The sequence below is a fragment of the Eublepharis macularius genome, chromosome 1 (genome assembly GCF_028583425.1).
Source record: "Eublepharis macularius isolate TG4126 chromosome 1, MPM_Emac_v1.0, whole genome shotgun sequence".
Lineage (NCBI taxonomy): Eukaryota > Metazoa > Chordata > Lepidosauria > Squamata > Eublepharidae > Eublepharis > Eublepharis macularius.
In genome coordinates this window covers 237,845,689-237,917,777 of record NC_072790.1, presented here as the reverse complement: position 1 = coordinate 237,917,777, position 72,089 = coordinate 237,845,689, and the positions used below count along the sequence as shown (strand labels likewise).

The 72,089-nt window shown below is 45.5% G+C and overlaps 1 protein-coding gene across 3 annotated transcripts; it reads right to left on the bottom strand.

Moving 5' to 3' along the window:
- Window positions 1-13,393: 13,393 nt before the first annotated feature.
- On the bottom strand, window positions 13,394-71,594 carry LOC129329083 (lysosomal acid glucosylceramidase-like). Of its 3 annotated transcripts, none has more exons than XM_054978513.1 (11): window positions 71,560-71,594; window positions 35,978-36,123; window positions 32,070-32,261; window positions 28,382-28,528; window positions 28,130-28,263; window positions 25,495-25,667; window positions 21,133-21,370; window positions 19,296-19,523; window positions 19,029-19,192; window positions 17,361-17,486; window positions 13,394-13,942 (listed from the first exon to the last, which is right to left on the bottom strand). In XM_054978513.1, the coding sequence occupies exons 2-11, from the start codon at window positions 36,045-36,047 to the stop codon at window positions 13,840-13,842; spliced, it is 1,575 nt and encodes a 524-aa protein (XP_054834488.1). In that variant the 5' UTR covers window positions 36,048-36,123; window positions 71,560-71,594; the 3' UTR covers window positions 13,394-13,839. The 3 variants fall into 3 exon arrangements, with proteins under 3 accessions (XP_054834488.1, XP_054834480.1, XP_054834495.1); XM_054978505.1 differs by lacking the exon at window positions 71,560-71,594 and adding an exon at window positions 44,659-44,731; XM_054978520.1 differs by lacking the exons at window positions 19,029-19,192; window positions 71,560-71,594 and adding an exon at window positions 44,659-44,731.
- Window positions 71,595-72,089: the final 495 nt, after the last annotated feature.

Here is a 72,089-nt window from a genome sequence, read left to right as displayed (position 1 = left end):
GAGGACAGGTGGAAGTGATGTTGCACTGGCTTCAGGAGCGCTCTCGCACTCTGCACCAGGCTGATTCCCGCTGCAAACAGGACAGTTTTTGAAGGACTGGCCCCGTGCAGAGCACGGCATCCAGAAGTGGCGTTGTTGCACTGGCTGCAGGAGTGCTCGTGCATTTTGTGCAGGGCCAATTTCAGCTCCAAACAGGCTGGTTCTTAAAGAATTGGCCCGTGCCGCCAGAGAGGATCTGCTGGTCAGGAGTGCGTGTGTGCAAACATAGAAGACTCAGTGAGTACTGCCCCCCCCCCCAGTTGCCAGGAAGTCCTAGCAACCGCACCCTCAACAGATCTAGTAGCCTTTAAGGTCCCACAAGATGCTTTCCGGTTTTCGATAGGGGTTGATAATGGAGGACTCCCAGTGGCTGGTTCATTCCTGAGGCTGCATCACCCTCTGGTGGTCAAGCCATGCTCCTACATAAGAGGTGCCTTCTGTTGTAGCAAAGTTTACCAAAATATCTAAAGCCTTCAGGCTACCCCAAAGTATCTGCACCTGTCCTGAACGATGGGGAGGGCTGGCAGGTGGAGGGGCAAGGGGGGGTCTGAGAAGGGCTGAGACCCAGGAGGGGTCTGGGGAGGGCTGGCAGGTGGAAGGGCAAGGGGGGTCTGGGGAGGGCTGAGACGCAGGAGGAATCTGGGAAGGTCTGGCAGGTGGAGTGGCAAGGAGGGTCTGGGGAGGGCTGAGACGCAGGAGGAATCTGGGAAGGGCTGGCAGGTGGAGTGGCAAGGGGGGTCTGGGGAGGGCTGAGACACAGGGGGCGATGCACCCACAGCCCTGTGAGCCCCGCTGGAGCCAGGGCACACCACTCTCGGTGGAGCCGGGATGACAGTAGTGGCACGGCACGGCTCTGGCAGGGCTCAAAGGGTGGCGGGCGCTTCGCCCTCGCCCCATCACCCCAGCTCTGCCAAGAGCAGCGCGGCCCGGCTCCAGCAGGGGTCACAGGGCAGCAGGCGCTTCACCCCGTCGCCCCGGCTCCACCGGGGTTTGCAGGCGCATTGCTCTTCCTGTGCCACCGTCCTCCTTCAGCTGGGCTACGTAGCCCAGTGGCAGAGGGCTGGGTAGACTCGCCTGGCCATCTGCTGCCAGCAGCGCCCTCCATAGGCAATGTTCCACAGTGCACTTTTTATCCAAGTGCGCCGCGCAGGCGCACCAGGATAAATATGAGTCATCTGAAACCCACTAAGACAATTATGTTATAGGATTCCACCCCAGAGAAAAAGGTCCAGGAGACTTCAACCACATTTGTTCTGGTAAGGTACCTCCAAATTCCTTTTGCTTTTCAAACTAAAGAGACTTACTCTACTTTAGTCAGAAGAAAGTAATGGAATTTACATGCTATCTAGAAGGGTCCTTCCATGCTTATCTAAAAACCTGACTCATGGAATATACTACTCGAAAATCTGACAGTGCTCACATTGCTCTCAGAATAGGGGAACCCAGATTGTACCCAAAGATGGCTAAAGTGCCTCCATTGTAGCTAGAACACAGTCAATAGTTTCAGATGTTCTAGATTGTTTCTCCTGTTCTAGATTGAAGCAAGAGGACCACATGCCAGTCTTTACCTAGCATTTGCCTTATTTTTTGGCTACTAATTTGAGGAAGCTTGATGAGCATCCTTAGCTCCCCCCCTCCCCCAAGTTTACTTTTGGTGCCATAATAAATAATAATAGGTTCATTTATTCATTATAGGCAAATGCTTCACCCCAGGAGTTTGTTCGTTCGTTCACAACTAACCCTTCAGGGTAGGCTACAAGACAGTGGCTTGCCCATTCCCCCCTAAAAGCCACCCATGGAGACTCATAGACAATTTGAGCCTTCGTTTCTCATCTCCAGTCCAACGTGAATCTATTGGCTTCCCAGAGTGAAGATCAGAGTTTTTAGCGGAACTTTTAAATATAGTGTCAGGTTGTCCTCTGCTGGTCAACTTGAGAATTGTCTCTAACATTGCTACTTACTAAAAGTAAAGATAACATTAGCCTGTTCTTTCAAACACATTTTGCTGATTCTGCACACGTTGCACTTTCAATGCATTTTATCAATCTTTGAGGTGGATTTTTTGTTCTGCACACAAAAAAATTCAGTTCCAAATGATCTATAAAGAGGATTGGAAGTGCATTATCCAGCATGTGCGGAATCACACGTTGTCCGAGGTAGATTCTTTAAGATCTTTTCCCCGTGCCCCATAAGAATGATGTCCCTGAGAATCATTCATAAGATGAGAAAGACTGATATATTTGTGGCTTTGCAGTTTGGAGGAAAAGGCACTAATAGGGTCATGATCAATGTTTTTAAAATTACAGTGTGAAGAAAGCAGCCAAAACACACACAAACACACAATTATGCTAGAATTTGGGGAGTACCTAATGAAGTTACAGGGAAGTCAGTTTGGAACAGATGAAGCACTTCTTCATGCAACACAAAATGAATTTAGAGAAGTCCCTATACAAGGCACCTGATGGCTGCCGTTTGAAAAATGGGGAGATTATACAAATAAATGGGGAAGAAAGGATGCCTACCTATGGCTGTTAGCCATATCCAGGGCTTTTTTTCAGCTGGAACGCGGTGGGGCGGAGTTCCGGTACCGCTTGAAAATGGTCACATGGCCGGTGGCCCTGTCCCTTGATCTCCAGACAGAGGGGAGTTTAGATTACCCTCTGCGCCATGCAGCGTGGAGGGCAATCTAAACTCCCCTCTCTCTGGAGATCAGGGATGGGGCCACCAGCCATGTGACCATTTTCGCCGAGGGCAATTTAAACTTTTAAAAATCCCCCCCCCTTGTTCCAGCTGACCCAAAGTGACGTCATTGTGCAGTCCTGAGTTCCACCACTGCGTTCCACCACCTCTTTTCCCAGAAAAAAAGCCCTGGCCATAAGAGTTAAGTGGGACCTCTATATTCAGAGGGAGGAACCTCTGGGTGGCAGCTGATCTAGGTGGCAGGCCAGAGGGAAAGACTTTGGCCTCCATACCCTTCTTCGTGCTTTCCAGGACATTTGGTCGGCCACCCATCAACTGCATTCTGTTGCGTTCCTTGAGACGTCATGGCAGGACAAAACTATTTTGCATGTGGGAGGAGGGAGCTCTAAATCCCAATCAACCCATTTAGGAAGCAAAGAAACGGTGCCGAGTGCAGAAGCTGTAATGTTTTTGAACGTTTCATGACATCACCACGTATCCAGCCGTAGATGGGGCTGGAGAAAGGCAGAATGTGGTTGGCATGTATAATTCAGTTCTTCCTTCTAAAGGTCCAGTTTCTAGTTCTTTACAGGTGAAAATATATATTTGAAAGCCCTCTCAAGGCCCTTCATGCCTGTCCTGACCGGCAGAAGTGGTTCAGAATGATGACGATTAGAGTTATTAATTGGTGTCCGCCGTAATGAACACATTACACCTAATGCATTGATTCTCAGGCATAGTGCAAAGTACTGATTAGAGCTTTTAAGTAGCCTGGAACCAAGTTACTGCCAATTCCCACGCAGACCTGCCTGGTAATGACGGAACTCTTCATATCCCTTTCTTCACATGCCCCTGCTTTCTGAAGTTAGGTGGCATCAGGGCTTGCCCAGGGCCCAACTTTTAATTGAGATGCAACTTACTCATCAAAGGAGGCTACACCTGCAGACCCAAACATATCTCAGAACCAGAGAGAGTCAGGACACATGATTCCCCGAGCGGTCACTCCAACAAGAACACTAGCAAAACCAAAGAACGGAGAGTCACTCTACACGAGACATCGGACACGTGAAAAAGACGTGTCGGGAGATGCAATGTTCTCTCGGAAGGGTAGTTTAAAAAGACAGAGCAGGCGGCAGGGCAAAGGCTTTGCTATACACTGGAGCTGTGCAAAGGGGCTGTGAAATGTCAGAAGGGAAACTTCAGCCCATTACAACCACTCAGATCCAAGCCCAGCTCTGGAAGGCAGCTCCAGCTCATTTCCATTCCTTGCTGCCTTCTGGTTGCAATCCCACAGTTTTAACTGGGGAGGTGAAATTGACAGAGCCTCTGGAGAGGCAAAGATGAAATTGACAAACCCTCTGAGGAGCCATCTCTGCTGGCTCTGTCTTTTAAAACGTTTCGCAGTGAACATTGCGTCTCCCTACGCTCGATAATGCACCGACACATCTCATGTAGAGAGACTCTATGAGTCCCACAAGTGGACTGTCCAGTTTCCCCACAATCAGCCCAAGGGACCAATAAATATGCAAGGTAACTGACTCGTGCTGAATCCAAGGCCCAGGTGAAGTTATACTGGCATGGACTCTGACCATAATGGTATAGATTCTGAAAAAGAGTAGGGCAGAGAATATCTGCAAACCTGTAGTTGCTTTGCTTTCGCTGTTTCAGCCTTGAGAAAGATCATTTATGAATAAATAGCCTTATGCTGGGTCAGAATATTATTATGCCCAGAATATGCAGAACACAGTTGGAAATGAGTATTCTTTGGGAAAGTATAATTCAGTTCTCAGAAAGTCTTCTATCACACCTTCAGAGGAAATGGATTACATTATTTGTGTAAGGTTCACATAACTGAGAATATATAAGGTAGCCATACCCTAAACCCCCTGAATCTCTCAGGTTTGGGTTGAAATGATACTATCTTTGTCTTTTCTGAAAACTCTTTGGTGAGAATCTTAGAAATGGTATTTTAACTTTTAAATTTATAATAGGACAAGAAAACCACATTCCAAAGGGACAAAAAAGCAATTATTGACGCTAGATGCCAGAAACACAAATCAGCGAGCAAGAAGGGTATGCTCCCTTGCCTACAATGGACACAAATGTCCAGCTACCTTATGAGCATATTCAAAGTCCATAATGGTTCCCCGATATTCAGATATTTTCTTGGCTGCTAGACTGAATGCCGTATTAACCCCAGAAATGAAAAATCACTTTCTGAGTATTCCCTTTTCTACAATATGGGGAAGATAGGTACCTTGGCTCATCTAGTTACTGAATATCCCGTTTCAGCAAATAGAGACAGAGATTATGGTTGTTGTGGGTTTTCCAGGTCGTTCTCCGGCCGTGAAAGCCTTCGACAATACATAGAGACAGAGATGGATTATCTCGATATTTGAGAAGAATGAGTTCACAAATACGAATCCGAGCCTTTCTTTTCTTTTACAAGGTAAGGACCCCTAGGTCACTGGCATCCTACTTTTTAGCAATCCATCTTAAAATTTAAAAAACTTTTGGGATTGGCATGAGATTCCCCCCCCTTTTTAATCTTTAAACTAGTAACAAAGCCCGTTGTGTGAAAAAATGCCACGGGCTCTAGCAAACGGTTGGGAGGGATGCACTGTGCTGGACCTCCCTACCACCTCTGTGGCAATATTGTAATGCTTTTCTGTAGCATTATGGCGCGGCTTCATTTGGAACACTATGTACAATTCTAGTTGCTGTATCTCAGGAAAGTTGTTGTAGTGCTGGAAAGGGTGCCCAAAATCATCCAAACTTATCAAGAGATTGGAGCACTTTTCCCAACAGTCAAGGCTAAGGAGATTAGCAGTGCACACCCTTCTAAGTCCACTGAAACGTACGGACTTAGGGCCAAGCTACACATGACGAATGACACTTGAATGGCAAGTGTATTTCTCCCTGTTCACTTGCCCTCCACTCAATCCACTTGCCGTTCAAATGCCATCCGTCATGTGTAGCTTGGCCCTTAGAATGTGTGATTCTCTTTAGGATGGTTTTTGCTATAGTTTTGCTAGGCTGAGTAGCCCCATTGCACCAATTAATCAGCTACTCCATTCATATGCAGGTTCAATTCAAGTTCTTTACAGGTAAGAAGTAGTCCTTCATAGTCTAGGACTCATACTTCTTCCAATATACTTTGTTGCAACAGTTTCACTCATCTGAGCAAAGCCTTCTGCAGGTACCACCCTGCAGCTGCAAGACCCTTTAGAGCACTGAGCCTTCACGCAGAAATAAATGCTGCGGTGCACAGTCGGGCTTACTCCTAAGCGCATTCCCACATGCACACTCGAAACCCCAGTGAACTTGGGAATCTAGCTGAGCCCTAAAGACCAATAGCGGTGACTGCACCACTTCTATCCAGGCACTTTGTGAATACATTTATCTCAGAAAAAGAAGGGTGTGTGCAGGCAAGGAGAGCACCTGATTTGCAAATGTAAACAGTCTCCGCTTGCTGGCTTGAGTGGACGTCCCTGCATGTAGCAGCGATTCCTTCTGCCCCTGAGCAAGCAGGAGAGGCTTGCAACTTCAAAGAGCAGAACCTCAAGTGACAAAAGGCACAGATTGGACACTTGTCAGCTTCCCTCAAGTTTTTTTTTTAAAAAATTTTTTTTTATTGGATTAGAAATCAATCAATATTATGTTCATTACAATCCATTTCCTTTAAGTATTCCAGTTCTAACCCCCTCCCTTTCCCCCCCTTTTGTTGACTTCCAACAGTTTTCCAACCCCTTATCCATTTTCCCCCTACTCATTTCATACTTATTTTATTCTAATAAACATATACTTTCACTCTCTTCTGAGCTTGTCTATTATAACACCGTGCTATCTCTGTTCCCTTTCCCACTTAACTTATCAACTAGACATTACATTCCTGGCATATACCCTTTAATAATAATAATCATTTATCTATTTTTGTACTCTATACTCTATCTTACACATTCTAGTCTCATCAATATGGGACAAACAATTTGTCTCACATTCTACATGACTTTAAGTACTTCTATAACCATAATATACATTCGACATAAGTCAATCAATTTAACCTATACTCTATATGTTACTCTTTACTTCCTTCTACCTATCTTATATTCATTATATTTTAATTATATAATTTCTCCATTATACAATTATCTGCCGGCAATAATCAATCAATTTGACCCATACACTGCATATTTCTGAGTACTTCTATGAACACAATGTACATTCGGCACAGGTTAAACAATTTAACTCATATTCTGTATGTTACTAAATATTTCTTTCCACCTTTCTTATATTCATTCTGTTTTGATTATATAATTTCTCCATTGAACAGTTATCTGCCAGAAATAAAACTAATTAATTTCTATCCTTATAATTCTTTATAATTATTATAATAACACCTCTATTGCTTAATACTATATTTAATAGTCAGATAATATAATTGCTTAGAATTTCTCCTTTAACTTTCCTCCCCCCGGTAAAGTCACTTCCCTCTTCTTTTGTTGTATTTCAGTAATTTTCAAACTGCCACAGTTCTCCTCCCACCTCCCATTTTTTCACCAAATATTGTTTCAGCTTCTCCCAATCCATATTAAACTGTCCTGGATCAAGGTCCCTCAATTTCCTTGTCATTTTATCCATTTCCGCCATGTACAGCAATTTGTAAATCCAGTCCTCAATAGTTGGCACTTCTTGTACTTTCCCGCTTCCCTCAAGTTTTGATGGGAAACGTAGGCGTCCTGGTCTTGCAGCTTGGCTCTCCGACTGCCGTCCAATGGACTTTTCAACTGTCACTTGTCCAACATTCCGTCAAGCTGCCTACATTTCCCGCCAAAACTTGAGGGAAGCTGGCAAGTGTCCAATCTGTGCCTTTTGTCACTTGTGGTTCTGCTCAAAGTTTCTTCTCCACCTAACTTGCTCTATCATCGAAGGCAGGCTGTCAACCTCTGGGTGGTGATGGAGGTCTGGAATGACAACTGATCTCCAGGCCACTAAGATCAGTTCCCCTGAAGGAACTGGCTGCTTAAGAGAGGGGACTCTATGGCATTATATCCAGCTAAGCTTCCATCCCTCCCTGAACTCCACCCTCTCCAGGAATTTTCGAACCTGAAGCTGACAACACTACTTCCCAACCTCAAGGTGGTGGCTGGAGATCAACTGGAGTAACTACTGACCTCCAGCTGACAGAGATCACTTCCACTGGAAGAGAGGGCTGCTTTGGAGGATAGACACTATTGCATTATGCTGCACTGAGGTCCCCAAAGCTCCACCTCCCACTCCCCGGAATTTCCCCACCTGGAGCTGGCAACTCAAAAGCTTGCCTCCTGCCTTTCAAACCCCGGCCAGGCAGGTGTGGTGGGGGAGCGCAGCCTCACAGACCTCTGGCTGGGCTCTCTTTCACCACAGCTAGGTTGGCTGGCCCCCTGTCGCAGGAGCCCCAGCCCTGGGAGGGTTAAAGGCGGAGCGGCCCCTGCCTCCCCCAGCCGCACTGTCCTTCAGTGGGCCAGGCTCCACACACTCCGAGGGGCTCTGCCGGGGTGGGGGGAGAACTGGAGTTGCAGCCATGACAACCGTGGCAGCCGGGTGCACGTGCATGTGTGCAAGTGGGGCATGCGGCACCCGGTTGCCTTCAGCGGCTGTGAGGCAGCAGAGCGAGCTGGGCGCCTGTTTGCCTGCATGGCTGGCAGCTGGGACATAGCGGCGTGGCTTCTCCCCTGCTCACCTTCAGGCCGACTAGCAGCACTTCTCCATTGGCCTTCCAGTCCCTGAGCGGGCAGCTGCCCAGCAGCTGTCCATTTCAGCCCTGTGTGTGCTGGATTGGCTGCAGAAGGCAGTGACCGCAACTCCCCCTTATCCCCACTAGGGAAGCACCAATGTGCCTGCGCTCGGGAAAATGAGGTGAGTCGTCGGAAACCCGCTTACTGAATTATGTAGTAAGATGTGGGATTAGGTTGAAGGGTGTGGCTAAAAGAGCTGTATCAGGAAAGGAAAAGGGAAAGATAGATAAGGGATGCCATGTATACTTTTTTATTTCTAATTTCATTGACATATGCCAGTGGTTTTTGTATCATGATTATTCTTTAATTATTTCAAGAGTGATTAGACTGTTTTCAAATAAAAATCTTAAAATATAACACTGAGTCATCTTTGGCTGGGATACAAGGTTTTCACTTAACATCTGGGATAAATAAATTTCTGACCTCTCTTCAGTCAGAGGGCTGATTACCAGTTAGAGGTTATTTAAAACATTTTAATGCCACCTTTCCACCCAAATAGGCTCTCCAAGGCAGTGAACATGAACACTTTTAAACATTAAAACAGCATTTTAAATAATATGTACAATTTTTCAATGAAAACATATAAACACAGAACACCAAAACTAGGAAGAAGGCCAGTAACAGTTAGTGGGGGTACGCCAAACAAAACAAAAAAGTCTTCACATGCTGGCAAAAGTCGACAATAGAGGGAGACAGATTAATCTCTCTCAGCAGGGAGTTTCAAAGTTTTGGGGCAAGGCCCTTTCTCCGGTTGCCGCCTGTCTAGCATCAATTGGCAGGGGTTCCCGAAGCAAGGCCTCAAAAGATGACGGGAATTGATGGTAGGTTTATATGGGAGAAGTTATGCTCGCCCTAAGCCAGGGGTGGCCAAACTTGCTTAACGTAAGAGCCACATAGAATAAACGTCAGATGTTTGAGAGCCACAAAACATGATGCATTGAAGTGACTTCAGATGAAGAGGTGGGTTTGGGGGTGTCCTGAAAGTGACATCACAGGAAGGGGTGGGGTTTGGGTGCAGTATGCTGGAAGTGACATTATCAGAAGGGGTGGAGCTTGGGAAGAAACATCACCTGACCTTTGACTTGGAAGTAAAATCACAAAAGTGATGTCACATCCTTGCTAGGCTTCACCCCCAAAGTCCCCAGGTATTTTCCGAGTCAGACCTGGCAACCCCAATATTTTTATTAAAAATATGAAAGACATGGAAAGAAAGAAGGAAGGAAAGAAAGACATGGAAAGAAAAAGGAAGGGAAAGACATGAAAAGAAAGGAGGAAAGGGAGGAGAGGGAGGGAGGGAAATAAATTAAACTAAAATAAAATGTATGGCCATGGTGATACTCAGAGACCACTGGGAGCCACACAATATGTCTAGAAGAGCCACATGTGGCTCCAGAGCCGCAGTTTGGCCATCCCTGCTCTAAGCCATATTTGGCTTTAAAGGTTGATGCCAGTACTTTGAGTTAAGCCCAGAAGCAACATTGGGACCCAGTGTAGATCGAACAAGACTAGACTGATATGGGCCCCTACAACCCACTCCACTCAGCATTCTTGCCACAGCATTCTCTACCAATTGTTGCCCCTGGACAGTCTAAAAGGGCAGCCCCATGTAGAGAGCACTGCAGTAATCTACTCTAGGTGTTACTAGAGCATGCAACGCAGTGGCAAGATCTTTCCCACCCAAGGTGATTACTAGAGAAAGGGCCTTAACTACAGCACCACCCAATTACGGAAGTCCCTCTCAAAAGAAGTTCCCCAAGCAAACTCTTCGCTGCACTTTTGGAGCAAGGTAAAGATGCCCCCCCTTTTGATATCATTTATTCCCTCCTCACTCCATTAAGCAGGTTATGGCTACCTTGTATGATTGAGTTTGTCTACCATCTGTCATTTTTTTAATTCTGTCTACTGAATAACTGTTTAGATTAATTTTTACGCATATTCTCTTCCCTCGCACCACCACCACCGAGTGTGTGTGTTATATATGTGCCTACACACAAGGAATGGCAGAGGGGGGAAATTTAGAAATCCACATACAATCCAGCTTCTAAATGCCTTCTAGGATTCTCTAAGCCAGGGGTGGCCAATCTGTGGCTTGGGAGCCACACGTGGCTCTTCTAGAAACATGGTGCAGCTCCCAGAGGTCTCTGAGTATCAACATGGCCATACATTTTAGTTTAGTTTAGTTTATTTCCCTCCCTTCCCTCCTTTCTTTCCATGTCTTTCCCTCCCTCCTTTCCTTCTTTTGTTCCATGTCTTTCCCTCCCTTTTCCTTTTTTCCTTCCTTCCTTCCTTCTTTCCATGTCTTTCATCTTTTCAATAAAAATATTGGGGTTGCCAGGTCTGACTCAGAAAATACCTGTTCGATTTAAATGAATGTATGATCTATATGGTTTATGATATAGAAATATCTGAAACGGAAAAATGGGATAAATTGTTTATCCAAGATGGAAACAAAGACTTACAGTTTGGGCATACAGTGCTAAAAATAGTTAAGGGTGTACTGCTTAGATTAATGGAGAATATATATTTGTTCTAGATAGAGGAATCTAATAGAAGTAAGAGAAAGGGGACAAAGGGTAGGAAAGCTGTTGGAAGTCAACAAAAGGGGGGGAAAGGGAGGGGGTTAGAGATGAAAAATTGGGGAAAATTGAATGTAAATGTAAAAATAATGGATTCTAACCCAATAAAAAAAATTTCAAAAAAAAGAAAAAAAAGAAAATACCTGGGGACTTTGGGGGTGAAGCCTAGCAAGGATGTGACATCACTTTTGTGACGTCACTTTCAGAACACTCCCCCACCCCTTCCTGTGATGTCACTTTCAGGACACTCCCCCCAAACCCGCCTCTTCATCTGAAGTCACTTCAATGCTTCGTGTCTTGTGGCTCTCAAACATCTGATGTGGCTCTTACATTAAGCAAGTTTGGCCACCCCTGCTCTAAGCTTTCAAGGGATTTCAGGCAAGTTGATTTCTCCTTCTCATTTCTACCCCTTCCCCCTTAACTGATCCTCAGTTGCTTTCAATATTCTGTACCTCCTAGAGAATGTGCAGTCCTCACCTCAGCAGGTTGTTTTACGAAAACCTGTGTTTCTGCCTACCTGGGGAGATCACATAGACTCCTACCTTGTCCGTGAATGGTCTGTCTGGATTTGCCGCTTTCATGGTTACAACACCACCTGGCCCCTTTACTAATATTAGGAGTGAGAACACGTAGTAATAACACCACCACAAAAAGGTGGTGGTGTTATTACCACCAAAAGGTATCTGAAGAAGTGAGCTGTGGCTCACGATAGGTCATCCCCTAACACAAATTTTATAGGTGCTACTAGACTCTTGCTCTTTTCTACTTCTACTGACAGACTAAAAGTCTCTCTAAACGAGACGAAGTATTCACAGAGGCTCAAGTGAAGAGAGGCACAATGCTAGCCAGGAAGACGAGTTCTAAAAAGGCAGACCGGAAGGCTTTGTCAATTTCCCCCTCTACAGAGCTGGCAAAGATCACTGCTTGGGGGTTTATTTCCTTCCTGGCTCCCAGAAGGGGAGGTGAAACTGACAGATCCTTCAGGGAGGTGCAGAGGAAATAAACCCCCGAGCAGCGATCTTCTTTGCCAGCTCTGTAGAGAGGGAAATTGACAAAGCCTTCCGATCTGTCTTTTTAGAACTCATCTTCCTGGCTAGCATTGCGCCTCTCTTCACTTGAGCCTCTGCATGCACTTCATCTCGTTTAGAGACTCTGACACAGCTATCCATCTTGATCGACAAAAAGGTATGATACACATACACACACAACACTTACATACGTAGGGTTTGATCCACCGCAAGAGTTCATAGAAGAAGAGTTCATAGAAGAAGAGTTCATAGAAGAAGAAGAGTTCATAGAAGAAGAAGAAGAGTTCATAGAAGAAGAAGAGTTCATAGAAGACGAAGAGTTCATAGAAGAAGACTTCATAGAAGAGTAAGAGTTCATAGAAGAAGAGTTCATAGAAGAAGAAGAGTTCATAGTTCTATGAAACTGATCTTTCCCCACCTTCCCTTTCTCCAGTTTGCCGTTTGGCCGGACAATCCTATCCGAGGATCAGGACAGTTATCCAAGCAAAATGTATCCCAGGACAGGGCACAGCGGCAATGGGGGTGATCAAATAATGTTCCTCTTCCTTCTTCCACACATGGCTTGGGTCAGCAGGAAAATGAATGAATTTTGCTCGGTTAGCACCCCCCACCCCCGGCAGCGTCCTGTGTTACAGTTTGCTTGTGAGACTCACTTGACCCTTACAGATGAATATAGGCTGCTCAGGGATAGAAAAGACAGGGAAACCACCTGCACACACCTTCTGTGAACTCTTCTGGTGCTTCCAGCCCACATAGACAATAAACACATAGACTTTTATTTTAAATATACCAAAAATAAATTAATCCAAACAGTAAAGGAGAGATAGGAGTGGGCTTTGTAGATTTGAAGGAGAAATCCAAACTAGAGGGGGAAGTCCTTAATGACAGAGACTCCTGCGGGGTGTGGAGATGCCTTAGAGCAGGGGTCCCCAACGTGGTGCCCACGGGCACAACTGTGCCTGCCAACACCTTTCCTGGCACCCACCAAGTGTTTTTAGAAAGTGGGTGGGGCTTTTGCCTAGCAGGCCTTCTGATTGGCCATTCAATATTTGATTGGCTGTGCAGATTTTTAGAAACATTGCTTTGGCAGAACCTGCTTCCACAACACAAGAATGTTCATTGTGTGACTGAAGGTAAGATGCAGCAGCCATTTTGTGGCTGGCTGAGTCTCCTGCAGCAGCCATTTTGTGGCAGCCATTTTGTGACTGCACCCTCCACACTGTGTCAGAATTCCAAATGTGCCCACAAAAAAGATTGAGAACCCCTTCCCTGAGGCAGGGCAACAGACAAAAGAGAGGGAGACAGGGATTCTATTTAATGAGAAAAGGAATAACAAATAAGAACAGTAGACTCCCAACCAGTGGGCAAAGAGACCACGGTAGACCCATCGCCCCATCCAGTGGGGCCTACTTCACTTTTGAGGGTCAGGATGCTCTAAGGCCTACTAGCAAAGCTGGTTTGTTCCAGAGACGTGCAAAAACGCGTATCACACCCTTCCTTCCAACGCTGAGGGCTCTTGGCAAAAGCACAGCAGAAACCAAGGTATTGCTGCTCAGCTTGGAGTAACTACTTCAGCACTTGATTTTCAAACAGACAGTGTGAAATATGCCCCAGTTAGGCCTGTTCAAGTCCACTGAACAAGGCCACAGTTACCAAGTGGCATATCGGGCAGGAGGCACACTGAGTGTGGCTCAGAATTTTTCTCCGTACAGCGTAAGACTTCTTCCCATGGCTTCCTCCTCATTCACGCCTCCACAAGTATGTCTGGATGGAATTGGCAGGAATGCTGGTCACAATCAGGCCAACCGAATCAGAAAGTCCAAAGGTGACACTCTTTCCAGACCTGGAGAAGAAGGGCAAAGAACAACAGAAATGGCAGAGCCTTAACAACAACAACAACAACCCTCAATTTATATACCGCCCTTCAGGACAACTTAACACCCACTCAGACTGGTTTACAAAGTATATTATTATTATCTTCACGACAATCACCCTGTGAGGTGGGTGGGGCTGAGAGAGCTCCGAGAGAGCTGTGACTGACCCAATGTCACCTAGCTGGCTTCAAGCGGAGGAGTGGGGAATCAAACCCGGCTCTCCAGATTAGAGTCCCGCGCTCTTAACCACTACACCAAACTGGCCATGCTGCAGTGGGGAGAGGGGCAGAGTCCAATAGCTTCCCTTTTCCTTCCAGGGATGGGGAACCACCCAAAAACAAACCAGGGTATAACACCAAGGTAGAAAAAATATTGCAGCTTCCAAGGCACTTAGCAGTCAAATATTTCAGTGCCAGGTTGAATGCTTTTTGTGCCAACTCTGCAATGGCTGGCAAAGAAAATTAGGAATTATTTTACTAAACTTTTCCCGAGCTGTCTTATAAAGACAGCTTCATATTATTTACTTTGATTAGCAGCAGCTCCCCAGCTCTTCAGTAGCTGGGTTTGGAGAATGCCTTCAATCGCTTCAGGAAGGCTCATAAAATGGTTTTATTTCAGAGGGAATCTGGGGTAAGGTCAATTTTGCCATCTTCACGCGGATAGCCCAGGCAAGTCTGATCTCATCAGATCTCAGAAGCTAAGCAGGGTCAACCCTGGTGAGCCCTTAGATGGGTGACTTCCAAGGAAGTCCAGGGTTGCTATGCGTTGGCAGGCAATGGCAAACCACCACTTGAACATCTCTGGCCTTAAAAAACTCTATGGGATTGCCATAAGTTGGCTGCGACTTGATGGCCCTTCACCAGAACTTTGGGCAGATGTAGAAAAAAGCAAGAGCCCAGTATCATCTGCAAGACTAACAAAATTTGTGGTAGGGTGTGAGCTTTCGTGAGTCACAGCTCACTTCTTCAGATACAGCTAGAATGTGAGTCCATCTGTCTTTTTATCTTGGTGAGTGGAGTGATTTCAGATGCTGAATGACAATAGCAGGTAAATGACAAAAGAAGGTGAATGACAATAGCAGGCATGAACGGATAGGGTGGAGTATGCAGAGGGAAGTTTCTCTGAATTGCAACGGATACCGAAGCTCAAGACAATGCATCCACCTGGACTGAACTGAGATCTAGGCTTCCTGTCTCATTACCAATGCTGATTTCTCCAAACCCACTACCCCTCTGCATACCCCACCCTATCTACCAGAGTGGGTCTAGCAGGAGAACTCAAACAATTATATGGGCCATTAAGACCTGGCCCCTAGTGCCTGCAGCTAAGGGAACTGGCTCACAGCATCACCAGGCCGTGCTGCCCCAGCCAGCCCTCATCATTTGCTCCTCCGACTGAGTAGGCAGTGCGATGGCAAAACAGCATGAATGCTTAGACAGTAAACTGGTGTAAGCTGATGTTTATCTTTTTTATAGTCTGGCCACGTCACTGAACTTCAAAAACTTAATAATTACTTACGAACCTCTTATCTCACTGAGATAATTACGTTCGAAACTGTTTTCCAAGATTGATGATCAAAGAATGGAAGTTGAGTTGGGGGGGGGGCGTTAACATATATAAGATAAAAGACCTTATTTCGGTTATATTCACTTATAGATCTGGAAACATAAAAGCTATCAGAAATGACTCAACCTGCTGTTGTGTGTCTGTAAAGTGCCATCAAGTCACAACTGACTTATGGTGACCCCCCCTGCTGGGGCTTTCAAGGCAAGTGAAAAGCAGAGGTGGTTTGCCATTGCCTTGTTCTGCAGAGTCTTCCTGGGTGGTATCCCAAGTATCAACCCTGCTTCTGAGATTTGATGAGATCCGGCTATACCATGCGGTCTTCCCGCCTCAATTTGTTGTTATTCTGCTGTATTCCCTTTCCTTATCATAGAATGTATACAGGAGTACATGTACATGATTCTTTTTACTGAAAATAAAAAAGATCGCACACGAAGAGTGTGAATGCTTCTCGGCAACTGCAGAGGTGGGAGCCTGCCAGGTATCTGAGAAAGGCGCATCTGAACAACAGCAGAGACGAAGGCTTGGATCCTATGCGCGAGCTCCTGCTGCAAAGCGTGCTTCCCTTTCCACTAACATGTCCATTTGTCCAAACGCTCATCAAAAACCATTGACTTTGCACATATGGAAGATCCTGGCATAAGAGGAAGCACGCTTTGTGGCAGAGACTATCTAGCGCACGCAGAACTTGTTCGCAGGATCCAAGCCAATGCATTTAGAGCCCCAGTTGGAGGGGAAGCTCTCTTGATAGATACGCTGCCCTCTAAAGAAGTCTCTGCTTGCAATGTTTTGCCTTGTACATTTGCAAAGAAAGCAAATACAATCATAATAACAACATTTGATTTATATACCGCCCTTCGGGATGACTTAACACTCACTCAGAGCGGTTGACAAAGTATGTTATTATTATCCTCACAACAATCACCCTGTGAGGTAGGTGGGGATGAGAGAGCTCTGAAAGAGCTGTGACCGACCCAAGGTCACCCAGCTGGCTTCAAGCAGAGGAGTGAGGAATCAAACCTGGCTTTCCAGATTAGAGTCCTGCTGCTCTTAACCACAACACAAAACGGGCTCTCAGAGGAAATACCTGAGATCTCTTATCCAAAGGAAGCTTCGACAATGCTCAGTTCTATATGAATGAGACCTTTAGGGTACAATCCTAAAAAGAGCTATGCCCTTCTAATTCCAGTTGAAGTCAATGAGCTTAGAAGGGTGTAACTCTCCTTAGGATGGCACTGCCTATGGGCTCGATAACTGGCTGGCAAGAATTTCTCAGCCAGCAGGGAGACCCACGGTTCGCAATTCCTTACTCAGAAGAAAGTCTTATGTTTTCTTCACGGCCAGGTAAGCATGTCCAGGATTGCATCCTAGGTGTGATGCAGGGCTTTAGAGGGATGAAGCAGAATAACAGGTGGGGAGGGATCTGGAGAAAAAGAGATCTGGGCTGGGTTGAAGGCTGCACGGGGTAGTGGATTCTCCCGAGGAAAGATTTTATCCTTGCAGGCACCCAAGATCTACCTGCAATCATCTCCCACCCACTTTCTGGTCTGGTTTGGCTAACCACCTATCTGAGAGCAACAGAGAGGAGGCACTCCAACCCACCGCAGGGGAGGGTAAGCTTCTCCTCTGGAAGCCTCTTGGTCGTAGGCTGAATTGCTGCTTCCTCCCTCCCCCTAAGTCATAGGGAGGGGCCCCCAAGGGCCAAACAATGTGCCTTGCCTTTGTTCAGCAGTATAAAGGAATTGTCATCTCTCTCATAGAAATTCTGAACTAAGAAGTATGTGAATGCCGTGACCTGTTATGAGACCCATCCGCGTAACTCACCGATTGAGGACGACGACCACAGCAACCCCATCGGGACGGATCACAGCCACGTGCTCCAAACTGCACGTGAGACATTTCTGCAGGATGGTCAAGCCCACACGCTGGGAACCCTCGGGGATAAACTTGCTGCAAAAAAGAAGTGAAAGAGAGAGCCCGTCAACTACACGACAGAGAGAAGTGCCGAGTTTAAGCTAGGACGAGTGGGTTTCCATGATCCTGTCCCCTTGTCCTCGGGCCAAGCTACAAGTGACAAATGACACTTGAACGGCAAGTGTATTTCTCCCTGTTCACTTGCCCTTCACTCAATCCACTTACCGTTCAAGTGTCATTCATCACTTGTAGCTTGGCCCCTCATCCCACATTCCACAACTTCTGAATTCCAGTTTAATTACAAGAATCCATGGCTGTTTTTCAGGGGGAATTAATGAAACGTCTTGGATAAGATATAAAGTAGGAAATTTTTACCCACCGACCTTATACAGCATCGTTGAATTGAGGATTACATGCTTTGAGACTTGGAACACGTATCACTTATCACCACGGGCCTTGGAAAGGGACTTGCATTCTACAGAGACTCACACAGCCTTATCCTTCCGGGCGTGTTATGATTAGATGATACTGGTTATGTGCAATTCATTACTCTAACAGCCGATGGGAGTATGTGTATATATTAATGCTTTGTATTATTTGTACGTAATTTGAGAAAATATATTTAAAATATATTTATTGCTACTTAGAATGTTAGCACTTTGCATGAAATGGATTTACAGTTTAATATATTTACTTCCTGAATTGTTGACTGTTGTTCATGTTTCATAGTTCCGGCACCCCTTGGGCATTTGGGACTTGGGCTGACAGGGGAGTACCAGCACCTCTTCTTCTTTTTTAAGGAAAAAAGCACTACAAGGATCTATTTGACTGTATCTGTGACAATACAGCCCTCCATCCTTGAGTAATTCCATTTTGCATCAAGATGGGTAGCCATGTTAGTCTGTCTGTGGCAGGAGAAAAGAGCAGGAGCCCAGTAGCACCTATAAGACTAACAAAATTTCTGGCAAGATATGAACTTTCGTGAGTCTCGGCTCGCTTCTTCAGACACCTGAAGAAGATACCTGAGCTGTGACTCCTGAAAGCTCATACCAGGAGGTGGAGCCAGCCACAATATGGCTACCACAGCTTACCTTCCGTGACACAGTGAAGATCTTTGTGCTGTGGAGGCAGCTTCTGCCAAACCAAGATTTTTTAAAAACGTGCACAGCCAATCAAATCTCCCATGGCCAATCAGAAGTCATGTTTGGCAAAAGAACCACCTGGCCCCACCCACTTTCTAAAAACACTTGGCAGGCACCAGGAAAGAAGTTGGCGGGTGCAAAGGTGCCCTTGAGTACCACGTTGGGGAACGCTGCTCTAACCACTACACACACCACTGGCTCATGTTGTGTGAAGTGGCTGGGAGACCTTCCTGCGTAGCTGTTCCTAACTTGCGGACATTACTGAAAGAGTCTCTATTGCATGCATCGTGTCCCTGATGGCCAAAATCCCCAAAGCAACCCAGGTTCTACAATTACAGTACAACCGTGTCTATTAAGCAAACTCTGCATTTACATGTTTCCATATTCTACTTCTCTGTCCCATTTCCTGGCACTCCAACACGTTGCTCAGCCTCACCTAAAGTGCCCTATGTGGTAGAACATGGGCTGCTTGTAGAAAGTGTCACTGGCCACGTCGACAATGATGGAGCTGTCCACATAGTTCTTAACCCAATTGGGACCTCCTTCCAAGTCCAGGGCCAGATTCCAGTCCATCCAGCCTATGACATTGTGGTTAAGGTTCTACGGGGAGGGAGGTGAAAGGGCCAGGATTAGACAGAGAGGAAGTGAGCAGTGAAAGCCAAGCCGGGCTGTTTCCCTTCTCTTCCCCTGCTGTAACTCGTACCGCCAGGATGCTCCGGCTATATTGATTCCCCCGATCCCAGCTTCCGAGGATCACGTCCCTCTCCCAGAACTGTGAGCCGGTACACGCCTCAGTGAACAGAAGAAAGTAGTCAGGGAAGAGACGGTGGGTAATTCCAACCGTATCGTCGATGGGGGCAATGAAGTCCAGGTACCAATGAAGGCCAATGCCGTGGATGTAGCGACGAGCTTGGCTGTCCTCACTCAGTACCTGGGCAAAGAAAGAAAGGATGTGCCAAGGTGCTTAAATCCCAGGAAATCAAACCTTAAACAGGAAATGTTTCTACAGGAGGGGGAAGTTTGAGAAGGGAAGAGAAAGTGCAGTGACTAAGCACAGCAAGGAGAGGCAGACCATAACCAAGAGCCACTAAGAACTACTTAGAGAGCCCGTTTGGCCAGTTAGGCAAACATCCTTTACCTAATGTAACCTGCTTTTAAAAAACTATTTGGCATTTATTTAGTTAAATTACTTATATACTACTTTTCTGTCATGTGTTCAAAATGGTCCCTACTGGTCAATGGACCCCCACAAGGCATTGGAGCCCTGCGTCTCACCACTTGACTATATGCACTGTACGTAAACATACATGAAGTCGCCTTATACAGACTCAGACCCTTGGTCCGTCAAAGCCAGTATTGCCTACTCAGACTAGCAATCAGCTCTCCAAGGTTTCAGGTCAAGGCCTTTCACATCACCTACTGACTGGACTAGAAACTTGTTGATTCTCCTTCTTCTTGTGCTGCTGCTGCTTTTTCTTCTTCTTGTGCTGTTTCTTCTTGTGCTGCTGCTTTTTCTTTTTGTGCTGCTACTGCTTCTTGTGCTGCTGCTTTTTCTTCTTGTACTGCTTCTTCTTGTGCTGCTGCTTCTTCTTGTGCTGCTGCTTTTTCTTCTTGTGCTGCTGCTTCTTCTTGTGCTGCTACTTTTTCTTCTTGTGCTGCTGCTTTTTCTTCTTGTACTGCTTCTTTTTCTTGTGCTGCTGCTGCTTTTTCTTCTTGTACTGCTTCTTCTTGTGCTGCTGCTTCTTCTTGTACTGCTACTTTTTCTTCTTGTGCTGCTGCTTTTTCTTCTTGTGCTGCTGCTTTTTCTTGTGCTGCTACTTTTTCTTCTTGTGCTGCTGCTTTTTCTTCTTGTACTGCTTCTTTTTCTTGTGCTGCTGCTACTTTTTCTTCTTGTGCTGCTTCTTTTTCTTGTGCTGCTGCTACTTTTTCTTCTTGTGCTGCTTCTTTTTCTTGTGCTGCTGCTGCTTTTTCTTCTTGTACTGCTTCTTCTTGTGCTGCTGCTGCTTCTTGTGCTGCTGCCTTTTCTTCTTGTACTGCTTCTTTTTCTTGTGCTGCTGCTGCTTTTTCTTCTTGTACTGCTTCTTTTTCTTGTGCTGCTGCTGCTTTTTCTTCTTGTACTGCTTCTTCTTGTGCTGCTGCTTCTTCTTGTGCTGCTACTTTTTCTTCTTGTGCTGCTGCTTTTTCTTCTTGTGCTGCTGCTTCTTCTTGTGCTGCTACTTTTTCTTCTTGTGCTGCTGCTTTTTCTTCTTGTACTGCTTCTTTTTCTTGTGCTGCTGCTACTTTTTCTTCTTGTGCTGCTTCTTTTTCTTGTGCTGCTGCTGCTTTTTCTTCTTGTACTGCTTCTTCTTGTGCTGCTGCTGCTTCTTGTGCTGCTGCCTTTTCTTTTTGTGCTGCGGCTGCTGCTTCTTGTGCTGCTGCTTTTTCTTCTTCTTGTGCTGCCACTTCTTGTGCTTTTTAAAGCTGCGTTCCAGAAGCTGGTTTTCCGCTCCCCTTCCCTGTCCTTATAGAACGACTGCATACAAATAACCTGTGGTACTCACCACCTTTGCCCAGAAAGGCAGATGCACTCGGTTATCGTCCAAAACGATGAGGCGGATATCCTTGTGAGAGCTGTTCGCCAAGGCGGGGCCCAGATCTAGCGCGATGAAGTCACGCTGCTGCTCAGGGGTGAACCCCAAGCACTGGAAAGGATAATTTCTGATCAATCCAGCGGTAGGCTCGTTCTCAGCTGTTACCGCCCAGAACGTCAGATTGTGCTTGGCATACTCATCAAGGAACCTTGGGAGGGTGGGAGAAAAGGAGGGAGTCAATAAGACTTTGGGAGGTGGGGGGGGTCTCCTATTGCAAAGACATTGCTCTTTTCGGTCACACCTCCCTGTCTTAACGGTCATCATTCTATTCTTCCAGATTTGCCCCCCTCTCTTCTTTGTTCTCAACTCGTTCAGTTTCCCCCCCCCCGTACCTCATTTTGCTCACTTTTCTCCTATCTCATATGCCTTTTCTTGACTTTCATGACTACATTACTGCTTTTTTGTCTTAAATCTCTTATATTCCATTCTTTCTCCTTTCCCATTTGCCTTCCCCCTTCGCTGAGGCTTTCCTCTTAGCTAGACCTTGGGTCACTATTTTTGTTTTTCAGCCCCCTCCCTTCCTCTGGCTGATGCTTTGCGTTGGAACTTGGAACTTGCCACCTTCCAACAACCACACCACTCCCCTTTCCAATGGTTTAAAAACAAACCTCTCTTCTCCTGAAACTCTTAACTTCCACCCCTCCTTCCCATTTTCTTATTGCTTTTAAGTCCTTCCCCCTTTTCTTCCATATTGTCTCTTTTTAGATACAACTCATAAACAGGGATTTGTTTGGTTCTGACAATGTGGAGTAGGACCAGGGGGACTTAAGGCCTGTTCATCAAGCTCACCAGGTGGACTTGGGGCAGTCATGGGGTAGACAACCCTCTGACATGCATGCCAACAGCAGCTTACTGGACCATTTTGCTTGGCACCCAGGGCCAGATCTCTGCCCAAGCAGCCAAGTCACTGGCCTGTTGGGTCCAGCAATGTGGGAAAAGACAACAGGCATGGCTTATGCCAGTCATCGTCTCTCAGGCCTGCACAGCCTCCAGCCATGTCCAAGGTGAATCTCTGAGATGCAGGCAGTACCACTAGAGCCTCTAAGCATGTTTGGCCAAGTACAGCCCTCATTTCCTCTCTGTTTGCTGGCACACCAACTTCTTACAGGTAGACGTCCTGCACTTTTTAAATGCCTTCATATCGTTTCAGTTGCCTGCTCCTGGCCTGACTCATTTCAAAGGATAAAAACTGAGGAGAGACCATTCATGAATGCTGCCCTGAGGTCCTGGGAGAAGGCTCAGATTTTTTTTAAAAAACATAATAAATAACAGAATTATAATACAGTGGGATAAAAATCGGAAAGATAAATGTGATAGCATCCTGATTTGAGGCATTAAATCAATAATTTTAGGTGGGTAGAACAAAAGTTGAGCCCAGCAACATGTTAGAGACCACCACATTTTCCAGCTATCGTGAGTCAAAGCTGACTTCAATAAAAATAAAAACAATAAAATTTGATTTATATATCACCCTTCAGGATAACTTAATCCCCACTCAGAGTGGTTTACAAATGATGATTCCGCACACGTTGGATAATGCACTTCCAATCCTCTTTATAGATCATTTGGAACAGATTTTTTTGTGTGCGGAACAAAAAATCCACCTCAAACGATTGATAAAGTGCATTGGAAGTGCATTATCCAATGTGTGCGGAATCAAGCAAAGTGTGCCATTATTCTGCTCAGGACATTCGCCCTGTGAGGTGGGTGGGGCTGAGAGAGCTCTGAGAGAGCTGTGACTGACCCAAGGTCACCCCGCTGGCTTCAAGCGGAGGAGTGGAGAATCAAACCTGGCTCTCCAGATTAGAGTCCTCCTGCTCTTAACCACTACACCAAACTTGCTGTCATCGTATCTGACAAAGTGAGCTTTGACCTGCAAAATCTTATACACTGGGAAATTCTGTGGTGCTACTAGACTTAAATTTTGTTTTAAAAATAATTATTTTCATTAGCTAATTTAGCTAGTTTAGGGCTAAGGGTTGAAAACTCTGGCCTGTAGGCCCACAAACCTAGACACCTTAAAGCCATATTTGACATGGCATGGACATCCATCACCAAATTCTCCTGACATGTAATTTAACTGCAAACAGTCAGCCCCGTGATTTGAACTGGGGCCGTGGTGTTAGGGAAGTGGAAGGGAGGGTTAAACCCACACACAAGCAAACTGGTTCCGTGATCAAAAACCCTACTCCTACCTCCACCTGCTTTAAGCTCCAGTAGGGAACAAAAGACGGTGGTCTGCATTTTGCCTACCTTCACCATTTCCGAACATCTCATGTACATTTACAGATCTAAAACATTCTGCTGGTGCCATGCTGGGATGGGACCACAGGCAGCTACATCCAGATGTGAATACATCCTAGAGGATGTATTCTTCTGCTAAAGAGACCTTGTCTCTTCTCTAAGAAACCCAGTGGCTTGTACGTTAGCCTAGGGATCTTTCTGCTTCCAATGAAAATACTTTGAGCAGATACTGCACTCTAGAGAAATTTAGCTGTTGCTAGGGAAGCTGGAGCCTGAACTGCATCAGGTACTGCCCTGTGGACCAGATAAAGATAAAACAGGCAGAGGAGCAAGCTTCTAGCATTTACATCAGGCCTATCCAATGGCAGAAGCCTCTGTATAGCAATCTTGGACTTCCTTGGTGGTCTCCCATCCAAGTAGTAACCAAGGCTGACCCTGCTTAGCTTCCAAGATAGGGCTAGCCTGGGCTATCCAGGCCAGGGCACCTCATCCATGTATCTATTAGGATATATTCCTTCTTGAGCCTAAGGAGACGTCTGAGACCTGAATCCACAAGTATCCTAAGGAACCTGAAAGTCCATGTTCAAGATCCTAACTAAGCCCACAGAAGGCTCCGGCCTGCAGGATTGGAGCTCTCTTTGGTCTCTCTAACTGCTCTGAGGGGGGCTAGAAATCACCTCAGACTTGATGAATGGAGGTTTCTGACACCATGTTGTTCCTCCTCCTTCACTAAGACTTTCCTCCTAAGCCTGAAGAGTTCTGGGAGATGCCTCCCTGGCCTGCCGACTGGCCCCTTATAAAGGCCTATGACAGTTTCTGGACTCTCATGAGGCAGTCAGCTTTGCTGCCTCATGAGAGTCTCGTGCGAGTTTGGTGTAGTGGTTATGAGCAGCAGGACTCTAGCCTGGAGAACAGGGTTCGATTCCCCACTCCTCCACTTAAAGCCAACTGGGTGACCTTGGGTCAGTCACAGCTCTCTCAGAGTTCTCTCAGCCCCACACAGGGCGATTGTCATGAGGAAAATAATAACACACTTTGTAAACTGCTCTGAGTGGGCATTAAGTTGTCTTGAAGGGTGGTATCTACATCAAATATTGTTATTATTACTGCCAGACCTCTTTAGAGGCTATTATGTTCCCAATGCTGGCTGCACCTTAAAGAGGCCGGCCGGTGGTTCTGGAACCACTGGCGGAGAGACATGTAACCCTGGAGCTGCCAGTCAGGCCACAAACAGCCAAAAGATCAGCTGTAGGGCCCAATCCCTAAGGTTAGACTGAGCCAGCTCAGTCAACATACAGGGTTCTGGTTCTAGACAGAGAAGTTTAAAAACTGGAAATGTTGGTTGATATTTTTAAAAACATTTTAGAACCGAAAGTTTAGCATGTCTGATACCGGACAAACTGCCAGGGTAAGAGCTTTCCAAAACTGAGGTGCCACAGTCAAAAAGGCCCTGTCCTTTGTAGTTATCTACCTTGCCTCCGAAGGCAGGGGGAGAGAGAAACACAAATGATGACCTCAGTAAATACAGTGGACTTTTACAGGTCACCCAAGTCATAGACATACAATCCAGGAGAAATATTCATTTCCCGAGACCAGGGGTCCCCAACATGGTGACTGTGGGCACAGTTGAGCCTGCTGATACTTTTCCCGGTGTCTGCCAAGTGTTTCAGAAAGCAGATGGGGCCCAGTGGAGCTTTTGCACAGCAAGGCTTCAGATTGGCCATTGAAGATTTGATTGGCTGGGCAGATTTTGAAAAACATTACTTTGGCAGAAGCTGCTTCCACAGCACAAGGATCTTCACTGTGAATCTGAAGGTAAGCTGTGGCAGCCATTTTGTGGCTGGCTTCACCTCCTGTGGCAGCCATTTTGCGGCAGCCATTTTGTTGCTACGTCCACTACACTGTGTCAGAACTCCAAATATGCCCGCAGGCTTAAAATGTTTGGGGACTGATGAAAGTGCTTTGATGAACCTCCTCTGACCAGGAGAGACTGTACCCCTTCCTCCCCCCTCAACTCTGCCCATTTACCTGACAAAATAGTTGGCCCACGTCTTGTGAATTTTGTCACCTGCCTCCCCCTTCAGAGACCCTTTCCCAGTCCACTGGTTGTTGGTTTTCATCCAGGTGGGAGAAGTCCATGGACTGGCTATCAAGGAGATGGGTTTCTTAGACATGGCCTTGGCACGCTGGATAATAGGGATCTACAGGGAGACGGAAAGGGAACTAATGAAGAACGTCATGGGCCAAGAACAGCTGGGGTGAAGAGGATCCAGAACCCACCTGCATAGGTGGCTAATTTCAATCTATTGTAATTAAAATACAAATTAAAAAATCTGTCTGTCCGTGGCACATGTAAATCATCAGAAAATGAAGCTAGGAGTCTCAAACTCAGGTTCAGATGGTGGTGGGACTTGCAGTGCCAAAAATGGAGGGAATCAGACCCTTCTGGGCTACATTAGGTTCAGAAACCCACCCTTCATGCTATTTGCAATGGGACCTGAGGTTGTCTGTATGGGGCAGGCATAATGTGTCAGAAAATGAAGCTAGGCGTCTGAAATTTGGCCGTCAGCTTCAGGGTGATGGTTAGCAGTGACCAAAATGGAGGGAATTGAACCATCTGATCTGGGGCATCTTTCTGCTCTTTGCAATGGAAACGAAAGCTTATTCCTGAGAAGTCAGGAAAGTTCAGGAAGAGAGAATGGAAAAAATCCACTCTCGACTTCCCTGACCTGTCAGAGCCAGTGAGGTGTACTGGTTAAAGTGTCAGACTAGGCTCTAGGAGAACCAGGTTTAGAATCCCTTTTCCACCATGGAAGCGCGCTCGGTGACCTTGCACCAGTCACACGTTCTCAGCCTAGACTACCCCACAGAGCTGCAGAGAAAAAAACAGAGGTGAGAAGAACAACGCAACTGCTTCAGGTCCCAATTCAGGAGAAAGGTAGAGTACGACATTCTTATCAATCTAATTTCTGCCAGCGGCTTGCCAAAAAAGGATGATCGCTATTGCTTCCTCTTCATCCGATATTGCTGCATGCAGAAGAGAAAGAAGGAGCAGTGTAGTTCAGATTTTTTGGAATGATTTACATTCCACCTCTTAACCTAAAATGTGTGTTTCAAAAGAGAGGAGATACTGGGCATAGAGATGGCTCTGTGTGTGTGTGTGTGTGTGTGTGTGTGTGTGTGTGTGTGTCTGTGTCTGCCTGCCTGTGTCTGTAAAGAGGGGATAAAAAACACAGCAGTTTTACTACGATATATAATAAAATTGGACATTCAGCCAGTTATAAATATGGTCTGCTGACCTGCCGAAGGTCTGCCGACATGGAGATTGACCAGGGGAAGCTCCTGGCCAAAGCACACAGTTGTGCATCTTGGAGGGCCTGGCAGGTGAGTGTGTCAGCTCTAGTAGAGGTGAACCTATCATAACTTCAGGCAGTGGAGAAACATGCCTTCCTCCAAACTGAACACAGAATATAAGAGAGAGAAGGAAAAGGAAAAGCTGCGGAGAAAAGGAGTCAGAATGCTCGAGGATGAGCACGGTTAATGACCATCTGTCTGCTAGCCAGACAGGGCCAAAATGGGGACACTAGGGAAGAAGCTAGCGGCTTGGCCTGACTCCACGTAAAATTGTCCTGGCTTTCTTCCCTTCCAGAGCGAATGGCAGCTTGCGATGTGTGTGTGAGAGTGCGTGGGGGAGATTTCTGTTTGGCTTGCTTTTCATATTGTGCCACAGGGCCAAGCTACAAGTGACGAATGACACAGGTTGGACACTTGTCAGCTTCCCTCAAGTTTTGATGGGAAATGTAGGCGTCCTGCTCTTACAGCTTGGCTCTCCGATTGCTGTCCAATGGACTTTTCAACTGTCACTTGTCCAACATTCCACCAAGCTGCCTACATTTCCCATCAAAACTTGAGGGAAGCTGACAAGTGTCCAACCTGTGTCAGGCATAACTTGTAGCTTGGCCCTCAGTTTCATCATAAGCTGCCTCAAGCAGGACTCAGAAGAGACACAGAAATATCCTAATGTCCAGAGTCCACCTTAGCTCTCCTGGTCTTACCCAAAAAGTGTTGAAGCGTGCCTGGCCCCGGGTGTCAGGGCAACAAGGATCTACTCCATATTGGGGGTTCCTTGAGGGAATGTGGAGTTATGGAATGCCCAGCCCTGCCTTTGGCCCCAAGAGGCAGCTCCCTCCCAGCAGGTGAGGGGAGGAAAATGGGAGGCATGAACACTTCCCACAAGGTCTCCTCACCCTGGGAGAGGAGTGGGGAGTTCCCCATGAACAAGGCAGGACTGTCCTTTCCAGTGAGCCACTGGGGTAATGGCGCTTGCTGCAGTAAGTTGGGGCCCAGCTCTGGGCCTTCACCATTACCAGGAGGCGCTCTTAAAAGGGAGCCCGGACAGCCAAGAAAGAGGCGGGTGGCTGGATAGTCTCTTTGACAGCCCGCTATGGGGAGAGTCAAAAAGAGAGTAAAGGAGTAACATGCACCACACATCTGCTTCTAAATAAAGGGAAATAAATTAGGGGACCTGTTCGTGGGGTCACCAGTGTGTCTCATCTAAAAGGCAGTCAAAACAGTTGGGCGTCTCATGCCCCACTGGCAATTCCTCTCACTGCCACCACCCGCCCCTTCCATGCATGCACAGACGCTCCGCCACAATGCTCACTTTCATCTTGATGTCCTCCTCAACCAAAGTGAAGTTCTTGAGCTCGTAGTCATATGGCCAGTCATCATATGTATATGGCCGCGTGGAGAAGTCACAGCTCGCCATAGGGGTGCGTACCATGTTGTACTCGAGCCCTGCAAATGTGTATGTACAGAGGCGGGAATGAGGGAAGTAACTCTGACAGCTACATCCTTATATCCCCCCCCCCCAACTCATCGTCCTGCCTCCACCCTCCGATTCCCAAGCGTTCACCTTCCTCTGAGAAGTAGGAACGGAGCAAATTGTTCTGGGTACTCGGTGTTAGAGAGAGGATATTTATGGAGGCGGCGTCTGTGACGGAGCCACCAAACCCCTTCACCATCTGATACTGCTGTGTCGGTTCCAGAGCCAGGACAAGATCTGAAAGGAGAAGAGACAGGAAAGAGGATTGTACAATATCAGGTGAGAAACTGTTGGGTCAAGTAAGAGGAACATACAGAGCCAATCCACGTGAAATAATTTAAAACGGGTTGAACAGGGAACTCTGGGAATTGTAGTCCTGTAAAGGGAAAGCAAGCAGGTTCCAACAAAAAATTCTCAGCCGTGTCAACAAATTCCCAGGACAGGGGTCCCTAGTGTGCTCCCCGTGGGTACGATGGCACCTGCGGAAACCTTTCCTGGTACACCCCCAAGTATTTTTAGAATGTTAGCAAGACCAGGTGGGGCATTTACCTAGCAGGGCTTCTGACTGGCCACTGGAGATTTGATAGACTGTGCAGATTTTTTAAAACATAGCTTTGGCAGCAGCTGCCACCACTTGAAATGCACAACCAAAAAGTGGAAAACCACCCGGGAATAGTAAATAGTTAGAAAACCTCCTTTATCTATTCAAAGTGACAGTGCTCAATCAGTGCTCATAACTATACACTCATAAATACATACCCATAAATATACAATTTCAAGTACAAAGGAATAATCCAAGAGGGACAAACCACTCCCCTTCCGTGTTTACAAAGGGAGCAGGATAATAACTCTGAGTTCAAAATGCAAGGCAAGTGTCAGTATTTTTATGTCCTTTTTAGATGTAATTTTATGTCTTTTTTTCTTTTTGCAGAAATCTTCAGCTTGTTTCCTGAATAAGGGATCCACGAAGATGAATGCCCAAACTGAGGCCGGCTAGAACGTCAGGTTTCGTCTCACGGACTTCCTCAGGGGCGACCACGGATCACCATACAAGTCTTCGATTCTTTCCTTGAACCCAGAGTGTCACGCTGGCACGAGAATCTAGCGTGCCTTCTCCTGGTTCTAACTCTCTTATATAAATCTGATGTTCTAGCCGGCCTCAGTTTGGGCATTCATCTTCGTGGGTCCCTTATTCAGGAAACAAGCTGAAGATACCTGCAAAAGAAAAAAAGACAAGATATTAGAATATCATGAAAAGGACATGGGCGCTTACCTTGCATTTTGAACTCAGAGTTGCTATCCTGATTCCTTTGTAAACACGGAAGGGGAGTGGTTTGTCCCTCTTGGATTATTCCTTTGTACTTGAAATTGTATATTTATGGGTATGTATTTATGAGTGTATAGTTATGAGCACTGATTGAGCACTGTCACTTTGAATAGATAAAGGAGGTTTTCTAACTATTTACTATTCCCGGGTGGTTTTCCACTTTTTGGTTGTGCATTTCAAGTGGTGGTTTTGGTGTTGACCTATAAAGCCCTATGTGGACTGGGCCCAGCATATCTGCAGGACCGCCTCTCCCCATATGTACCCCAGAGGATGCTTTGTTCAACAAATAAACAACTGTTGGTGGTCCCTGGCCCAAGGGAGGCCCACCTGGCCTCGACCAGAGCCAGGGCCTTTTTGGTCCTGGCACCGACCTGGTGGAACTCTCTTGTCTGAGGAAACCAGGGCCCGGCGGGATTTATTATCTTTCCACCGGGCCTGTAAGACAGAGATGTTCCACCAGGCATATGGTGGAGGCTAGGCTGGGCCCCCACTGGCCACACTAAAGGTCTGTCCACCACCCCACATATGAGCCGGGACTTGAAAAGCAGTATTTTATCATCGCCATCTGAAGAGAAGCGGTATTGTATAAAGTTGTTTTAATGTTATTTGTATACTGTTTTATCTGTTTTAAACTGTATTTATGTAATTCGAAATGTTGTACTCCGCCCTGAGCCCGCCTGGCCGGGAGGGTGGACTAAAAATCTAATATAATAAATAATAATAAATAATAAATTTAAGTATGCTCAGATTTGGCCTGGTTGATAATTATGTATATTGATATCATACTGACTCTCTCTATTTGACCAAGATTGACCAAATCATTTTTATGATCATTAAAATGTCCAACTCTACTATATATTATATTATAATACGATTGTTAGCTCTTTTATTCCCATCTTACATGCATGTACACACACACACACACTCATAGAGCAGTCTTTCTGTCCACTTTTTCTTCTCTTTTGTTAACACACCTTTTAGGTTAAGAGACGGGGCTTCAATTAATATAACAAATCTTAACTGAAACCACTACTCCCACATTTTGCAAAAGCACATACTAGGTTGCCAAAACCAGTCTTTGGCACTTCTACCTGTGGCTTTTCTTGGAAGATTCTCCGTGCTCGCATAAGAAAGTCATACAACAACAGAAATAATTAACAGCTTTGTATCTTGCTTCAATAAAAAGTTATCTCGATAGGCATCAGAGTAATATCGCCTTAGGCCTGTTTTCTAACAGACCAGCAGATAAGCAGAGGCAGAGACGGCAGCCAATCATCTCTCCTGATCAGACTGAGGCCAAGCTGAGAACCCAATGACTCGAATGCCTTTTTTCTAACTGAGATTTGGGCATGAAATTTCGGCTAAAAACCATGGTAAAAAAATACAATCAAACTCACAAGACTGTAATAGGCAACTGGCATCCCACCTCTCTATATTTTGAGACTCTCTGCGTTCCAGGATTGGGTCTAAAAATACATTTGACATTGAAAATACATTTGATATTCATATAATATAATGAATCTCATTTTGCCTTTCAAGCTAACTTTCTCAGAGAAACAATGCTTGATTAGTAATTCCCCCTCAACTCAAAATACTTCTGATTGTTATTAAATAAATAAATTACAGGAGATGCATATTCATTTTTCAAAGAAAGCAATTACGAATTTTAACCCCATTGCCATGCGATGGCCCAGCAACCTAAATAACTCTGTTAGCATTTACGGGGCTGCAGGAGTCAGCCTTATGTATTTTTTTTCAATGATCATTTTTAGTAAATAGGATTTTCAGATACGAAGACTATTTTAACACATTAGAAAGTAACGTACACTGTAAATAACTTTGTTGATTTAACTATATACATAGATCAAACTCTTCTAACTTTAAAGGTATTTACTTTGCCTTTGTTAGTTTTGACATTGAGATATTTACAGATTAGGTTGGTTTTATGAATTAAGGATGGTTTGATATAGTTGATTGGAGTTTGTACTTCATTTTTGATTCCCCACTCCTCCGCTTGAAGCCAGTGGGGTGATCTTGGGTCAGTCACAGCTCTCTCAGAGCTCTCTCATCCCCACCCACCTCACAGGGTGATTGTCATAAGGATAATAATACACTTTGTAAACTGCTCTGAATGGGTGTTAAGTTGTCCTGAAGGGTGGTATATAAATCAAATGGTGATGATGATTTTAAAAATGAAGTTGATTTAGGATATATGTTTGTTGTAGGCTGTCCGTAATTTTTTCAATGATAAAATGGTTGTATGTTTGGAGTCTAGTATCGGTTTCTTGAGAGTCTAGTATCAGTTTCTTGAGAGTTAAGTAGTTCTGATGACCAGCTTTCTTTCCATTGGTCTGTTGTTATTACGAAACTGCAGTCTTGCTGCCATTTTACCTAAGCCTTAATTTTTGAAGTGCTTCAGGTTGCTCATGCACACCTAGCAAAAGCAGATACCTGGCTGGAAAGATCTGTCCTGAAACAGCCCTTGGCTCCGTGCCAGCCGCTTTCCGCTCTTGCCACTTTCATACTTGATGAAGAAACCGACCGGTGGGACGGAGACAGGGGCTTGGGTGTCGCAGTATGTGCTGTTGCACACACACACGATGGAATCACGGCCAAAATACTTCCGGTTGCAGGGACGGTCACCTGGATGGGATTAGAAGATGTGCAAGAGAAAAATCAGATTACTCCAAGCATGGGGGCTCAAGCATATAACCACTTTTGTGTACATATGCAGCTGTCTTCATCTAGCTCAGTACTGTCCTGCTTGGCCTGTCTGCCATCTTGGACTGAGAACTTTCCTAGCCCTACTGTGTGAAGCTCTTATGGGTGAGGGAATTGAACTGGGACCCCTGCAAAGCAAGTTTACTACCACTAGGGGTGCCAGCTGTGTGTTGGGAAATACCTGGAGATTTTGGGAGGTGGAACCTGATGAGGATGGGGTTTGGGGAGGGGCTGTAGTTTAGCAGGTTATAATGCCAGGGAATCCACCCTCCAAAGCAGCCCTTTTCTCCAGGGGAACTGATCTCTGTGGCCTGGAGAGCAGTTGTAATTCCAAGAGATCTCCAGGCCTCACCTGGAGGCTGGCAACCCTAATTGCCACTGAATTACAGCCTCATAGGAAGCTGCTTTACTTCCCCCTCCCCAGCACGTGATGAAATCCTTTTAACTGGTTACGCAAGACCAAATCTGAGATCTTCTGCATCAAAGCCTATGCTCTGAGGTCCTAAAATCCAACTACCCTGGAAAAGTAGCAACCCGGGTGAATTTGAGGGACCAGCTCTATCTCTCGCCTCACAAACTCAAGCATTTTATCTGTCTTCTAAACCTACAACCTACAAATTATTACTCTTTTTTTTTGGTAGCTCAGGATATTTTGAGACTTAAGAATATAAGAAGAGCCCTGCTAGGTTAGACTAACGTTCACTAAGCTTTGTGACCTCTTTTTGAACTACAGCCAATCAGATACCACCAAACATCTCAGAAAAGCAAGGCGTGGAAAGCAATTACGAATTTCAGCAATTACAAATTTCACAAAAGCAAGGCATGAAAAGCAATTACGAATTTCGACAGTTACAAATTTCACAAAAGCAAGGCATGGAAAGCAATTACAAATTTGGGCAGTTACAAAACTCACAAAAGCAAATAACTCTGTTAGCCAAGGAGCTACAGAACCAAACATCTCACAAAAGCTTGTCTTCTGCATCTGGCAGACTGCCTATGCCCATTCTTAGCTACCACTGTTGACAGTAATGGAGAGCCTGAACTCCATAAATTCCTCTCAATTGTTTATCAGAATTGCTGCACTCCAGTGTCTTGTTCCCAACAGCGTCTGTAGTAGCAAAATCAAAAAGAGTCCAGTAGCACCTTTAAGACTAACCAATTTTATGCTACAATAAAATTGGTTAGTCTTAAAGGTGCTACTGGACTCTTTTTGATTTTACAAGTAGGAAGGTAACTGTTCCCTCCTGTTGTCCCTGGACTGGAATCTATAATTCCAAATTACAGATTTGCCAGAAGTTACTAGTCTATCCATTCCCCTATACCTAATTTTTTGTCATTGGTACACTCAAAAGATCAATTTCTGTGCAGGTTTCTCACTTGGTCACCTGCCGACAATTCTCAGTTGCCATAGGCGATCAGGTGTTCATAATAAGGCTGCGATTTTTTAGTAGAAAAGCTTTAGACCAACTGAAAAATGTGCCCTTCTCCCCAATTAAATGGGAAGTTTTCTTTTTAAAAATGTTCATCATCGTCCCACAGATCTATCTATTTGCCCCACTGGGCAACTACAGTTCCTCTTCAGCTTGCCTGTAGGTTTGCTCCAGTTCAGCAAATAGCAGCTCCCAAGGGCCATTTAAGGGAGCAGGGGCATGTTTGCCAATGCCAAATGTGTTTTGGCCCTAAAGATTTGTGCTAAAGAAATGGATCTGAAGGGAGCAAATGAGGAGGCATCATATTTCCACTGCAAATGCGGCGAGGGAAAAACCCAGAACATTTCCCTCGCAAATGTGGCAAGGGAAAAACCCTTGCACAACCTGGAATTGACACAAGATTTTTCAGAGAAGGCAGACGGGCTTGTGAGTGATTACGAACTTTACTAGTGCATCTGCGGCAGGAACGAGAGGAAGCCGGGCAAGGTGGGGTGGGGAAGAAAGCAGCGGAGGAGGTGGTGTGTGGGAATACTGTTGAGAGGAAATGAAGCCATCAAGAAAAACAAAAAAGATACCCGTGGGTAGAAAAGAAGCCCAAAGCACCACACCTGGGGGATTTCCAAATGGGTCAAAACTTGATGGTGGAGTAAAGAGGCAAGACCCGATCTACAGGTCCCGGAGCCCAACAGAGTAGCCGATCCTACGTCGCAGGTTGCTCGTGAGCTGAGGACACGTACACAAAGGAACCTGCGTGGCAGCCAGCTTCCTGACTCGGCGCACCGGTGGCTGCTCTCCTCTGATGGATCTAGACTCGGGACCAAAACAGCCAGACAGCCCTATAAAAATTATGAGGCTTTGGCCTTTGCACACCCGACTTCTAAATTATCCATCAGCAGATCCAAGTGAATACTGGAAGTGGTTTTTTTTTTTAAAGGATAGACATTCGCCTTGATAATTTATTACGACGAGGCGTGAGGGACTTAAAGGAGGCAACGGCAAAGTGCAGTACATTCTCCTAGACCAACGGAAGAACAAACCCGGCACTTGCCTAGACCTGTTGCCACCACAGCGCTCTGCAAGCTACCTTCCAGGTCCTTTCCAGGGCAGAAAGGTGCCTGAGCAGGTCATTTGATCCCTCTTGCTTTGTACGGGAAAGCCAGAGCTCAAGTGTTTCCACCGCCTCTGCTTAAAGATTCTAAAAAGGGAACGTCCCATCCCCACCCCTCGGTAACTGGCTTTATTGATGAATTGTTCTATTTATTAGGTACTTTCTCTTAATGTTCCATTGACATCTACCTTCCACTAATAATTAAGAGTGGGGGCCCACTCTTCTTTTTCAAGTTACAGGGTTGACGATTCCCCAATGGCTTGTCCATCGTCATACGTCTCTCTCTGTACCTACGTGACAGCGACGTGAAGACTTTCTCGCACGAGATGGAATAGTGTGAAAAAGTTATAATCATTACGAGCTGTCAGGTGTAAACCAGTGTTCTACTATGTACAGGTGAATACCACAACCAGGGGAACATATGTGATGGTTGGGTTGGTATGGGAAGAGATTAAAAACATGCTAAAACCGATGTGGTATGGACCCGCTACCTCCAGACCAAAACACCCGACATGGTGGAAATTCATAATGCGTCGTAAGACTGCTAGATCTACTCTTGCTGTCTGGAGCTGGAGAGAACAAACGTTTGCCCTTTTCCCTAGAGCAGCCCAGATATCTGAAGAAATCACACCCACCCACCCCAGTCTTCTCTTTTCCAGGTTAAACATAGTAAGTTCTTTTACCTTTCCTCATGTTTCCCAGGCCACCAACCATCTTTGCTGTCCTCTTCTACTGATTTGTCTCCGTCATTCCTAAAGAGTTGGAACTAGAACTGGATGTAGGACTGCAGGTTAAGTCTGACCAGCCCACGGCAGAGTGGAACCCTTCCTTCTTGTGACCTGGACACTGTGCTTCTATTGATGCAGCCCCAAATCGCATCCGCCTTTTTTCTCGGCAGCTGCCAACTCGCGTTTGGCTTGTAATAGACTACAATCTTGAGACCTTTTTGACATGTACCACTACCAAACCAAGTGTTACCAAGGCCCCCTCTGGTTTCATTCCCCCTTCGGCTTCTCTTACCCTCCTCCAGTCCTTTTGTCATTGCATCTATATGCTCTTCCACTGACATCTCACATGGATGCCGCACGTGCTGTCCTCACCTGTCACTCCGTGCACCATCTGGAGAAAGAGGAACCACCAACCGAGCAAGCTGGTCCATTTGGATGGCATCGTCTCACCAGTTACTCTCTTGGGGTCAGCACAGCACTGAATTCCAAAGATGGAGGTAGGGGGAAGAGCTTCGCGCCTGCAGGAGTAAGAAAGATGTTAGGCTAGTGTCTCCAGTCGGAGAATGCTAGGGAATCCCCGCAAAAGAAAGGATGTGACTTCACCTGTGTAAATATAAAGACTAAGTTTCAGTAGTCCAATTTGTGTAATTTTCAGAATGGAGAGAACCATGCTAATCGGGCAATGGTACAGGCAGATTTCTGCATGGAATATCCACTTGATTTGGAGGGGGGAGAAGCATACACCCCTTCTCCACCAGATAAATGGTTCACTGCCTAAGCACTTGCTGAAACTTTTAAAAGTCTTTTAATTAGAGAATGCCAATACTGCCTGCATGCTCAAATAGTATTCAAGGCAGCATGCGAAGAACAATAAAAATTAAACCCATTTTGCAAAAAAAAAAAAAACACCCAACCACCCCTACAAAACACAAAAGAAACATCTGAAAACAAGAGTAATGATTACAATTGGTCAAAAAAGCAGCAACAAAGAAGCAGAAGGAATGACCCAAAAAGTAAAATACAAAATCAACAATCAGATAAAAAATAGATCGGGGGATCCGTTTACCGAACTCCCTCCAGAATAAAAGGGCTTCACTGATATCCGGAAGGCCACAAACCGGGGAGGAGGTAGGGATAAAGTGAGCCTCCTAGGGCATGCAAACCACACATGCTACTGACGGACAAGGAAGCAATTGTATTGTCCGGCATAACATTACTCATGAGTCAGCGGAAGGCCAGAATGTGCTGGTGCTGGACTCTTTCCCCCCGTAATCCAAGACAGCCTCCGTCCTACGCGTATCTGAGATCCGGAGGTGCAGAAATGTTGTCCAAGGACATTTCCTCCAAGCAATTTCGGACCCCCACTCCCACCCAAGCAGACAGACATAAGCAAGTTCAGTCTGTAAGCCCCACCTCATTTATCTGCCCTCTCCCCCAAATTCCCCCCATACGGTTCTCAATTCATACTCTGCCCAAGCCGAACTGCCTGGATCCAGGTTTTCTCTGTACAATAGCAATAAACGGAGAAGAGAACAATGTAAGGCAGGGTATAAATGTAAGGCAGGGTATAAATATAAAAATTAATAAATAAACAAATACATAACAACTTGTGCAGATTGCAAGGCTGGCTCAAGCTATTTTGTCTCCCCCCATGAGGCACAACCATAGGAACGTAAGCAGAGCCCCGCAGGATCGGACCAGTGGCCCATCTAGTTTGGCATCCTGGAGGGCTCATCTTGTTTGGCATCCCGGAGGGCCAAACGAACAGGTCAAAGAATTAATTTAATTTATTGGATTTATACTCCGCCCTCCCCACATCAGTGGGCTCAGGGTGGATAACAACACAATTTAAAACATTATATAAACACACACACACACACACAGAGCAAAGGAACAAGGCAGCACATAATTTGATTTGGATGTTCCATACAGCAGTTCTTCCCAGAACAAAAGTATAAAAAGATGGACAACGACATTGCGTGGGAGGGCATATGGTTTAAACCCACCCACCCCGCCTAGGGGGGAGCACCGCCTAGCATCAACCATATGCCTGGCAGAACAACTCCGTCTTACAGCCCCGGTGAAATGTTAACAAGTCTTGCCGGGCCCTGGTCTCATGAGACAGAGCGTTCCACCAGGCTGGGGCCAGGACCGAGAAGGCCCTGGCCCTGGTCGACGCCAGGCAGGCCTCCCTAGGGCCAGGGACTTTTAATAGATGTCTTCTTCTAATGCCTCCTCCCAGCACTGACATGCAGAGGTTAGCTGCCTCTCTATATGCCTCCTCTGGCATTGCCACCAGTTGGCACCCAAAGGCATTGCCCAGAGGGCTCCGCTTGGGCCACACCCAGGTGGACCCAGTAGGCAATGCTTGCCCCCTCCAGGCTTCTGATGGCCAGAGGGCAGCCAAGTGTCCTCCCGATCGCGCTGCCCCAAGCAGTTGCTTGTTTGACTTGACCCAAACATCGGCGAGGGGTAGGGGGAGCAAAGAAGCATGGGATAAACAATTGGGAAAACTTCTCCTGATCCAAATCTCCTCCTCGATCCAAATCTTGATTTACAAATAACTTTTTTCTGCATATCTGGGGAGGAGGGGTGAAATCTAGTGGTCCTTATCACCTGATGGAGCCCACAAGGTAGAACAAATCATGTATTTTTTTTAGAAGTATGATGTTTAGGTTGGCTTTAGGTAGCGTAACAGGATGGGACAGAGGGGATTTCTGCCTGTGGGCTGGCGGTGGCGTTCGGGGTAGCTTAGAAGTAAGTTCCCTGTGGGTCAAAGTTAAACCACTGCTTTTCAATATAAGCACATTTTAAAAATTACAGTAAGGAGACGTCTACAGCAAGGTCAAAACCTGCGCAGAACACACACACCAAAATATGACTGCATGCCTACCCGACCTCACCTCATTGAGAGGATAACATGGAGGAGGGGAGAATGAGATGGTATGCCACTATGGGTCTCCATGGGGCCATACTAGGGATCCCAGATCCCCAGGTGGGGGTGGAAGATCCCCTGCTCCTACCCTCTGCCCCTTGCTTCCACTTACCTGGCCGGTGTGTGGGAAAGACACGGGGACAGACCTCCCGGGGCAGCATGACAATGACACTCTGACATCATCACACAGCCCCAAGAGCACATGTACATTTCACAGCGGCTGGCCCAAACGGGCTGAATCAGGCCTGTTGCGGGCTCAAATCGCCCCAATTCAAAGCACGCGCGAGCACCTGCACAATGATGTCATTTGGAAGTGATGTCACTACACAGGTGTTTTGCGAGAGGAACTGACATGAGCTGGGCCCGCCCAAGCTGATAGCCCAAGCACTAACACGAAGCCAAAGGAGTGTTCAAGATTCAAAAGCCGGGTCCAGTCTGTAGTCAGAGCACAAGGTAAATGCCAGGGGTGTGTCCAGGATCCAAAAGCCAAGCCAAATCCAGTCCGTAGGTCAGAGCACGAGGGTATCAAGTCAAGATGCAGGCCAGAGCAAGATGCAAGGAACCAGGAAGTGGTTGCAGGTAATCGACACGTTGCTTCCACGCCTGGCAGTTTCTCCAGACTGGCTTTTATAGCCAGGCGTGGTTTTCAGCCAGCTGCTGGGGATCCATCCTGATGCTACTCATCATCGCTCTCCAGCAGCTGGCGTCGGCTCAGGAGATGAGCACTGCGCCGTCTCTCCTGCAGTTCCAATCTCTGGCGTTGCCTGCGGCGTTCTTTGGGCGTGGGTGAACCTGGGTGTGGGTGTGTGTGTGTGTGTGGAGGCCCTTGGCTGTGCTGCACCTGTAGCCTTGGATGTCCCTGGCTGAGCTTCCCCTGTGGCTTTGGGGCCAGAGGGTGCTGGTGCCTCGGCTGCTGGCTGTAAGCTCTGATCAGCCAGCAGCTGTTGCTCCTGATCACCAGCTTCTGCTGAGTCAGGGCTAGGGCTGGCTACGCAGAACGCTTCTTCTCCTGAGGAGTCCTGGCGGGCTACACGAGGCTCCTCTCCTCCGGAGGAGACCTCACCCTCACTGAGTCCAAACTGGGCCATAACAGGAACACAGAGAAGATGAGTGCTGGGTTGTCTCCCCCACCAGGAGGGTAAGGGGACCTGGCTACCCTGGGCAGAACAGTAGGGTATACAATAGGTTTCAGGCGGGTAGCCGTATTAGTCTGTAGCAGCAGAACATGGCTCAAGCCCAGCAGCACCTCAAGGACCTGCAAACCTTACCAGGGCATAAGCTTCCGACAGTCAAAGCTCACTTCATCAGATACAAATGAGAATGAACGCCTATTACCTCTTAAAACCAAACTGCACCTGATAGGGACATAGGATTCTTACTTTGTTATAGATGCTAATTTCTGTATTCCCCACCTCTACGCATATCTCCTCAGCTGTAACCAAGCTCTAGCCAACCAGGTTTTGCATTGTGCCTCTGCATCTTGACTTCAACTGGGCCACGTTGGTCATACTCTTCCTACCTTCTAACTAGGGTTCCCAGGTGCCTGCTGGTGGCGGGCAAACTCCCAGGGGTACGCACACGCGCTCCCAACTGACATGGTGACATTACTTCCGGAAGTGACGTTGTCACACCGCCTGCAGGAGCATTTCCATGCTTCATTTGGGACCACTTTCGCGCCCAAACGGGCCAAATCAGCCCCCTGCGGAGAGCGGGAGTGCTTGCGCAGCCGACGTGGTGACATCATCACACTGGCTCTGGGGTGCACGCGCAAAGGAAGACCACATGCTAGGCACAAGGGAAGTCCAAGGTACTCCACCCTCCCGACGGGAAGTGAGGGATACCTGGCAATCCTACTTCTAACCTGGAGATAACAGCTGGTGGATCTTCATCCTCATTTGTTATCTGACAAAGCGACAGGAAAGCTTATATCCTGGGAAACTTGTGTGCAGAAGAGATGCTGGACGCCACAGAGGGTGAGTGCCATGTTCCCAGTCCCCCGCCGGGGGACTAGAGGGACCTGGTAACCCTAGTATAGGCCAACATATGGGTAAATCCTAACTGGTAAGCTGTACCTTATCGCAGGCCTTGCTAGGCCCAAAGTGAGCTCTTAAAAATGACACACAGCTTTAGAGAGAACGTTCTGCATCCGGCTGCCAAAGTCAATCAATCGAGGTTTGTTTGACTAGTCCAGGCAGAATATTTGGTCTGAACAGTGTCAAAGTATCCCACAGTTAGCATTGGACTGAACATGGATTTGGGACCAGCCCAGAAACGGGGGACCATTTGAGCAATGAAAATGCTTTGTTTTTCTTCTGTAATCATTTGAACATATATTTTCCCTATTATTTCATTAAATGGTTTTGAAAGAGAGAACAAGCTGGGGTGGGGGGGAATCTTAAAACTGAAGACTTAGATTATATCTACATGGGTGTTTAAGTCATTTTAAGAAAGGCTGAAAATCACAGGGTCCAGTTGGATCAATAGTAAAAGGGTTGGAACAAGTGGCTATTGAGAGAGAATCTGGCAAATGCTAGAAGAATGCTGCCAGAGGAAAATATAACAAAACAGAGTTGATTTGTAAATAAAGCTTCATAAGTTTCGGGGGGAGGGGGGGGAGAAGAGTCCCATTTACATTAAATACTATCTTTTAAAGTAATAAAATTCTTTCCCTCAAGGTTCTACAATTAAAGGGATGTGATGTTGGTGGACCAGGTTAAACTGGGAGTTAGAGAACTGAAGAGCGTAATTAATAGGGAGTTCTCCTTCCGAGATGCTAAACAGCCAGATAGATAGTTTCAAACAAAGATGTGTAGATATTAAACTTTTTTTCCCCTAGAGTGAAATCTGAAATTGTAAAGAGCACTACTTCCCCCTTGCGTCTGAAAGATCTTCATATTTTATAGCCATTCCTTTTCTATGTCTGGTCTATAATATGGCCTCTGCCGATTTTTGTTTCATTGTTTGTTAAATCTGGTTATGATAGATTTATTATTTTTTAAAATCTGGTGAAGGGAATACTCTTTGGGAACTAGGAACACATAGGATAGCTCTCATGCTTTTAAAAGGCTGCTAAAATGGCTCTTGTCAGAAGCCATTTTAGACCAATGCAAGATCAAAATTCAGAGATAATCAGAGAACAAAACAGAGATCAGTTCCCTCTGAAGAAAACAGTTGCTCCGGAGGGTGGATGGTACAGAATTATACCACACTGAGGCCCCTCCCATCTCCAAACCTGGCCCTCCCCAAATCTCCAGGAATTTCCCAACCTAGAGTTGGCAACCCCAGAATACCAACAGAAAATATTGTACCATTAAAAACAGAGTTTGTATTTTTAAAAAATTAAAAACAGAGTTTAAAAGACAGTTAAATCCAGAGCATGTGCAGAGCATATCGGTATAACCAGAAACACAAAACCACGGAATATTACAAATATAATGCAGGTGCAATGCAAAAATGGAGACATGGATCTCCGAATATATATATGTAGCCCATATAATGTAGTAATAATAACAACAACAACATTCGATGTATATACTGCCCGTCAGGATGACTTAATGCCCACTCAGAGCGGTTTACAAAGTATGCTATTACTATCTCCACAGCAACAATCACCCTGTGAGGTGGGTGGGACTGAGAGAGCTCTGAGAGAGCTGTGACTGACCCAAGGTCACCCAGTCAGCTTCAAGCGGAGGCGTGGGGAATCAAACCCGGCTCTCCAGATTAGAGTCCCGTGCTCTAACCACTACACCAAACTGTCTCCTGATAAGTTATCAAGATAACGTTTCCTGATAATGTATCAGGAAATTCCCCAAACAACAGTTTTTCAGAGTGAAGTATGCTGGCCTGATTCAGTCTTTTATCTCATGTAAGAGGTAGCATTTCAAGGCTTTAATTTAACCCGTGAGGGGCCAACAAACTTTGGGATACCTACAAGTAACCTAACCTTCAATCAAATAAGCATAGATGCAGAGGAGTTAGCCGTGTTAGTCTGTAGTAGCAAAATCAAAAAGAGTCCAGTAGCACCTTTAAGACTAACCAACTTTATTGTAGCATGCATCTGACGAAGCATGCATCTGACGAAGAGAACTGTGATTCTCGAAAGCTTATGCTACAATAAAGTTGGTTAGTCTTAAAGGTGCTACTGGACTCTTTTTGATTCAAATAAGAATAGATCTTAAGAACAGCATATATAGAAACTGGAACATACTGTACAATGTTTCTATGTGTGCCGAGAAAACCTAATTATTTCATTCAAAAGAACATCCAACTTGAAAGATCAGTTGGTACAGAGCAGCATGTATAAGCCTGTAAATTCCCGACATATTCGGTTGTGATCTTGAGGAAACTCTTTGTTTCTGCACATTCACAAGCACTGTTAAAAGTTTCATCAAACCAAATGACAAGAAACGATTCGTTCTAAACTTCACCACGTCTAACTCTCATAGGAAAGTTTCAGGCAAGTAACCATGTTGATCTGTAGGAGAAGAGAGCTAGATTCAGGCTCGGTAGCACCTTAAAGATCAACTAGATTTCCACTGTATGAGCTTTCAAGAGCCAAAGAGTTCTTGTATCTGACAAAGAGTGCTTTGACTCTCCAAAAACTCATACCCTGGGAATCTGGCTAGTCTCTTCTTGAATCTTGCTCTCACAGGGCAGTGTATATTCTATGTTTACTTATATGTACCCCCCTGGTTCAACACTTTTTAGAACCCAACCATAGTTCAACAGATTTTAAATCTTCTGGGCTGTTTTCAAATCTGAATGCCGCAAGAATAAAGTGATATTGAAAACAGAGGTCGAGTGGATTCTTAAATTAACAACATTGGTCCCTCATGGATTAAATGAAACTCTGGAAGGTGGGTTAGGCTGAGATACTGGGCCAAGGTCACCGAGCAAGATCCATAGCAGAGCGGGGAATCCTAGAGCAATATCCACTTCCCTTAAAATACTGTAAGCAACTTACAAATTAACATGACCTGATGCTCAAACAAACAATGTGAGACTTAACAGAGGAGGGGGCCTAAAGAAAAATTATTTATTTTTAAAAATGATTACCCTACCTTTCCCCAACTGGCCAATGCATTAACATTCAATGGAACTTTTCCAGCAACATAATGCCTCTGAACATACAAAGAGTGCCATTTCAGGGGTGCCAGGTCCAGGTTGGGAAATGCCTGGAGACTTTGGGGTTGAAGTCTGGAGAGGGCAGGGTTTGGAGAGGAGCAGGTATAATGGCATAGAGTCCACCCTCCAAAGCTGCCGTTTTCTCCAGGGGGGGCTGGTCTCTATGGCCTGGAGATCAGTTGTAATTCCAGGAGATCCCCAGCCACGACCTGTAGGTTGGACAACCCTACGTACTGAATAACTGGAGTCGTACTCCATGGCCAACCCAGACCTTAGGACAGGACCAAGATGGTATCTGGAGGGTTTAAAATCACACGAGATCAAACATTTTTAAAGGATATATGTTGCTCCACGTTTGCCAAATACAGAAATCTGTTTTTTTACTTACTTTCTCCTTTTTCTTTGACCACCAGTTCAGAACTGCACACGTTTGTCTTTGGATATGCACAAATCTGATGCTAAGCAGCACGTTCTGCATAGAACCGCATGTCAGGAAACTGCCCCAAATGATTTAAACAAAATCGGCAGCGGCTTAAGCCGAAACAAAAGACCGAAATAGCTTTTCTATTCATTGCCACGCGGCTATTGCCAAGGAGGAAATCTAAATATCACAAAGAATAACAACATCATTTAATTGTTATTATAGGGTTGGATCCCAAGCTTATTTTCTGCCGGCAGAAGGACATTCCCACCAGCAGAGGAGGAAAAGAATTTCAGCAAATTCCCAACTCTTTCTGCAGACGCACACATCGTCGTCGTCGTCGTCTCGCTTGGTATTCCTGGCGAGGGGCTGATCTATGGGGAGCAGAGTTTTGGATATTTGAAAGCGGGAAGAGCTTCCAGGCCAATCTAATTCTAAATATGCATCATTCTCCCACCACAGGTGCAAAGAGGACCCCCGGAAATGAGAGTTTACCGAAGGTCTCACCCAGCAAGAAAACAGGAGATTTGGGAACCAGCAGAATTCAGGAGGAAGCTTTAACTCATCACCCACCTGCTGCCCTTTAGTCCTCTGCTCCTGAGTAGCCGTTTGGCCCTTGCACAGTCCCTTCATCGCCGTTCCTGTCCTCTGGCCCTGGGGGAGTTAATCTGCACAGCTAACTCACACGCCTTCTTTCTATATTTCATATCACTTCCTTTTCTAGGTCTAGCGACATTCCTTTCTACACCCTGTCCGTGTCATAACCTCCTGTCACTGCTGAGTCCGTCATGCTTCTACACGCCCTTTTAAAAAAACCTGACTTCTTTGCCTTCTGCGATATGAAGCAACAAGGCTGAAAACTGAGGTGGGGGCGGGGGGTGTAAATATTAGAAGAACACATAAACCACTGGTACAAAATGTCTATTTAGAAGCTGAGCAATCAAAGAATGTTCCCAAAGCACTTCAAGAATCTTGTTTTTTGAGGAACAACCTAAAAGGAGGAGCAGAAATAGTCAAGCTTTTAAATTATTGTTATTAGGGACGCAAGGTATATTAATAAGCTAAAAAAATTCTGAGCAAATAAAAAGGCACGCCTCTATTCACTGGACAACATTTTTTACAAGAAAATGTTTATTTTTAAAAATGCAAGAAGGTATTTTTAAAATACAAGGTGGTAAATTGTACCTAGGAAAAGGCATTCATTTCATTCTCACACAGGAAGGAGTGCCTCTGCCACCAACTTGGAAGAGGAATGCCTCCTCTCCTATATCAGAAGGGAGGAAATTCCTCTTCTAAGAAAGGGTTTGCACACACAGAGTTGTGGTACATAGCTTTCCTAACACATACCCATAGAGGTCATTTATTGCCCAGAAAGAAAAACAAAATAGAATTTCAATGGAACTTCCCTCCCTGATCGCCTGGAGACAGTTTTTACTCACCCATGGCAACCAACCACACAAGTATAAACTGGGTAGATTCCTTCATAAAACGTACTGCAAATGCTGTCTCCAAAAATAATCAAGGCTGTAAGCCAATTTCTGTGAATCCTACGATTCTACATTTGCCCAGGATTTGGACACTAAACACAGCCTTTTGAGAATCTGTCCCAAAGATCCCAGGGGTGCTCTTTTGTTAAAAACCTTAAGTTGAACAGGTTTACTCACCTGCAAGCACAAAAAAAACTCTCGCAACTTATTGGTTAACTGCAGTGAAGGCTGTGCTGGCTAGCAAATGCGGTGAGAATCACGGTTCTTCTGAGGTTTAGGGATTAGCTCCCAAATGCCACCAGCAAGATCAGAGGCAGTGACACCCCATTGTGCTTAGATCCACCTCCAGCTGAGAGATCCTTACTCACAGGGGCCAAAGGCAGCAACCAGGCTCCCTTCCAGCAAGCCAGGATCCAAACTTCATCTCTCAGAACATTTTATATATATACATACAGGGGTCATTTTGTAGAAAGAGAGCTGGAGAAACTCATTAGCATAACTCATTAGCATATGTCACACCTCTTGCCATCACCAGAAGTGTGTCATTAGTATAACTGATTTGCATATGCCACACCCCCTGACATCACCTAATCTGGCTGTTTTGGACCCAATCCTGGCCATTCAGGCCGAAATTGGGCCCAAAATGGCAAAAAGGGGCTGAAAATGGCTGAAAAGGGGCCCAAAATGGTCAGGATCGGGCCACTGATGAGTGGGAGAGTGATCCACCACCCATCAGAGGCCCGATCTGGGCCGTTTCGGCTCCAATCCAGGCCAAAACGGGCCCAAAATGGCCGAGAGTCAGGTGGGCAGGGCCACCTGACATGTGACCTCTTTGGGGAACTGCCAGAACTGCGTACTTGTGCATTCCCCTTCGAAATGAGCCCTGTGTGTGTGTGTTTTAACTGAAACGCAGCACAGAAATCACCGTATATGATAGCAAAATGAAAGCCCGCCCATGCAGATAGCCAAATCGACACACTGAAGCCAGCCAGGATGATCTTTCCAAGTCTGCATAAAAGTACGAGTTGTTACACACACACACACACACACACACACACACACACACACACACACACACACACACGTAATTACACGTCTCCCAACACCACATACAATACATGCTGCATCGGCAAGCAGCAGCAGCTGGAGGGGGGTGGAGAACAATGTTCTCCTTTTGCACAATATATATACACAAACACAGGGAGCTCCCTTACATTGAGTCAGGCTGTTGGCCTATTAACGTCACTATTGCCTACTCGGACTGGCAGCAGCTCTTTCACCGTCACCATAGGGAAGCAGCGGAAATTCATCCTGGGACTGTCCACTACGTGCACAGCAGACGCTCTAACACTGAGCCACAGCTCTTTTGCATATACACACACACCGCCGAAAGATGAGTGAGTTTAGGCGAGCATAAAGCAGAGGCATGCAGGGAGGTTCACGGAAGGGAGCCGGTTTCACCCGTTGCGAAGCCATCCAAGCCCCCTCTATTGTGTGTTTAGGGATCATGATTTTATTACCAGGCAAATGCCATTTCTTATTTATTTTATGCCATTGATAGTCCGCCGAAATTTCTCACTGAGGGCCAAGCTACACATGACGAATGACACTTGAACAGCAAGTGTATTTCTCCCTGTTCACTTGCCCTCCACTAAATCCACTTGCCGTTCAAGTGTCATTCGTCATGTGTAGCTTGGCCCTGAGACTAAAGGCAAATTACATAGTGTGAGATTCGTACAGTCAGTATCGAGGATATTTCAATAAACAATGCCATAGGTTAAATAAATGCAAGTTTACACAGACATAACCGTAGCAAAAATTCAATACAGAGTTGAAGAAATGCTGGGACAGAGCATAAGCAATTGTAAGACTGACATTAAACAACATAGTAGGACCATACTTTAAAGCAACAGGTAGTACATAGAAGCATACCCTTAAAAGCAACAGATAAGACAAAAGGCAACATATTGGTGAAGTCTTTGGTCTCTAGTTCTGTCTGCTGAAATCAGGGCCCGGCAGAACTTACTATCCTTCCACCGGGCCTTCAAGACAGAGTTGTTCCGCCAGGCATATGGATGAAGCTGGGCCTCCGCCAGCCTGAAAAAAGGGGTGTATAAAATCTTAACCCTCCCTGTGGAAGGCTGTCCATCATCCTGTTTTAAATGTGTATTAATACGCTGTTGTTTTAATGGAGATGAATTTTTATTGTATTTTAATATGTTGTTATCCTCCCTGAGATGGCTCGCGGGGAGGGCGGAATAGAAATTTTAAATGAATAAATAAATAAATAAGAGGCAGACACTGAATCCAGGACTTGTCATGTGCAAAGGGGATATTCTTCCATAAAGCTTCCGCTGAGTGGAAGTGGGCAAAAAAGATCTGAATTCTTGAAGGATGGCGAGACCTGGCTGAATTGCAGGAGCAAGAATGAGATTAAGGCTTCTAGTCATCAAGTAGTTTTCTAGAGGATAAAAGGAACTGATCCATCTATCTATCTGTCCCCGTTTTTTATCCCACTCTTCTTCATGACAGTTTCAGGTGGGTAGCCATGTTGATTTGTAGTAGAAGAGCAAGAGGTTGAGATTTCGAGAGTCAAAACTCCCTTTTGTCAGGATAGCTGTATCTGACGAAGGGAGCTCTGACTCTCGAAAGCTCACACCCTGGAAATCTTGTTGGTCTTTAAGGTGCTACTGGGCCTGAACCTTGCTCTTTCTCAAGACAGTGTACATGACTTTCCCACCCCCATTTTATCACAACAATCCTGTGAGGTAGGCTAGTCCCAGAGCCTATTACAAACATACTGTCTTGCACTGGCTCTCTAAAAAATAGGCCAGAACTCAAGTGTTACTGGAACCTCTGAAAATGTAGTGGTTCGAATGTCAGACTAGGATCTAGGAGAAATCCCTGCTCTCCCATGCAAACTCACTGGGTGACCCTTGGGCCAGTCATATCCTGTTTGCCTAACCTGCCTCACAGGGTTGTTGTGTGGATAAAATGGAGACGGGGGTGATTTTGTAAGCCATTGGGGGTGTAAATGTAGTAAAAGCGGGGTATAAATGAAACGAGATATAAAGGAAGTAAATAGAAAAAGGAACTGCAAGGAAATATGCATTGCATACTTCCCCAGTTCTTACTCCACTGACTACCTGTTGCAAGGGTGGGAAAGGAAAACCACAACAAGATGGCCTCATATAATGTGTTTTGTATCAAGAGATAGTGGCTGCTTCCACACACGTTGGATAATCCACTTTCAATACTCTTTAGTGAACATTTGGAACTGCTTTTCCATGTGTGGAACAAAAAAATCCACGCCCAAAGCATTGCTAAAGTGCATTGAAAGTGCATTATTTAACATGTGTGGAAATGGCCACAGTTGGTGATTCCGCACACGTTGGATTATGCACTTCCAATCCTCTTTATAGATCATTTGGAACGGATTTTTATAGATTTGGAACGAAATCCACCTTAAACTATTGATAAAGTGCATTGAAAGTGCATTATCCGATGTGTGCGGAATCATGTGTGTGTTATGAGTAACCCTATGAATGAGAGACCTCCAAAACGTCCTATCATTAACAGACTTGCTCAGATCTTGCAAACTGGAGCACATGGCTTCCCTTATTGAGTCCAGCCACCTCGTTTTAGGTCTTCCTCTTTTCCTGCTGCCTTCCACTTTTCCTAGCATTATTGACTTTTCCAGAGAATCTTGTCTTCTCATGATGTGACCAAAGTACGATAGCCTCAGTTTTGTCATTTTCGCTTCTAAGGAGAATTCAGGCTTGATTTGAACTAGAACCCACTTATGTGTCTTTTTGGCTGTCCGTGGTATCCGCAGAACTCTCCTCCAGCACCACATTTCAAATGAATCAATTTTCTTCCTGTCGGCTTTCTTCAAGAGACACTACTGGGGGAAGATAATGACCACAGACTTCTGTTTTCTACGCCAACCATGTGTTCCCCACAACACCTTGCATTCCAGCCTCAGAGCAGTCGCATTTCAAGTACTAGAGCTTGGGGAAAACACAAAATCCCTTTCTCGTGTTGCAAAACCTCTGTGATGCAAATTAAATGACACAACCCACAGAACCCCATCTAGACACTGCCTGAGGAGTAGATTACTCCAGATACACATCCCGATAGAAAAGCCAGAAAACTTGCACGTTTCTCTACTCTTTCTGACCCAGGGCTGAATTTAATGGAGAGTGAAACAAAAATAGAGATACGCCCGGTGACTCCACACTGAACCCTACCAATCTGGTGGAAGCAGAGAGCATTTCCAACTCCCAACCCCCTACGTCTCTCTTAGAGATTTGGGAGAAGAATTGGGACACTAAAACAAACCTGGAGCAATTTTAACTCAAATGTGCCTTCAGGCTCCATTCAGCTCAGACCCATGTAGGGGTTCCAACTCTGGGTTGGGAAATTCCTGGAGCAAGGCTGGAAAAGGTGGGGTTTGGGAAGGGACTTCAGGTGGATATAACGCTATAGCAGGGGTGGCCAAACTGCAGCTCGGGAGCCACATGTAGCTCTTCTAGACATATTGTGCGGCTCCCAGAGATCTGAGTATCGCTGTGGCCATACATTTTATTTTAGTTTAGTTTATTTCCCTCCCTTTCTTTCATTCTCTCCATGTCTTTCCCTCCCTTTTCCTTTTTTCCTCCCTTCCTTCTCTCTTTCCATGACTTTCATATTGTCAATAAAAATATTGGAGTTGCCAGGTCTGGCTCAGAAAATACCTGGGGACTTCAGGGGTGAAGCCTAGCAAGGATGTGACATCACTTTTGTGATGTCACTTCCAAGTCAAAGGTCAGGTGGTGGATCTTCCCAAGATCCACCCCTTCTGATGATGTCACTTCCAGCATTCTGCACCAAAACTCCACCCCTTCCTGTGATGTCACTTTCAGGACACTCCCCCAAACCTGCCTCTTCATCTGAGGTCACTTCCATGCATCATGTCTTGCGGCTCTCAAACATCTGACATTTATTTTATGTGGCTCTTAAATTAAGTTTGGCCACCCCTGCGCTATAGAGTCCACCGCTGAAGCCGCCATTTCCTCCAAGGAAATGGATCTCTCTGCAGGGATCCCATTCCCCAGTGGGGGTGGGGGAATCCTCCACGTCTATCCTCTGTCCCCTACCACGCCTAGCCTGGCCGGTGGGGAAAAGGTGCGGGAATAGGCCTCCCGTATGCACTCCTGGGGCCACGCGATGACGTCACTTCCCAAGAGTCACATCATTGTGTTGCCCTGAGAGAGCTCCCATGCTTTGCCACAGGCCACTTTGGGCCCCAAATGGGCCAAATCAGGCCAATTTGAAGCCCAAGTTGACCTGCTACGAAGCGCGCGCAAGAAGAACACAATGGGAGCAGCAAAAAGGTTCCAGATTTCCCCGCCTACACACTCCTTGTCACGGTCAGGGCTAGGGCTCCCACTGGGGCGGAGGCTGAGCTGAGCGCTGGCCTGCGAGCAAGAGTCCAAAACACGCCGAGGTCACGAGCCGGGGAGTCTGTCCATCAGGGGCGCGAGCAGAGGAGAGTCAGGGAGCCGGACCGAGGTCTGAGAGCCGGGTAGTCAGTTTCAAATGGAGACAGGCAAGAGGTGGTCGGGGACGGAGCATACACAAAGAAGGTCCCAGTTTTGACTTTGAGCATCTCCCAGTTAAAAGGATCACAAACGGGGAACAGCACTGCAGCTTCATAGGTCCCCTGCCAAACAGGAGGCAGAACCTCCGACCCGCCATAAAACTGGATGAATTTTACAAATTCAACTTGTATTAGATCACATTTTTATAAAATGAAGAGATCCAGGTCAGTCAACAAGTCCTGTAGACATATTACGGATTACTGATACCGGCTATTTGAAAATTTGATCCATAAGAGCGGCTGGGCCGGATCAGACCAAACAGTTCTCTAATCTCGTCCAACTTCTTGTTTCTTGTAACCCATTGGGTTAGTTGCATCAATGATTGACACTCAGGTTACATCTGTCTTGGGTCATGACAAATTTCCTTGTCACTGAAAAAGCAAGTTCAAGCAAATCCTGGTATGGAGAAACGCCCTCCATTCTAGAATTGGGAGCGAATTTTATTTCTGAGATGGAACCCAGCTCCGAGTTCATAGCTGGCAAAGAAGGATAGGTGCCAGGTGATAAGTCAAGCCCCCAGCACAGAACAGTCCCACGCTTACAGAGTCTGGCCGGAGTCAAACAAAAGGTTTAAAATCTAACACCTCTGCTAGAAAGTCTAATCCAAAGGGACAGAGATGAGGACAGCCGAAAGACAAGACTTGATTTTCTCCCTTTGGGGACAGGAGGATCAGAACTGAACCCCAGAGCAGGACAGAGTGTCAAAGGAGAGGTTATAAATTCTCTGAACAACAACATCATTAGGATAGGTATAGACAGGGGTCATTTTGTAGAAAAAGAGCTGGAGGAACTCATTAGCATAACTCATTAGCATATGCCACGCCTCGTGCCATCACCGGAAGTGTGTCATTAGTATAACTGATTTGCATATGCCACACCCCCTTGACATCACCTATTCTGGCTGTTTTGGACCCAATCCTGGCCATTCAGGGCTGAAATTGGGCCCAAAATGGCAAAAAGGGGCCGAAAATGGCTGAAAAGGGGCTGAAAATGGTCAGGATCAGGCCACCACCCGTCAGAGGCCTGATCCAGGCCGTTTTGACCTCAATCCAGGCTGAAACGGGCCCAAAATGGCTGAGTCAGGTGGGCGGGGCCACCTGACATGTGACCTCTTTGGGGAACAGCCGGAACTGCGTTCCTGTGCGTTCCCCCTCGAAATGAGCCCTGGGTATAGAGTTTAGTGGCTTGCGTATTTTCAGTTTCTTTTTATCCGTGCTCAGCCTTACACTTTCCAGACCATCTGTGCCCTTTTTAATTGTTCATAAACAATATAATTTTTTCATATTGTTTATGAAGAATTTAATAGTTCGTAAACAATATAAACTTTTAAATATTTTCCACGCTGTAACCCTGATCTCTGTAAATACGCTCCACCTACTCAGTCCTACTTTCCAAAGGACAGTAAAAGGGAGGGGCAGCAGGCGATCTAACCATCTCTTCGCCACAAAAGTGCAGTAGTTCACCCCTAGGATAGAGAGTATGAATGAGGTGAGAAACACGGAAAGCATTAAAACAGCAATACGGGGACAGAGAGCTAGACAAGACCTTTTCAGATTTGTTGGTGGCCGAAATTGGTGTTGTTGCCCCCCACCCTGGAGTAATGGCAAGGAGTGGCATTGCCAGGAAGAGACCTGGGACCATCACAAATTCCACATTCTTTCTTTGGAGGGCACAAATTCCCATAGCTGAATCCTAGTACAGGTACAAAACCTAAAAACATTGAAAATTGCAGGATTATTATGAACTAAATTCAATAAATATCCCCTAGTACCGGAATCTCCAACATGCAGCTCGCCAGCTGCTACAGAGCAGCTTATAGATAGCTTTTAAAGCCTTTATTTCACAGGATTTTTCTCTGCGCTGCTGCTAATTCCGGGTTGTTGTCTGTTCTGTTTCTAGGACAGAACAAAACTTGGTAGGAAGCCAAGTGATGCGGGTGGGGAGGGGGAGTAGCTCAGGATAATTTTTATGATTCGGACGCAGCTCTCATTAAAGAAAAGGTTGGTGACTCCCTACTTGCATCAGGTGTACAGGAGACACAAATTTAAGACACAGCAATCAGGTCATTGAGAAAGCAGCATGGTATAGCCCCACCTTGTCACATTTCAGGAGCTAAGCAAGGTCAAGCCAGGTCCGCACTCGGATGGGACACCACCAAAAAGACTGGGGCTGGTTTATAGAGGAAGGCAATTGCAAACCACCTCTGCTCCTCACTTGCCTCAAAAACCCCTTGAAGGGACCACCGTAAGTCAGTTGCAACTTGACAGCACACACAAACATACAATCAGGTCATCAAAGTCAGACTGAATCTTCAGAGAGATAAATCCAACATCCAATAAACACGAAAACTGTGTTTAAATCTTTTTAGAGTTCCACAGAAGCCGAAGAAAACGTTTGGAAAGAACCTGGAGAACTTCATGAGGAGAGCTTTAAACTGATGCCGCACGGGGCAGGGGACGATCGACATGGTGATTTCAATGACGAAGTGAAAACAGTGGAGACCCACCTGGGTAGGACAGGTCAAACAAAGGTACAAGGCTACAAGTGTCTATATACCAATGCCCAAAGTATGGGCAATAAGAAAGAGCTTGAGCTTCTATTGCAAACAGAGGGCTACGATATAGTAGGAATTACTGAGACTTGGTGGGATGGTTCCCATGACTGGAATGTGCTAGTGGATGGGTACGAGTTGTTCAAGAAAAACCGGAAGGGTAGAAGAGGGGGTGGAGTGGCGTTGTATGTGAGGAGAGGGCTTGATTGTCAAGAAGTTATAGAGAATGGGGCGGACAGCCCAGTGGAAAGCATATGGGTAGAAATAAGGGGAGGAAGGACAAAGGGTATTATTGTTGGAGTCTGCTACAGACCACCTGACCAACGAGAAGAAACAGATGCTGCCCTCTTTGAACAGATTGGTAGAGTATCCAGACATCAGAACCTTGTAATTATGGGTGACTTCAACTTCCCCGATGTGTGCTGGGAGACAGGCTCAGCAAAGCATCATGAATCACGCAATTTCCTGACCTGCCTGGCCGATAACTTCCTTTTTCAAAAGGTGGAGGAAGCTACAAGGGGCTCAGCCATACTAAACTTGATATTAACCAACAGGGAAGAATTGGTAGATGAGATGAAGGTGGTGGGGACCTTAGGGGGAAGTGGTCATGTCCTCCTTGAATTCTAGTTGCAGTGGGGGGCCAAGGAAGTTCATAGCCAGACTCGTAGGTTAGATTTTCGTAGGGCCAACTTCGATGAACTCAGAGGCTTGATGAGAGTCATTCCGTGGGGGAGTGTGCTGGAAGGGAAAGGAGCGAGTGAAGGGTGGGCCATTCTCAAACACGAGCTTTTGCAAGCTTAAGCCCTCACTATCCCAGCAAGATGGAAACATGGTAAGGGCTCCAAGAAACCAATGTGGATGTACAGAGAGCTCCAGAATAAGCTAAGGGAGAAAAAGGAAATGTTCAGGAAATGGAGAGAAGGACAGACCTCTAAAGAGTAGATGAGGGTTACTAGGTACTGCAGATCAGCCATCAGAGAGGCCAAAGCTCAGTACGAGCTGGGTCTGGCCAGGAGGGCTCGCTACAATAAGAAAAACTTCTACAGATATGTGAGAAGCAAACACAGGGTAAAAGAGGCAATTGGACCGCTGTTGGGCGTAGATGGAGAAACTCTGATGCAGGACAGAGAAAAAGCAGACAAGCTGAATGACTTTTTTGCCTCTGTTTTCTCCCTGAAGAACTCAGGCACATCTAGAGATAGTAGAAAATGTGGCAGGAGACCTGAGTGGCTAATTGACATTGACAGAGAGATTGTGGAGAGGCATCTGGCTGCACTGGATGAATACAAATCCCCTGGGCCGGATGAGGTGCACCCAAGAGTGTTGAAAGAACTTTCTAGAGAACTTGCAGAACCCCTGTCCTTCATCTTCAAGGCCTCCTGGAGGACTGGGGATGTGCCACAAGATTGGAGAAGAGCGAATGTTATCCCAGTCTTTAAGAAAGGGAAGAAGGATGACCCGGGAAACTACAGGCCGGTCAGTCTGACTTCTGTTGCTGGGAAGATATTAGAACAGATTTTAAAGGGATCAATCTGTAAGCATCTGAAAGACTGCTCAGTGATCCGGGGAAGTCAGCATGGTTTTGTTCCTAACAGATCTTGCCAGACCAACCTTACTGGATCGGGGGAACTCTGTTGACGTGATTTATCTGGATTTCAGTAAAGCTTTTGATAAGGTCCCCCATGACATTCTGATGGGCAAACTGGAAGACTGTGGACTGGACTATAGGACAGTTCGGTGGATAGGGAACTGGTTGGAGGACCGCACTCAAAGAGTGGTGGTTAACGGCGTTTCATCAGATTGGAGGGAGGTGTCCAGTGGGGGGCCGCAGGGCTCGGTTTTGGGCCCGGTACTTTTCAATATTTTTATCAATGATCTGGATGAAGGAGTGGAAGGGCTGTTCATTAAATTTGCTGATGATATCAAATTGGGAGGAGTAGCAAACACCCAAGAAGATAGAATTAAAATTCAACAAGGCCTGAATACTCTGGAGAAGTGGGCAGCTGTGAATAGGGTGCAATTCAACAAAGACAAGTGCACAGTATTACATCGGGGTCACAAAAATGGGAAGCACAAATACTGGATGGGGGATACACTTCTGGGCAGTAGTATATGTGAAAGGGATCTTGGGGTAAGAGTGGACTGTAAACTAAATATGAGCAGTCAGCGTGATGCGGTGGCAAAAAAGGCTAATTCAATCTTGGGTTGTATCAAAGGGGCCATGCTGCTGGTGTTTGGAACTGATTCCCTCATCTCTGACCTCGGCTTGCTATTGTGGACTTGGTTCAAGAATAACCCCTTTGGACTCGAAGCTGTAAGTGCTGTCTAACCTGTGCCTGAACCTTGGAACCGTGATTTCTCCTGCTCTGACAGCTTGGGAATTTGCCCCTGCCTGCTACCTATGTGAGTCTGTTATCAGGATACTTTTCTTCCCTTGTGGGGTCTCCATCTTCCAAGGAGTCCTCCAGCAAGGATGAGCCAGGGCACACCCTGACATTTATGTAAGCAAAAGGATTCTGCTGTCTCCCAAACCTTGCTGAATTTGAAGCGCCAACCTTCTGGAAATTGCAGAAGGCTGCTTTGGACCCAATCCTGGCCATTCAGGGCCGTAATTGGGCCCAAAATGGCAAAAAGGGGCTGAAAATGGCCGAAAAGGGACCCAAATTGGTTAGGATTGGGCCGCTGCTGAGTGGGAGAGTGAGCCACCACCCGTCAGAGGCTCGATCCAGGCCGTTTCGGCCCCAATCCAGGCTGAAACCGGCCCAAAATGGCCAAAAGTCAGGTGGGCGAGGCCTCTTTGTGGAACTGCCGAAACTGCGTTCCTGCGCGTTCCCCCTCAAAATGAGCCCTGCCTCTGCAGCTCATACGGTAGCGAGGGGGGGAGGGCAATGGAGTCTCTCATCCTTCCCACTCATGCTCTCCTTGCCACCTTTCCAGATTTTAAACAGCGAGGAGGGGCTGGTAGTGTGGCTCATCACCGCTGTCTCATGGCTCAAACAGCAGTGAGAGGGGCAACACCTATTGCTCCTCCCCTCTGCCTACCTGCACCACTGCTGCCTCTGTGGCTCAGGTGGTGAGGGCTGACATTCCCACACCTCTGCCACCCACCTGCCTCCTGGCCTTCCATCTACTTCCTCCACAGCAAAGAAGATAAATGAAGCTGGGCTGACAGGGGTGGACCGCATGCCTGTGTTTCGGAGGATTTAAACTCAACAACTTAAAAAAAAACCTTCTTGGGGTTTTCTGCAAACCTGGAGGTCCTGCCTCCCCAGCCTATAGAAAGATCTCCTTTCTCTCTATGTGGCCCCAGTGTGCAGGTTTTAGTATCTACAGATAGGACCATGTTGAGAATCAGATATATTAATGTTCAGAGAAGGGAAGTAGAAGCACATAAACATGTGTAGAACTGCAATTAGCGGTTTCCTTCGAAGAATAAAATCTTACAATCTATAGAATTACAGAACTCCTTGATCTACAAACACTGGACCACAGACCCTGTGTCCACGCATAACGTATCTTGCCTTTGGAAGCAAATTATTATCTACAATGCCCGAATGCCTCTCCACCAAATTCCACATCCTCCTATAACCAGCCCCTGGGCAATTCTGACATCAAAGAATATCCCGCATGAGGTGCGAATATTTGTTTGATAAGATAAGGCAATTAAAGAAATGCCACAGAACGAAAACAGACGCATGGGTGTAACCAAAGATCTGTCAATGAGAAGTTTATTGCTGCAGGTGAGATACGTTGGCCTGATAAATTATCCCTGGGCCCTGGATGCAGCTCTAGGGAAAAAAGAATTGCCAGCTTTTTAAAAGGATAGGCTCTGAGTACCAATTCCTCTTCCAACCTAGGCACTGGTTATCCTTGAGAAGCTTCACATGATGACCCATATACTACAAAACCGAAGAGGGGCCGTGTTTGTACACCATCACATCCAGAGAAACACTAAATATACGAACATGTGAATTTTATGTATACACCAACAGCAATGACTTACTCAAAGAAATCAGAACAGATAACAAAAGTATCATCAACGTATCATTCGTGATACTTGAAGCGTTCATTAAGACTCTTGGCTTGGAATCCAGCGTTCTAATTCAGACATGTACAAGTGACTAACCATAGCTTCACCTATGACCATAAAACCGTCTATCAAACCCAAAATAGTTCTTACGTAGAATAGTATGGAACAGACTGAGGAGAGACCGGTTGGGTGGATCAAAGATCTGTCAGTATAAAAACGTTCTATAATGCATCTGACCTCATCAAAAGAACTGACATGCCCTGCATCTCTATATATAATGCTTTCTGTTTAATGAATTGGTTGGTATCCCAAACATAAGATGCAACTTGGATAATAAAGAGGTTCTAGAAAAAAAAATTAAATACTGCACAAAGGGTCCTCCCAATTCAGAACTATAACCTGACACTAAAGGCCCATTTGGTACTGGAAAGCCCATTTTGATTTCTGCTTAATGGCTTCTATGTATTATTGGGCTTATTAACCAGCAAAATACATCTTAATCAAACCCTGATCCACAGGCGAGAAGCTCCAAAAGTTCATCTTAAGCAAACAAACTAATCTGAACACATCCACTAGCATTCTAAAAACATTTAGCAAAATCCTCATGGGGTTAGAAAGAAATTTCCTTGGATTCTTCCCCCAGCTGTTTTGACAGCTGCCAGGAGGAGATGGAACGAAATTGGTAGGCTAAGCAATAATTTGTGCATTTGATTTGCATAATCAGGAACATGTATAATATACAAATGAAGCTGTCTCCATTAAAGGAAGTGGAATACAACAATTTTTTTCTCTTCATTTGCTGTTTGACAGGAATAAAACGGTGGAAATCTGCATACCTTGTAATCACATGCATATTAATGATCACATGCGTATTATATGACTGTTCTTATTTTGTACTTGGCTTAAATATTATCCTTATTGCTGACAACTTTTTTATCCCAAGGCACGGGTCATTCTCCCCACCATTTTCCCCACATTTGATTCTCAAAACTGCCCTGACAGGTAAGGTGGGCTAAGAGGAGAAAGAGGCAGGTGGTGTGGCACTGGTCAGGGAACTTCACAATTGAGTCAGAATTTGAATCCAGGGCTCACCAGCCCTACAGAAGTACTGTAATCACTACGCCACACTGGCTCTTAAAGGCAGATTACCAAAAAGTAAAACAATACAGACAGCATAGAACATGAAATAAGTAAGGCAAAGTTAGGAAAAAAAACACAAAACAAAAAAGGTATCAAGCATGAAATATCATTATCAATGTAGAAAATGAAATTTTTAAAAGTAGAAGACAGTTGCAATTAGAGAAGAACAAAACACTGATTTATTTATTTTACGTTGTTTGTAGTCCACCTGTCTTGCTGAGGCTCAAGGCAGAGTTCATAGTGTGCAATTAGTACAGCCAATATGAAGGATATTTCAATAAGCAACACCACAGGATTTATAAATGCAAATTCACATAGACATAACATCAGCAAAAATCCAAGACGGGGTTGAAGAAATGCTGAAACAGAGCATAAGCAATTCTAAGACTGACATTAAACAACCTAGAATTACTCAGAGGAATCATACTTAAAGCAGCAGATAGTACATAGTGGTGAAGTCTATGATCTCTATCTCTTTAATGAAGCATCTCTCTGAGACCTCCTCCCTACAATACAGCCCTCCTATTGTAGGATACGGATTTAATGAAAGATTTATTATACATTTCTGTGCCTTTCAGTATTATGCACTTTCACTATTCTCAGGAGCTATTGTAGTATTTGTAACGCAACTTGCAAGAAAATGACACTTGAAACAAAAGACCAAAGAAGAATGTATGTTAAACATGTTAATCGCTGTGAGAACTGAGAATTAACAATACAATGCTTGCTATATGGTAGAGATGCACCTGCTGTATGATTTAATACAGAGAACTCTTTGTAGAACTGTCTATGCAAAATGTAGCAATAGAAGACTGTAGAAGAAGATAGAAAATATGTGAGTAAAAGCAAGAAGAATTTAACTGTAAGTCCTATTCCTTAACCCAGTCAGTCCCACTAGAAGATAAGAATTTTTCAAAACGCCAGCCAGGCGTTCCAGGCTCCACCCGACAAACAGGGCCAGCAGTGCTACCTGTTGTTTCGTCGGCAGGACCTCCTCCGGGGCGGTTATAATCACTGTTAACAAGCACAAAAGTAAATACTCTAATACATGTTACAAAACATACAAAATAACACATTCTGCCCACATACTCACAAGTAACAGAGCTAATGTCTCCCAAATACACTTAACACAGTCAAGTAGTCAAAAGCAGAGCGGCTGAGATATCCTCAGCTCCACCCTTGAGCACAATTTAAAGACATAACCATCAAATCACAAATGATCATTTAAAGGTACAGTAGTATGTAAACAAATTATATAAAACAAGATAAACTGATTTCATGATTCAAACCGTTGGGCTCCAAAGACTGTAATTTATGAATCCACATGGATTCCTTTCGCAGCAAAATTCTCCTGCGGTTGCGTTCTGGTAAGTCCCTGGCGGAAAATAAAACAGTGAGGCGAAAATCATCCTCCCTGTGATTTTGCAATGCATAGCAGTCCGCTAAAGGAGCATCCGCCACTCGATTCCTAATACGTGAGATATGTTCCATCACACGTGTTTTGAGGGCCCGTGTTGTGCTGCCCACGTATAGTAGGTTGCATGGACAGACAATTAAATAAACAACCCCTGCAGTTCTACAGGTTGTGTATTGTTTTAATCGCACAGTCACCTCTGTCCCTGGGATCATGATTTTATTACCCATTATAGTATTAGGGCATATACGGCAACGTCCGCATTTAAAATGCCCAATGGGTAAAAGTGAACCTCTAGTGACTGGATTGTACGTGGAGTGTACTAACAGATCCTTCAAATTTCGGGTTCTCCTATAGCCTATTATTGGAGAAAATTCACAACCTTTAATCCCTTGAAGCAAGTGCCAGTGTTTATTGATTATACGTTTAATCTGATTTGACATGGGGGTAAAATCCATAGTCCAAACCGGTCTGTCTGTCCTATCACGTTTTCTAGTCAAAAAAAGGTCCTGTCTCCTAGTAACCACAGCACGTTGATGAGCATCCCATAGTATGTTCTCAGGGTACCCTCTGTGTCGAAAAGCCTGCAGTATATTGTCCGCCTCCTTCTCCCATTCTGTTGGGTCAGAGGTGTTGCGTTTGATCCTGAATAGTTGACCATAAGGTATGTTGTAACACAAATGTCTCAGGTGATGGGAGCTGCCGCACTGTCTGTAGACCACAATGTCCAAAAAGTGAATGCAGGAACTACTAGTCTGCCAAGTAAATTTGATGTCAGGATGGATGGAGTTAATCCAATTCCCAAAAGCCTCTAAACTGTCTGCTTTATCCAAAATGAGAAAACAATCATCGATGTAACGAAAATATACAGACATAATGTCCAAGAATGGGTTCATTGCCACATTATATACATATTCCTCCCACAGGTGTGCCATCACTAAATTGGCCACACTAGGGGCTGTGGCACACCCCATGGCCACTCCCTTAATCTGAAAATAAAATTGACCGGCAAAACAAAAATAATTCTTCTCCACCACTGTATCAAAAGGTTGTAATAAAAACTCAGTGGATGGAGTCTGATGCTCGCGTAATCAAAGAACTGCTTCCACAACAAGCCGTGCTTGTTAAGAGTGGTTATGACCACCTCGGAGGACGTCCTGCCGATGAAACAACAGGTAGCACTGCCGGCCCTGTTTGTCGGGCGGAGCCTGGAACGCCTGGCTGGCGTTTTGAAAAATTCTTATCTTCTAGTGGGACTGACTGGGTTAAGGAAAAGGACTACCTGGTTAGCCCACAGACGGCATCCCTTTGGCATTTCCCTTTGGGACTTGTTCTACACGGCCGTCATTTCCTTCATTTCTTCAGTGGACATTCACAACTTTAAATCTATAAACAGCGGTTTGAGGCTGTAATGACATTGTTTATTTGTCTTCAATGTTTGATTCATTGCTTCGACTCCTTTAACAATATTGCCACTGTGCTTTTTCACTGTGTCAGTGTGTTTATGCTGATTTCTTGTTTTTTTCCTTCACATGTACCTTTGTACCAGTCGTGCTTGTAAGCTAAAAGGGGGACTAGAGCAAACATGCAGTCCAAAGAATCTAGAGCTGTTCCGCAGTTGGTCACTCAATCATCTTGCCCAGAAAGAATGGGTGATAATTGTCCGTATCACTCTACTCTAGCAATGGTCTTGATTCCCTCCTCTTTGAGTGACCAAGGAAAAGTCCCCTTAGTCAGCGATTCATTTATGATGGACATCAGGGCCTCTAATGTGATCTTTCCATGATGTTCGCTACCATGATGGACATGGATCCAGAGTCCAAGTGGTGGCCTTCACAGATCCCAAGATCCTGTCGACCTCCATCACGGTAACTGGGTTGAAATAATCCATAAGCGGACCAGACTTTAGACATTTCTAGCATCTCAGCTATATTAATCAGCCTCCTGGTTAATATTTATTTTATTTATAGTCTGCTTTTCTGGCTGAGACTCAAGGCGGATTACACGGTGCAAGTCGGTACCACTTCCCCAGCACGGAAAAAGTGCGACAAAGAGAAAAAGTAGATGCTTTAAAGGACCTACCCACGTGCTAAGAACTGATGTGGCTCAGAGGCAGAGCACCTGCTTTGCATGCAGAAGGTACCAGGTTCAATGCCCAGCATCTCCAGTTATAGGGCCTTAGGTCACAGGTGTTGGGAAGAACTTTCCTCTTCCTCGGAACCCAAGCTAAATGAACCAGTGGAGTAACTCAGGAAAAAGTAGTTTTGTCAGCTTCCAGCCCTATTGTCTCCAGTGGAAGTAAATCAGGTGCAGTAGCACCTAGTCAGCGGAGTTCACTCCCTGGAGAAACCTGCCTTGTATTTTCCCCAATGGCCATCTGTTAGCAGGTAAATCCTTTTCTTTTTTAAAGGAGACCATTTGTGTTCTTTGCATGCTAGCTTAGAGGCTTTGCTAGGGAGCAAGGTATGAAGATTTTAAATTAATAGATACAAGTTTTATCAAATTTCCTCTCTTCTGCATGATGTGCTACATCTTGCTCTAACAATCCTCTTCTATACAATTATTCACGGCATCGTTATCCTATCTTGGCACATCCGGCAACTTTAAACGGCAGCAGCAGAGACTTCATAGCATCCTGCTAGATTAGACCAAAGAGTCAGGCTTATTTTTCCAGAAATCCCACAAAAGCAACAGCCCTTTAAGCAGATCATCGGGGGTCGGGGGGGGCTGTGTTTCAGACCGCCATAGGGTTGCCAGGCCCCCTCAACCTCCCGGTGGGGGGATTGGGGCCTGGCACTCACCTTTCCAGGGGGGGGTGTGCGCATGCTCCCACAAGCGTAATGATGTCACTTCCGGTGAGTGATGTCATCATGCGGAGCCCCCCCCAGAGTGCGCCCATGCTCCGCAGGGGCTTCGATCGGGGCTGCTGTGGAGGGCAGGAGTGCTCCTGCCCTCCACAGCGACCCAAAATGGGCCCGGTCCATGCCAAAACGGGCCCGAAACGAGCCCGTTTGGGCATGGATCGGGCCCATTTTGAGCCGCTCCACAGCGGCCCTGATCTGGGCCAAACTGGACTGATCCAAGCACTTGCTGCATATGGGAGAGCATAGTGCCGCAGGGGGACGCACACAGGTAAGTGGGGGCGGGGTGTTTGGGGTGGGGGCAGGGGATCCCCGCCCCCACCGGGGGTATGGTATCCCTAGACCACCATAAGCTCAATCTGGGCAGGACATCCTTCCTGGGGAATGCAATGTCTATCACCCAACAGACTGGCTGTCCTCATGGAGATCTGTACTGGCTCCTCAACAAGGAACCCTTAAGCTTGGAATTCAGAAGGCTTTACAGAATATCAAATATTAAGGGAGACTTGGTACAGAATGTCCTTCAGGTGCTGCATTACTCCTAAGGACGTTGCAAAAGCTAATAAAGATTGTAGTGTGAAGTGCTGGAAAACGGATGCAATATTCTATCACATGTGATGGACATGCAAGAAAGCAAGGAAATATTGGATCGGAATACACAAAGAAATGCAAAAGATATTAAAGTTTCGCTTTGTGTTGAATCCTAAAAATATGTTATTAAATATCTTACCAAGTAATATTATAAAACTACATAGCAAATTAAATATATGGGCACAGCAGCAAGAGTAGTATACACAGCAAAATGGAAGGCAGAATCCTGTTCAGATTTGACAGAATGGATGAATAAGCTGTACGAATATGTATCAATGGCAAAATTACATACATAATAGGCCAATTCTAGAATTTCAGGAAAAATTGAAAGCTTTTTTTGATTATGTAGCTGAAAATCAAGAAAAACTAAGAACAATTATTAGTAATATCAAATTAGTTATCAAATTTGTAATTTAAAATAATTGAATAAAATTGAAATAATTTTTGAAATAATAATTGAAATACAATTTGTAATTTAAAATATTGAATATAAAATGTTGAATATAAATGTATTTCAATATAAGTATGTATGGGGATGGTGGGGAGAAATACTTTGTGGTTTATATATTCTGTTATATATAGCTACCTCTGATTTCTTCTTTTTGTATCCCCTTTTATTATTATTTTCTGTTTCCAAAATAAAAATAAACCATTTGAAGGGGGAATTCAGAAGGCATTTGAAAGGCAAATCAGGAGGCAAAGGTGATTATAGGAACCAGATCAGAACAAGACTAAAGGAAGGTCGAATGTTATTGGTTGGAGTTTTTTTAAGAACAAACAAGAATCTGGTGATTTATTGTGATGCAGGCTTTCAAGGGCCCACAGCACTCATTGTCAGATGCTTCCATACACGCAGCCTGCTTCCCAGCCTACAAATGGATCCAAGCAAAGATCTATACATCCAGAAAACCCACACATGGAGATGAAAGAAACAACCCTCGTGCGGCTTACCCCCAGCATCCACTGTTGAGAGGTAGACTGCCTCTGCAAATGGAGGTTCTGTCCAGCCATTGCATCTAACAGCCATTGATTATGTTTCTCCTGCGCGAGTTTAGCGACTCTTTCAAAAGCTATCTAACCTAGCAGTCAGCACCATCCCTTGCAGCAGCGAATTATGTTTGGCGGTTCAAGTAAATTAATCCAGTCTTTGAAGTTCTGCTTCCAGTTTAGAATGAACAGGGCCAGGGGAGAAAAAAGAGAATCAGCCTCATTAACGACACCAAGACCTATCGGCCTCTGAGCAAGACAGCTAACAATCCATTTTAAGTCTGTATTATTTATGCGTTGTGAGTTCCTGTCATAGCACAAATGAACTAGACACTATAAGACAACAGTCTACTACTCAAAATGAAAAACATCTGTATGAATGTGAAGCAATCTGTAACGAATGTGAACTGTATGAATGTGAAATGACTTTAATTTAATTTATTAGATTTCTTGCCCGCCCTTCCCACAGAGGGTGAGAACATTAATAATATTATATTAATAATATTACAATAATGTTAAACAATTCATAATAACAAAATGATAAATAGACACAATACAAAAGTTAAAAACCCACACCCAAGGTCAGCTTTTCAACGTTAGCATACAAACCACCCTCCTCGGCTATCAAGGGGGTATATTACTTGACAGGTGGAACAAGGCCACCACAGAGAGGCCGAATGGGCAGTTTGCCCACGCCTCAACCACAACCATAGGCCTGGCAGATCCCTGGTTCGAAACTTCGAATCTGACCACAAACTCACTAACTCCTAGGAAAGATAGTCTTACCCCTCACCACCCCCATCACAGCAGCAATATGGAGTCTATTAAAACAGAATGTACAGGATGTAGTAGAACGAATGACAAGAATGTCCACTGGGAACAGTGAGAGATGTCCAGGTAGGAGATGCCGATAGATTGGCATGGGCTCCGTTGAAATACATTACAGTGCACAAAAATTGCAAAGAAAATGTGAACTGGTTTAGCGAAACTGGCTCTGAACCTGGAATGACAGCTCCCAGAGTGGAATGACAGCTCCCAGCATGGAATGACAGATGCTGGGAGTTAGATCTGTGCTCTAAGACAGGAATGACAGCCCCCCAGAGCAGAATGATGGTCCCTGGGAGTGGCGCATTTTCGGAATGGAGTGACAACCATCAGAATGTAATGACAGTCCCTAGGCGCAGCATAGATGTTCTGAGACTGAAAATCGAAATAGTCACGCATCTGACGAAGAGAACTGTGATTCTCGAAAGCTTATGCTACGGTAAAGTTGGTTAGTCTTAAAGGTGCTACTGGACTCTTTTCGATTTTGCTACTACAGACTAACACAGCTGAGTCTCTGGATCTGAGACTGGAATGACAGCCCCCAGAATGGAATGACAGTCCCTGAGACCATGTTTGTTTATTTAATTCGATTTGTATCCCACCCTTCCCGTGAACGGCCTCAGGGCAGCAAACAATAGAAATAATAACAATAAATACAAATTTAAAACAGAGAACTATAAAAACCAAATCACAGATAACAATCATTCAATCTTACTTCCAATTTCAAGTGCCGTCGACAAATTCCATAGGCCACTATCAAAAAGCATAAAAAGCTTTAAAAATCCAGCCATTCTATAGCATTGGGGCAGGACGGAGCATGCAAAGGCGGTCAAAAGGAGGGACAGGACGCCGGCTCTCAACCAAAGGCCCAGTGGAACATCTCCGCCTTGCAGGCCCCGTAGAACTGCAACAGATCCCACAGGGCCCAGATCTCCAATGGGAGTGTGTTCCACCAGGCCGAGCTGAGGTCAGGCAAAGATTCCTTGGGCCGGCGACCACCAAGAACTGCTTCTCCACAGAGCACAAGGCCCTGCTCAAGGACTGGAACGACAGCCACCAAAGTGGAATGACAGCAAATGCCTATAGCAAGCTTTCAGAATAACAGTATCATACCAGAAACAATTCTTGTACCAGAAACAAGGGAGTAGCAAACATTGCTTTAAGCTGGAATTGCAAACGCAGGAGGAGCACAGAGGAAAAACAGTTTCCTAGTTCCTTCCAGAAACTATACCAGAGGTTTCTTTGCATGACTTGCAAAGTACAGATACAGGAACAACCTCTGGGGCAGTACTTTTTGTTATGAGCCGATAAACATACCAGCACATGCTCAATGTCCCCAGAAGGTCTCCGACAGGGCAACTTCACATCAGAGGATTGCATCAGGTCCTGTTGCAGCCGGAAACTAGGGTTTCGTGCCACTTGCCTACCATCAGCTGCCATAAAACTGCCAATTTATTTCATTTGCAAACAGTATGTGCCTTCAAGATAACATCAAACCCAGTTTTGTTCAATCATCACTACTGTGTGGATAAATCTGCATTTATAAATCCTTCCTGTCATTGCTGTAGTGAACAGTGGGTAAGAGAGTGTGTCACGAGGTGGAGGTCGGCGTGTCACCTGTGCTTGAGAGAGTAGAGAGTCAGGCAGTTGGGCAACTGGTCAAAATGGGGGGAAAGGCCTTATCAGGCTATGAGGAGATTTAGATATTTAAGATCTTCATAGATCATGGAAGTACACATCACTTCATGTATAGGATGGGATTTTTTGCAGAGGGGCTGTGGAGGTGGGTACGGTGCCCCCATCACTCAAGCAGGGTGTAATACTTAACAAGAACATGGAGGACAGGAAGGAAGCACACCTGGACACTGTGGGACTCTACGGAAGAAAAGTGAGGCCTGCTGGAGAGACAAAAAAGTCCCACAGATCACAACTTGGTATTTGAAAATCTGGAATTATTTAATAATGGAAAAGATTGCAGACCAAAAAATGACAGAAAACACTAATTATGACTCCACCTTTCTCAAAACTTGGCAGCCCGTACTGGAATATATAGAGAAACAACATTCATCGACAGATAGTCACATACATTCCTCATTCTACGAGTGGTTTGGATACTAAGAGAGTGTAATTCTCTTTTTTTGTTGATCTAATGCCTAGTCACTTATACAATTCTCCATATGATTATTTGGCATAACTTCTAGTTGTTGTTTAATCTGAAAGCTGACTGTTAATGTACAAATTGTTATAATTTGTTGTAGTTACATATGGCAACGGATTAAATAAAAAAAAATTAAAAAGTGAGGGCAAAGATGGCACTTGATTTTGAGAGCGCCCGAAGAGTTTGCTCACTCCTATCTTTTGGTCTTTCTTTCCCAAAATCAATACCCCCCTATATGTACTATCTTAACCATCCTACGATACTACAGAGCTTTCTTGTTTGCAAGATTGAATATTATACCCACAATGGTTTTACAGGGAATATTTTTTAATAGACCCTATTAAGACAGAATTTGCCCATGTGGCCTTAATAGGATCGATACATCCTTTCATGCCCTGCTCAAATGCAGGCTCTTCGAAAATATAAGGGATTATTATATTAAACCTTTAATAACCAATCATCCCCTTATACTCCAGAAACCCGGGCTCTTTTGCTTAGTGATAAGTATCCTAAATTTACCTTAGAGAGTGCCCTCAAGTCATAGCTGACTTATGGCGACCCCTGGTTGGGTTTTCATGGCAAGAGACTAACAGAGGTGGTTTGCCATTGCCTGCCTCTGCAACCCTTTGTCGGAGGTCTCCTCATCCAATTACGAACCAAGGCTGACCTTGCTTTCGGACGAGATCAGGCTCACCTGGGCTATCCAGGTCAGGGATATACCTTAGCAATTGCAAAATACATCTCAGTCCTTTTAGCCCTTGCCTGCAAAAATAAGGACTAAGAATTTTCCACTGCTCAAGATTTATGAATTAATGAGCTTCTAAGGGAATAAAAAGAAAGGGGGGAGACGGCATGATTTAGTCTTGTCAACAGTACAGTCAGTCTAAGGCAGCTGCTACCAAATTTTATGATGCTAGAAGGAAACAGACTAGCTGTCAAGAGGGATAACTCATCAGGCAGTGCTGATCTGGGGAATCATTTCACAACCTCCAGCCTCATGAATTAAAACATAAGGTATTTCATTCCACGCTAAGGTTTGGGATTCTGGTTGTGGAGCAATGACCCTGGTACCAGAGACCGTTATTCAACTCTGGGGGCTGTCATTCCAGCCCCAGATCACTGATACCAGTCACAGGGGCTGTCATTCCACTCTGGGGGCTGGCATTCCCATCAAAGAGCAGTTCATCGAGTCTCAGGGACTGTCATTCCACTCCCAGGGCGGGCATTCCAGTCCCAGAATGTTCATTCATGCCACTCTCAGAGGCCATTTTTCCACTCTGGGGACTGTCATTCCAGCCCCAGATCACTGATGCCAGTCTCAGGGACTGTCATTCCACTCTGGGGGCTGTCATTCCCATCATAGAGCAGTTCATCGAGTCTCAGGGACTGTCATTCCACTCCCAGGGCGGGCATTCCAGTCCCAGAATGTTCGTTCATGCCACTCCCAGAGGCCATTTTTCCACTCTGGGGGCTGTCATTCCAGCCCCAGATCACTGATGCCAGTCTCAGGGACTGTCATTCCACTCTGGGGGCTGGCATTCCCATCACAGAGCAGTTCATCGGGTCTCAGGGACTGTCATTCCACTCCCAGGGTGGGCATTCCAGTCCCAGAATGTTCGTTCATGCCACTCCCAGAGGCCATTTTTCCACTCTGGGGGCTGTCATTCCAGCCCCAGATCACTGATGCCAGTCTCAGGGACTGTCATTCCACTCTGGGGGCTGGCATTCCCATCACAGAGCAGTTCATCGGGTCTCAGGGACTGTCATTCCACTCCCAGGGTGGGCATTCCAGTCCCAGAATGTTCGTTCATGCCACTCCCAGAGGCCATTTTTCCACTCTGGGGGCTGTCATTCCAGCCCCAGATCACTGATGCCAGTCTCAGGGACTGTCATTCCACTCTGGGGGCTGTCATTCCCATCAAAGAGCAGTTCATCGAGTCTCAGGGACTGTCATCCCACTCCCAGGGCTGGCATTCCAGTCCCAGAATGTTCGTTCATGCCACTCCCAGAGGCCATTCTTCCACTCTGGGAGTGGTCACTTGAGTCCAGAGCAGGTTACTCTAAATCTGTTTCACATTTTTCTTTGCAGCTTTTTGCGCTGTGTAATGTAGTTCAAGGGAGCTCAAGCAAGTCAAATGGCATTTCTGGCTCCCATTATATCCAGCGGACCTTCAGGCATCGCCCATCGTTCTCAATGGACAACCTTGTCATTAATTTCTCCCTAACAAAGCTGTTCACAAGGCGTTGAAAGAGCTACCGACTATAGTTATACACAATCCATATTGTAATTGTCGTGCAATCACAAAACAAACCATGCATTAAACGTCATGAATCTCCTTCTTCTTAATACCTACATTTCTACTCCCAGAGATAAATCTGAGCTACTTCCTGACCATTTCCTCAGTTACCTCATAATTCTTAAAGTGCTACGTGAATCTTAATTTAGGTGGTAGATCCAGAGGAGTTAGCCGTGTTAATCTATAGTTGCAAAATAGTAAGGAGTCCAGTAGCACCTTTAAGACTAACCAACTTTATTGTAGCATAAGCTTTTGAGAACCGCAGCTCTCTGCATCTGACAAAGAGAGCTGTGGTTCTCAAAAGCTACAATAAAGTTGGTTAGTCTTAAAGGTGCTACTGAACTCTACTAATTTAGGTGCATAGCCATCTTGGTGTGCAGTAGAACAATTCAGCAGCACATTTGAGAGCAACAAAATTTCCAGGGAATAAAGCTTTCCAAAGTCACAGGTCTAAAGAATGTTTTAGGTAGGGAGCAGTGTTGGTCTGCAGTAGAACATCAGGATCGGAGTCCAGTGGCACCTTAGAAACCAACAAGATTTTCAGGATGGAAGCTTTCGGGACACTACAGAAGGAAAGCTCTGACTATCGAAAGCTTACACCTGGACAAACTTGTTGGTCTCTAGGATGCCACTCGTCCCAAGTCCTGCAGATCTGAAGAAGGGAGCCCTGACTCTCAAAAACTTACACCCTGAAAACTTGTGGTCTCTAAGGTGCCATTAGACTCAAATCCTGCAGGTCTGAAAAAGGGAGCTGTGATTCTCAAAAGCTTACACTCTGAAAAACATGTTGGTCTCTCGGATGCCATTAATCCCAAATCCTGCAGGTCTGAAGAACACAGAGCTCTGACTCATGAAAGCTTACACCTTGAAAACTTGTTGGGTTTCTAGGATGCCATTAGTCACAAATCCTACAGAACTGAAAAAGGGAACTGTGATTCTCAAAACCTTACACCCTGAAAACGTGTTGGTCTCTAGGATGCCTTTAGTCACAAATCCTACAAAACTGAAAAAGGGAGCCGTGATTCTCAAAAGCTTACACCCTGAAAACGTTGGACTCTAGGATGCCGTTAGTCACAAATCCTACAGAACTGAAAAAGGGAGCTGTGATTCTCAAAAGCTTACACCCTGAAAACGTGTTGGTCTCTAGGATGCCGTTAGTCACAAATCCTACAGAACTGAAAAAGGGAGCTGTGATTCTCAAAAGCTTACACCCTGAAAAACATATTGGTCTCTAAGGTGCCACGGGACCCAAACCCTGCAGGCCTGAAGAAGGGAGCTCTGGCACTCGAAAGCTTCGACCCTGTGAATCCCAAACCTGCAGCTTTAACAGGCTGCATCAGCAACTCTCGAGTACCCCGTCTGCCTGAACTTGGAAGCCGGAGGCAACGGGCTGAAGTAGGCAAAAGGGAAAGCAGAAGCAAAGCCCCCCTTTCTGCACAAGGCGCCCCCCACTCCGCCCTCCAAACGGTGCCCCAAAAAAGCGTCTCCTACCCAGCGCGCGTGGGCTTGCTCTCCTCCTTCGCCAGCCGCAGAAGGTTCAATGGGCTGAGCCTGCACAAGTCACACCGTTCAAAAGGAAGCGATCACATGATTCCCCCAAGTCACATGACCCGCATTTTCCTGCTGCAGCGAGGAGGAGGAGGAGGAAGAAGAAAGGGAGAAGCGGGGTTTGCATTTTTCCTGCCTCGGTCCCTTTGGGCTGCCGGGGGGCGATTCTGACACCATCATTTGCTCTCACGGGACGCAAACGAGCCCGCCTTCATGTTTACTCGGAAGTCACTGAAGGCATTGGATTTAGGATTGCAGCTTTACTCAGGAGTAAAATGCCGTCGAGCTCAGTAGCGTTTTCGTCGGAGTTCGCGTACCTGCGGCTGGGTTGCACAGACCTGTGCTTGCGCTTTTAGAAAAGATTGGGGACATTGTAGGGTTGCCAGCTTCAAGTTGGAAAATTCCTGGAGATCTTGGGGGTGAAACCTGGAGAAAGTGGGGTTTGGGGAGGGAAAGGACCTTGGCATGGCATA

Coding starts and splice junctions, on each gene's coding strand:
- LOC129329083 (XM_054978513.1), bottom strand. CDS start 36,047: ATGCCATCCAAATGGACCAGCTTGCTCGGTTGGTGGTTCCTCTTTCTC. Junction 32,262..35,977: donor GATGGTGCACGGAGTGACAG/GTGAGGACAGCA, acceptor AATCCCATCCAG/GTGACCGTCCCTGCAACCGG. Junction 17,487..19,028: donor TACCACATAGGGCACTTTAG/GTGAGGCTGAGC, acceptor TCTTTTTTGCAG/CAAGTTTATCCCCGAGGGTT.